Genomic DNA, 71,577 nt, shown 5'->3' on the forward strand with positions numbered 1-71,577 from the left:
TGGTTAAGGTCTTAACTCTTACTCTGGCCTACTGGTTAAGGTCTTAACTCTTACTCTGGCCTAATAGCTAAGGTCTTAACTCTTACTCTGGCCTAATAGCTACGGTCTTAGACTCGTACTCTGGCCTAATGGTTAAGGTCTTAACTCTTACTCTGGCCTAATAGTTAAAGTCTTAGACTCGTACTATGGCCTAATGGTTAAGGTCTTAACTCTTGCTCTGGCCTACTGGTTAAGGTCTTAACTCTTACTCTGACCTAATAGCTAAGGTCTTAGACTCGCACTCTGGCCTAATAGCTACGGTCTTAGACTCGTACTCTGGCCTAATGGTTAAGGTCTTAACTCTTACTCTGGCCTAATAGCTAAGGTCTTAGACTCGCACTCTGGCCTAATAGCTAAGGTCTTAGACTCGTACTCTGGCCTAATGGTTAAGGTCTTAACTTTTTCTCTGGTCTACTGGTTAAGGTATTAACTCTTACTCTGGCCTAATAGCTAAGGTCTTAGACTCGTACTCTGGCCTAATAGCTAAGGTCTAAGACTCGTACTCTGGCCTACAGGTTGAGGGCTTAACTCTTACTCTGGCCTACTGGTTAAGGTCTTAACTCTTACTCTGGCCTAATAGCTAAGGTCTTAGACTCGTACTCTGGCCTACTGGTTAAGGTCTTAACTCTTACTCTGGCCTAACAGCTAAGGTCCTATTTCTTACTCTGGCCTAATAGCTAAGGTCTTAGACTCGCACTCTGGCCTAATGTTTATGGTCTTAACTCTTACACTGGCCTACTGGTTAAGGTCTTAACCCTTACTCTGGCCTAATAGCTAAGGTCTTAGACTCGTACTCTGGCCTACAGGTTAAGGTCTTAACTCTTACTCTGGCCTACTGGTTAAGGTCTTAACTCTTACTCTGGCCTAATAGCTAAGGTCTTAGACTTATACTCTGGCCTACTGGTTAAGGTCTTAACTCTTACTCTGGCCTAATAGCTAAGGTCTTAGACTCGTACTCTGGCCTAATAGCTAAGGCCTTAACTCTTACTCTGGCCTAATAGCTAAGGTCTTAGACTCGTACTCTGGCCTAATAGTTAAGGTCTTAACTCTTACTCTGGCCTACTGGTTAAGGTCTTAACTCTTACTCTGGCCTAATAGCTAAGGTCTTAGACTCGTACTTTGGCCTAATAGCTAAGGTCTTAGATTTGTATTCTGGCCTACTGGTTAAGGTCTTAACTCTTACTCTGGCCTAATAGCTAAGGTCTTAACTCTTACTCTGGCCTACTGGTTTAGGTCTTAACTCTTACTCTGGCCTAATAGCTAAGGTCTCAGACTCGTGCTCTGGCCTAATAGCTAAGGTCTTAACTGTTACTCTGGCCTAATAGCTAAGGTCTTAGACTCGTACTCTGGCCTAATGGTTAAGTTCTTACCTCTTACTCTGGCCTACTGGTTAAGGTCTTAACTCTTACTCTGGCCTAATAGCTAAGGTCTTAGACTCGTACTCTGGCCTAATGGTTAAGGTCTTAACTCTTACTCTGGCCTACTGGTTAATGTCTTAACTCTTACTCTGGCCTAATAGCTAAGGTCTTAACTCCTACTCTGGCCTAATAGCAAAGGTCTTAGACTCGTACTTTGGCCTAATGGTTAAGGTCTTAACTCTTACTCTGGCCTAATAGCTAAGGTCTTAGACTCGTATTTTGGCCTAATAGCTAAGGTCTTAGATTCGTATTCTGGCCTACTGGTTAAGGTCTTAACTCTTACTCTGGCCTAATGGTTAAGGTCTTAGACTCATACTCTGGCCTAATGGTTAAGGTCTTAACTCTTACTCTGGCCTAATAGCTAAGGTCTTAGACTCGTACTATGGCCTAGTGGTTAAGATCTTAACTCTTACTCTGGCCTACTGGTTAAAGTCTGAACTCTTACTCTGGCCTAATAGCTAAGGTCTTAGACTCGTACTCTGGCCTAATGGTTAAGGTCTTAACTCTTACTCTGGCCTACTGGTTAAGGTCTTAACTCTTACTCTGGCCTAATAGCTAAGGTCTTAGACTCGTACTCTGGCCCAATGTTTAAGGTCTTAACTCTTACTCTGGCCTAATAGCTAAGGTCTTAACTCTTACTCTGGCCTAATAGCTAAGGTCTTAGACTTGTACTATGGCCTAATGGTTAAGGTCTTAACTCTTACTCTGGCCTAATAGCAAAGGTCTTAGACTCGTAATCTGGCCTAATAGCTAAGGTCTTAACTATTACTCTGGCCTAATAGCTAAGGTCTTAGACTCGTACTATGGCCTACTGGTTAAGGTCTTAACTATTACTCTGGCCTAATAGCTAAGGTCTTAACTCTTACTCCTGCCTAATAGCTAAGGTCTTAGACTTGTACTCTGGCCTAATGGTTAAGGTCTTAACTCTTACTCTGGCCTAATAGCTAAGGTCTTAGACTCATACTCTGGCCTAATAGCTAAGGTCTTAGACTCATACTCTGGCCTAATGGTTAAGGTCTTAACTCTTACTCTGGCCTAATATCTAAGGTCTTAGACTCGTACTCTGGCCTAATGGTTAAGGTCTTAACTTTTACTCTGGCCTAATAGCTAATGTCTTAACTCTTACTCTGGCCTAATAGCTAAGGTCTTAGACTCCTACTCTGGATTAATGGTTAAAGTCTTAACTCTTACTCTGGCCTACTGGTTAAGGTCTTAACTCTTACTCTGGCCTAATAGCTAAGGTCTTAGACTCATACTCTGGCCTAATAGCTAAGGTCTTAGATTTGTATTCTGGTCTAATAGTTAAGGTCTTAACTCTTACTCTAGCCTAATAGCTAAGGTCTTAACTCTTACTCTGGCCTACTGGTTAAGGTCTTAACTCTTACTCTGGCCCAATAGCTAAGGTCTTAGACTCGTACTCTGGCCTAATAGCTAAGGTCTTAACTCTTACTCTGGCCTAATAGCTAATGTCTTAGACTCGTAATCTAGCCTACTGGTTAAGGTCTTAACTCTTACTCTGGCCTACTGGTTAAGGTCTTAACTCTTACTCTGGCCTAATAGCTAAGGTCTTAACTCTTACTCTGGCCTAATAGCTAAGGTCTTAGACTCGTACTCTGGCCTACTGGTTAAGGTCGTAACTCTTACTCTGGCCTAAGAGCTAAGGTCTTAACTCTTACTCAGGCCTAATAGCTAAGGTCTTAGACTCGTACTCTGGCCTAATGGTTAAGGTCTTAACTCTTTCTCTGGCCTACTGGTTAAGGTCTTAACTCTTACTCTGGCCTACTGTTTAAGGTCTTAACTCTTACTCTGGCCTAATAGCTAAGGTCTTAACTCTTACTCTGGCCTAATAGCTAAGGTCTTAGCCTCATACTCTGGCCTAATTGTTAAGGTCTTAACTCTTACTCTGGCCTAATAGCTAAGGTCTTAACTCTTACTCTGGCCTAACAGCTAAGGTCTTAGACTCATACTCTGGCCTAATAGCTAAGGTCTTAGACTTGTACTCTGGCCTAATGGATAAGGTCTTAACTCTTGCTCTGGCCTAATAGCTAAGGTCTTAACTCTTACTCTGGCCTAATAGCTAAGGTCTTAGACTCGTACTCTGGCCTAATGGTTAAGGTCTTAACTCTTACTCTGGCCTAATAGCTAAGGTCTTAGACTCGTACTCTAGCCTACTGGTTAAGGTCTTGACTCTTACTCTGGCCTACTGGTTAAGGTATTAACTCTTACTCTGGCCTAATAGCTAAGGTCTTAACTCTTACTCTGGCCTAATAGCTACGGTCTTAGACTCGTACTCTGGCCTAATGGTTAAGGTCTTAACTCTTACTCTGGCCTAATAGTTAAAGTCTTAGACTCGTACTATGGCCTAATGGTTAAGGTCTTAACTCTTGCTCTGGCCTACTGGTTAAGGTCTTAACTTTTACTCTGACCTAATAGCTAAGGTCTTAGACTCGCACTCTGGCCTATTAGCTACGGTCTTAGACTCGTACTCTGGCCTAATGGTTAAGGTCTTAACTCTTACTCTGGCCTAATAGCTAAGGTCTTAGACTCGCACTCTGGCCTAATAGCTAAGGTCTTAGACTCGTACTCTGGCCTAATGGTTAAGGTCTTAACTTTTTCTCTGGTCTACTGGTTAAGGTATTAACTCTTACTCTGGCCTAATAGCTAAGGTCTTAGACTCGTACTCTGGCCTAATAGCTAAGGTCTTAGACTTGTACTATGGCCTAATGGTTAAGGTCTTAACTCTTACTCTGGCCTAATAGCAAAGGTCTTAGACTCGTAATCTGGCCTAATAGCTAAGGTCTTAACTATTACTCTGGCCTAATAGCTAAGGTCTTAGACTCGTACTATGGCCTACTGGTTAAGGTCTTAACTATTACTCTGGCCTAATAGCTAAGGTCTTAACTCTTACTCCTGCCTAATAGCAAAGGTCTTAGACTCGTACTCTGGCCTAATGGTTAAGGTCTTAACTCTTACTCTGGCCTAATAGCTAAGGTCTTAGACTCATACTCTGGCCTAATAGCTAAGGTCTTAGACTCATACTCTGGCCTAATGGTTAAGGTCTTAACTCTTACTCTGGCCTAATAGCTAAGGTCTTAGACTCGTACTCTGGCCTAATGGTTAAGGTCTTAACTTTTACTCTGGCCTAATAGCTAATGTCTTAACTCTTACTCTGGCCTAATAGCTAAGGTCTTAGACTCCTACTCTGGATTAATGGTTAAAGTCTTAACTCTTACTCTGGCCTACTGGTTAAGGTCTTAACTCTTACTCTGGCCTAATAGCTAAGGTCTTAGACTCATACTCTGGCCTAATAGCTAAGGTCTTAGATTTGTACTCTGGTCTAATAGTTAAGGTCTTAACACTTACTCTAGCCTAATAGCTAAAGTCTTAACTCTTACTCTGGCCTACTGGTTAAGGTCTTAACTCTTACTCTGGCCTAATAGGTAAGGTCTTAGACTCGTACTCTGGCCTAATAGCTAAGGTCTTAACTCTTACTCTGGCCTAATAGCTAAGGTCTTAGACTCGTACTCTAGCCTACTGGTTAAGGTCTTAACTCTTACTCTGGCCTACTGGTTAAGGTCTTAACTCTTACTCTGGCCTAATAGCTAAGGTCTTAACTCTTACTCTGGCCTAATAGCTAAGGTCTTAGACTCGTACTCTGGCCTACTGGTTAAGGTTGTAACTCTTACTCTGGCCTAAGAGCTAAGGTCTTAACTCTTACTCAGGCCTAATAGCTAAGGTCTTAGACTCGTACTCTGGCCTAATGGTTAAGGTCTTAACTCTTTCTCTGGCCTACTGGTTAAGGTCTTAACTCTTACTCTGGCCTACTGTTTAAGGTCTTAACTCTTACTCTGGCCTAATAGCTAAGGTCTTAACTCTTACTCTGGCCTAATAGCTAAGGTCTTAGCCTCATACTCTGGCCTAATTGTTAAGGTCATAACTCTTACTCTGGCCTAATAGCTAAGGTCTTAACTCTTACTCTGGCCTAATAGCTAAGGTCTTAACTCTTACTCTGGCCTAATAGCTAAGGTCTTAGACTCGTACTCTGGCCTACTGGTTAAGGTCTTAACTCTTACTCTGGCCTAATAGCTAAGGTCTTAACTCTTACTCTGGCCTAATGGTTAAGGTCTTAGACTCATACTCTGGCCTAATGGTTAAGGTCTTAACTCTTACTCTGGCCTAATAGTTAAGGTCTTAGACTCGTACTATGGCCTAGTGGTTAAGATCTTAACTCTTACACTGGCCTACTGGTTAAAGTCTGAACTCTTACTCTGGCCTAATAGCTAAGGTCTTAGACTCGTACTCTGGCCTAATGGTTAAGTTCTTACCTCTTACTCTGGCCTACTGGTTAAGGTCTTAACTCTTACTCTGGCCTAATAGCTAAGGTCTTAGACTCGTACTCTGGCCTAATGGTTAAGGTCTTAACTCTTACTCTGGCCTACTGGTTAATGTCTTAACTCTTACTCTGGCCTAATAGCTAAGGTCTTAGACTCGTACTTTGGCCTAATAGCTAAGGTCTTAGATTCGTATTCTGGCCTACTGGTTAAGGTCTTAACTCTTACTCTGGCCTAATAGCTAAGGTCTTAACTCTTACTCTGGCCTACTGGTTTAGGTCTTAACTCTTACTCTGGCCTAATGGTTAAGGTCTTAGACTCATACTCTGGCCTAATGGTTAAGGTCTTAACTCTTACTCTGGCCTAATAGCTAAGGTCTTAGACTCGTACTATGGCCTAGTGGTTAAGATCTTAACTCTTACTCTGGCCTACTGGTTAAAGTCTGAACTCTTACTCTGTCCTAATAGCTAAGGTCTTAGACTCGTACTCTGGCCTAATGGTTAAGGTCTTAACTCTTACTCTGGCCTACTGGTTAAGGTCTTAACTCTTACTCTGGCCTAATAGCTAAGGTCTTAGACTCGTACTCTGGCCCAATGTTTAAGGTCTTAACTCTTACTCTGGCCTAATAGCTAAGGTCTTAACTCTTACTCTGGCCTAATAGCTAAGGTCTTAGACTTGTACTATGGCCTAATGGTTAAGGTCTTAACTCTTACTCTGGCCTAATAGCAAAGGTCTTAGACTCGTAATCTGGCCTAATAGCTAAGGTCTTAACTATTACTCTGGCCTAATAGCTAAGGTATTAGACTCGTACTATGGCCTACTGGTTAAGGTCTTAACTATTACTCTGGCCTAATAGCTAAGGTCTTAACTCTTACTCCTGCCTAATAGCTAAGGTCTTAGACTCGTACTCTGGCCTAATGGTTAAGGTCTTAACTCTTACTCTGGCCTAATAGCTAAGGTCTTAGACTCATACTCTGGCCTAATAGCTAAGGTCTTAGACTCATACTCTGGCCTAATGGTTAAGGTCTTAACTCTTACTCTGGCCTAATATCTAAGGTCTTAGACTCGTACTCTGGCCTAATGGTTAAGGTCTTAACTTTTACTCTGGCCTAATAGCTAATGTCTTAACTCTTAGTCTGGCCTAATAGCTAAGGTCTTAGACTCCTACTCTGGATTAATGGTTAAAGTCTTAACTCTTACTCTGGCCTACTGGTTAAGGTCTTAACTCTTACTCTGGCCTAATAGCTAAGGTCTAAGACTCATACTCTGGCCTAATAGCTAAGGTCTTAGATTTGTATTCTGGTCTAATAGTTAAGGTCTTAACTCTTACTCTAGCCTAATAGCTAAGGTCTTAACTCTTACTCTGGCCTACTGGTTAAGGTCTTAACTCTTACTCTGGCCCAATAGCTAAGGTCTTAGACTCGTACTCTGGCCTAATAGCTAAGGTCTTAACTCTTACTCTGGCCTAATAGCTAATGTCTTAGACTCGTACTCTAGCCTACTGGTTAAGGTCTTAACTCTTACTCTGGCCTACTGGTTAAGGTCTTAACTCTTACTCTGGCCTAATAGCTAAGGTCTTAACTCTTACTCTGGCCTAATAGCTAAGGTCTTAGACTCGTACTCTGGCCTACTGGTTAAGGTCGTAACTCTTACTCTGGCCTAAGAGCTAAGGTCTTAACTCTTACTCAGGCCTAATAGCTAAGGTCTTAGACTCGTACTCTGGCCTAATGGTTAAGGTCTTAACTCTTTCTCTGGCCTACTGGTTAAGGTCTTAACTCTTACTCTGGCCTACTGTTTAAGGTCTTAACTCTTACTCTGGCCTAATAGCTAAGGTCTTAACTCTTACTCTGGCCTAATAGCTAAGGTCTTAGCCTCATACTCGGCCTAATTGTTAAGGTCTTAACTCTTACTCTGGCCTAATAGCTAAGGTCTTAACTCTTACTCTGGCCTAACAGCTAAGGTCTTAGACTCATACTCTGGCCTAATAGCTAAGGTCTTAGACTTGTACTCTGGCCTAATGGATAAGGTCTTAACTCTTACTCTGGCCTAACAGCTAAGGTCTTAGACTCATACTCTGGCCTAATAGCTAAGGTCTTAGACTTGTACTCTGGCCTAATGGATAAGGTCTTAACTCTTGCTCTGGCCTAATAGCTAAGGTCTTAACTCTTACTCTGGCCTAATAGCTAAGGTCTTAGACTCGTACTCTGGCCTAATGGTTAAGGTCTTAACTCTTACTCTGTCCTAATAGCTAAGGTCTTAGACTCGTACTCTAGCCTACTGGTTAAGGTCTTGACTCTTACTCTGGCCTACTGGTTAAGGTCTTAACTCTTACTCTGGCCTAATAGCTAAGGTCTTAACTCTTACTCTGGCCTAATAGCTACGGTCTTAGACTCGTACTCTGGCCTAATGGTTAAGGTCTTAACTCTTACTCTGGCCTAATAGTTAAAGTCTTAGACTCGTACTATGGCCTAATGGTTAAGGTCTTAACTCTTGCTCTGGCCTACTGGTTAAGGTCTTAACTCTTACTCTGACCTAATAGCTAAGGTCTTAGACTCGCACTCTGGCCTAATAGCTACGGTCTTAGACTCGTACTCTGGCCTAATGGTTAAGGTCTTAACTCTTACTCTGGCCTAATAGCTAAGGTCTTAGACTCGCACTCTGGCCTAATAGCTAAGGTCTTAGACTCGTACTCTGGCCTAATGGTTAAGGTCTTAACTTTTTCTCTGGTCTACTGGTTAAGGTATTAACTCTTACTCTGGCCTAATAGCTAAGGTCTTAGACTCGTACTCTGGCCTAATAGCTAAGGTCTTAGACTCGTACTCTGGCCTACAGGTTGAGGTCTTAACTCTTACTCTGGCCTACTGGTTAAGGTCTTAACTCTTACTCTGGCCTAATAGCTGAGGTCTTAGACTCGTACTCTGGCCTACTGGTTAAGGTCTTAACTCTTACTCTGGCCTAACAGCTAAGGTTGTATTTCTTACTCTGGCCTAATAGCTAAGGTCTTAGACTCGCACTCTGGCCTAATGTTTATGGTCTTAACTCTTACACTGGCCTACTGGTTAAGGTCTTAACCCTTACTCTGGCCTAATAGCTAAGGTCTTAGACTCGTACTCTGGCCTACAGGTTAAGGTCTTAACTCTTACTCTGGCCTACTGGTTAAGGTCTTAACGCTTACTCTGGCCTAATAGCTAAGGTCTTAGACTTATACTCTGGCCTACTGGTTAAGGTCTTAACTCTTACTCTGGCCTAATAGCTAAGGTCTTAGACTCGTACTCTGGCCTAATAGCTAAGGCCTTAACTCTTACTCTGGCCTAATAGCTAAGGTCTTAGACTCGTACTCTGGCCTAATAGTTAAGGTCTTAACTCTTACTCTGGCCTACTGGTTAAGGTCTTAACTCTTACTCTGGCCTAATAGCTAAGGTCTTAGACTCGTACTTTGGCCTAATAGCTAAGGTCTTAGATTCGTATTCTGGCCTACTGGTTAAGGTCTTAACTCTTACTCTGGCCTAATAGCTAAGGTCTTAACTCTTACTCTGGCCTACTGGTTTAGGTCTTAACTCTTACTCTGGCCTAATAGCTAAGGTCTCAGACTCGTGCTCTGGCCTAATAGCTAAGGTCTTAACTCTTACTCTGGCCTAATAGCTAAGGTCTTAGACTCGTACTCTGGCCTAATGGTTAAGGTCTTACCTCTTACTCTGGCCTACTGGTTAAGGTCTTAACTCTTACTCTGGCCTAATAGCTAAGGTCTTAGACTCGTACTCTGGCCTAATGGTTAAGGTCTTAACTCTTACTCTGGCCTACTGGTTAAGGTCTTAACTCTTACTCTGGCCTAATAGCTAAGGTCTTAACTCCTACTCTGGCCTAATAGCAAAGGTCTTAGACTCGTACTTTGGCCTAATGGTTAAGGTCTTACCTCTTACTCTGGCATAATACCTAAGGTCTTAGACTCGTACTATGGCCTACAGGTTAAGGTCTTAACTCTTACTCTGGCCTAATGTTTAAGGTCTTATCTCTTACTCTGGCCTAATAGCTAAGGTCTTAGACTCGTACTCTGGCCTAATGGTTAAGGTCTTAACTCTTACTCTGGCCTAATAGCTAAGGTCTTAACTCGTACTCTGGCCTAATAGCTAAGGTCTTAGACTCGTACTCTGGCCTAATGGTTAAGGTCTTAACTCTTACACTGGCCTAATAGCTTAGGTCTTAACTCTTACTCTGGCCTAACAGCTAAGGTCTTAGATTCATACTCTGGCCTACTGGTTAAGGTCTCAACTCTTACTCTGGCCTAATAGCTAAGGTCTTAACTCTTACTCTGGCCTAATGGTTAAGGTCTTAGACTCATACTCTGGCCTAATGGTTAAGGTCTTAACTCTTACTCTGGCCTAATAGTTAAGGTCTTAGACTCGTACTATGGCCTAGTGGTTAAGATCTTAACTCTTACACTGGCCTACTGGTTAAAGTCTGAACTCTTACTCTGGCCTAATAGCTAAGGTCTTAGACTCGTACTCTGGCCTAATGGTTAAGGTCTTAACTCTTACTCTGGCCTACTGGTTAAGGTCTTAACTCTTACTCTGGCCTAATAGCTAAGGTCTTAGACTCGTACTCTGGCCCAATGTTTAAGGTCTTATCTCTTACTCTGGCCTAATAGCTAAGGTCTTAACTCTTACTCTGGCCTAATAGCTAAGGTCTTAGACTTGTACTATGGCCTAATGGTTAAGGTCTTAACTCTTACTCTGGCCTAATAGCAAAGGTCTTAGACTCGTAATCTGGCCTAATAGCTAAGGTCTTAACTATTACTCTGGCCTAATAGCTAAGGTCTTAGACTCGTACAATGGCCTACTGGTTAAGGTCTTAACTATTACTCTGGCCTAATAGCTAAGGTCTTAACTCTTACTCCTGCCTAATAGCTAAGGTCTTAGACTCGTACTCTGGCCTAATGGTTAAGGTCTTAACTCTTACTCTGGCCTAATAGCTAAGGTCTTAGACTCATACTCTGGCCTAATAGCTAAGGTCTTAGACTCATACTCTGGCCTAATGGTTAAGGTCTTAACTCTTACTCTGGCCTAATAGCTAAGGTCTTAGACTCGTACTCTGGCCTAATGGTTAAGGTCTTAACTTTTACTCTGGCCTAATAGCTAATGTCTTAACTCTTACTCTGGCCTAATAGCTAAGGTCTTAGACTCCTACTCTGGATTAATGGTTAAAGTCTTAACTCTTACTCTGGCCTACTGGTTAAGGTCTTAACTCTTACTCTGGCCTAATAGCTAAGGTCTTAGACTCATACTCTGGCCTAATAGCTAAGGTCTTAGATTTGTACTCTGGTCTAATAGTTAAGGTCTTAACTCTTACTCTAGCCTAATAGCTAAGGTCTTAACTCTTACTCTGGCCTACTGGTTAAGGTCTTAACTCTTACTCTGGCCTAATAGCTAAGGTCTGAGACTCGTACTCTGGCCTAATAGCTAAGGTCTTAACTCTTACTCTGGCCTAATAGCTAAGGTCTTAGACTCGTACTCTAGCCTACTGGTTAAGGTCTTAACTCTTACTCTGGCCTACTGGTTAAGGTCTTAACTCTTACTCTGGCCTAATAGCTAAGGTCTTAGACTCGTACTCTAGCCTACTGGTTAAGGTCTTAACTCTTACTCTGGCCTACTGGTTAAGGTCTTAACTCTTACTCTGGCCTAATAGCTAAGGTCTTAACTCTTACTCTGGCCTAATAGCTAAGGTCTTAGACTCGTACTCTGGCCTACTGGTTAAGGTCATAACTCTTACTCTGGCCTAAGAGCTAAGGTCTTAACTCTTACTCAGGCCTAATAGCTAAGGTCTTAGACTCGTACTCTGGCCTAATGGTTAAGGTCTTAACTCTTTCTCTGGCCTACTGGTTAAGGTCTTAACTCTTACTCTGGCCTACTGTTTAAGGTCTTAACTCTTACTCTGGCCTAATAGCTAAGGTCTTAACTCTTACTCTGGCCTAATAGCTAAGGTCGTAGCCTCATACTCTGGCCTAATTGTTAAGGTCTTAACTCTTACTCTGGCCTAATAGCTAAGGTCTTAACTCTTACTCTGGCCTAATAGCTAAGGTCTTAGACTCGTACTCTAGCCTACTGGTTAAGGTCTTAACTCTTACTCTGGCCTACTGGTTAAGGTCTTAACTCTTACTCTGGCCTAATAGCTAAGGTCTTAACTCTTACTCTGGCCTAATAGCTAAGGTCTTAGACTCGTACTCTGGCCTACTGGTTAAGGTCGTAACTCTTACTCTGGCCTAAGAGCTAAGGTCTTAACTCTTACTCAGGCCTAATAGCTAAGGTCTTAGACTCGTACTCTGGCCTAATGGTTAAGGTCTTAACTCTTTCTCTGGCCTACTGGTTAAGGTCTTAACTCTTACTCTGGCCTACTGTTTAAGGTCTTAACTCTTACTCTGGCCTAATAGCTAAGGTCTTAACTCTTACTCTGGCCTAATAGCTAAGGTCGTAGCCTCATACTCTGGCCTAATTGTTAAGGTCTTAACTCTTACTCTGGCCTAATAGCTAAGGTCTTAACTCTTACTCTGGCCTAACAGCTAAGGTCTTAGACTCATACTCTGGCCTAATAGCTAAGGTCTTAGACTTGTACTCTGGCCTAATGGATAAGGTCTTAACTCTTGCTCTGGCCTAATAGCTAAGGTCTTAACTCTTACTCTGGCCTAATAGCTAAGGTCTTAGACTCGTACTCTGGCCTAATGGTTAAGGTCTTAACTCTTACTCTGGCCTAATAGCTAAGGTCTTAGACTCGTACTCTAGCCTACTGGTTAAGGTCTTAACTCTTACTCTGGCCTACTGGTTAAGGTCTTAACTCTTACTCTGGCCTAATAGCTAAGGTCTTAACTCTTACTCTGGCCTAATAGCTACGGTCTTAGACTCGTACTCTGGCCTAATGGTTAAGGTCTTAACTCTTACTCTGGCCTAATAGTTAAAGTCTTAGACTCGTACTATGGCCTAATGGTTAAGGTCTTAACTCTTGCTCTGGCCTACTGGTTAAGGTCTTAACTCTTACTCTGGCCTAATAGCTAAGGTCTTAGACTCGCACTCTGGCCTAATAGCTAAGGTCTTAGACTCGTACTCTGGCCTAATGGTTAAGGTCTTAACTTTTTCTCTGGTCTACTGGTTAAGGTATTAACTCTTACTCTGGCCTAATAGCTAAGGTCTTAGACTCGTACTCTGGCCTAATAGCTAAGGTCTAAGACTCGTACTCTGGCCTACAGGTTGAGGTCTTAACTCTTACTCTGGCCTACTGGTTAAGGTCTTAACTCTTACTCTGGCCTAATAGCTAAGGTCTTAGACTCGGTCTCTGGCCTACTGGTTAAGGTCTTAACTCTTACTCTGGCCTAACAGCTAAGGTCCTATTTCTTACTCTGGCCTAATAGCTAAGGTCTTAGACTCGCACTCTGGCCTAATGTTTATGGTCTTAACTCTTACACTGGCGTACTGGTTAAGGTCTTAACCCTTACTCTGGCCTAATAGCTAAGGTCTTAGACTTGTACTCTGGCCTACAGGTTAAGGTCTTAACTCTTACTCTGGCCTACTGGTTAAGGTCTTAACTCTTACTCTGGCCTAATAGCTAAGGTCTTAGACTTATACTCTGGCCTACTGGTTAAGGTCTTAACTCTTACTCTGGCCTAATAGCTAAGGTCTTAGACTCGTACTCTGGCCTAATAGCTAAGGCCTTAACTCTTACTCTGGCCTAATAGCTAAGGTCTTAGACTCGTACTCTGGCCTAATAGTTAAGGTCTTAACTCTTACTCTGGCCTACTGGTTAAGGTCTTAACTCTTACTCTGGCCTAATAGCTAAGGTCTTAGACTCGTACTTTGGCCTAATAGCTAAGGTCTTAGATTCGTATTCTGGCCTACTGGTTAAGGTCTTAACTCTTACTCTGGCCTAATAGCTAAGGTCTTAACTCTTACTCTGGCCTACTGGTTTAGGTCTTAACTCTTACTCTGGCCTAATAGCTAAGGTCTCAGACTCGTGCTCTGGCCTAATAGCTAAGGTCTTAACTGTTACTCTGGCCTAATAGCTAAGGTCTTAGACTCGTACTCTGGCCTAATGGTTAAGTTCTTACCTCTTACTCTGGCCTACTGGTTAAGGTCTTAACTCTTACTCTGGCCTAATAGCTAAGGTCTTAGACTCGTACTCTGGCCTAATGGTTAAGGTCTTAACTCTTACTCTGGCCTACTGGTTAATGTCTTAACTCTTACTCTGGCCTAATAGCTAAGGTCTTAACTCCTACTCTGGCCTAATAGCAAAGGTCTTAGACTCGTACTTTGGCCTAATGGTTAAGGTCTTAACTCTTACTCTGGCCTAATAGCTAAGGTCTTAGACTCGTACTTTGGCCTAATAGCTAAGGTCTTAGATTCGTATTCTGGCCTACTGGTTAAGGTCTTAACTCTTACTCTGGCCTAATAGCTAAGGTCTTAACTCTTACTCTGGCCTACTGGTTTAGGTCTTAACTCTTACTCTGGCCTAATGGTTAAGGTCTTAGACTCATACTCTGGCCTAATGGTTAAGGTCTTAACTCTTACTCTGGCCTAATAGCTAAGGTCTTAGACTCGTACTATGCCCTAGTGGTTAAGATCTTAACTCTTACTCTGGCCTACTGGTTAAAGTCTGAACTCTTACTCTGGCCTAATAGCTAAGGTCTTAGACTCGTACTCTGGCCTAATGGTTAAGGTCTTAACTCTTACTCTGGCCTACTGGTTAAGGTCTTAACTCTTACTCTGGCCTAATAGCTAAGGTCTTAGACTCGTACTCTGGCCCAATGTTTAAGGTCTTAACTCTTACTCTGGTCTAATAGCTAAGGTCTTAACTCTTACTCTGGCCTAATAGCTAAGGTCTTAGACTTGTACTATGGCCTAATGGTTAAGGTCTTAACTCTTACTCTGGCCTAACAGCAAAGGTCTTAGACTCGTAATCTGGCCTAATAGCTAAGGTCTTAACTATTACTCTGGCCTAATAGCTAAGGTCTTAGACTCGTACTATGGCCTACTGGTTAAGGTCTTAACTATTACTCTGGCCTAATAGCTAAGGTCTTAACTCTTACTCCTGCCTAATAGCTAAGGTCTTAGACTCGTACTCTGGCCTAATGGTTAAGGTCTTAACTCTTACTCTGGCCTAATAGCTAAGGTCTTAGACTCATACTCTGGCCTAATAGCTAAGGTCTTAGACTCATACTCTGGCCTAATGGTTAAGGTCTTAACTCTTACTCTGGCCTAATATCTAAGGTCTTAGACTCGTACTCTGGCCTAATGGTTAAGGTCTTAACTTTTACTCTGGCCTAATAGCTAATGTCTTAACTCTTACTCTGGCCTAATAGCTAAGGTCTTAGACTCCTACTCTGGATTAATGGTTAAAGTCTTAACTCTTACTCTGGCCTACTGGTTAAGGTCTTAACTCTTACTCTGGCCTAATAGCTAAGGTCTAAGACTCATACTCTGGCCTAATAGCTAAGGTCTTAACTCTTACTCTGGCCTAATAGCTAATGTCTTAGACTCGTACTCTAGCCTACTGGTTAAGGTCTTAACTCTTACTCTGGCCTACTGGTTAAGGTCTTAACTCTTACTCTGGCCTAATAGCTAAGGTCTTAACTCTTACTCTGGCCTAATAGCTAAGGTCTTAGACTCGTACTCTGGCCTACTGGTTAAGGTCGTAACTCTTACTCTGGCCTAAGAGCTAAGGTCTTAACTCTTACTCAGGCCTAATAGCTAAGGTCTTAGACTCGTACTCTGGCCTAATGGTTAAGGTCTTAACTCTTTCTCTGGCCTACTGGTTAAGGTCTTAACTCTTACTCTGGCCTACTGTTTAAGGTCTTAACTCTTACTCTGGCCTAATAGCTAAGGTCTTAACTCTTACTCTGGCCTAATAGCTAAGGTCTTAGCCTCATACTCTGGCCTAATTGTTAAGGTCTTAACTCTTACTCTGGCCTAATAGCTAAGGTCTTAACTCTTACTCTGGCCTAACAGCTAAGGTCTTAGACTCATACTCTGGCCTAATAGCTAAGGTCTTAGACTTGTACTCTGGCCTAATGGATAAGGTCTTAACTCTTGCTCTGGCCTAATAGCTAAGGTCTTAACTCTTACTCTGGCCTAATAGCTAAGGTCTTAGACTCGTACTCTGGCCTAATGGTTAAGGTCTTAACTCTTACTCCGGCCTAATAGCTAAGGTCTTAGACTCGTACTCTAGCCTACTGGTTAAGGTCTTGACTCTTACTCTGGCCTACTGGTTAAGGTCTTAACTCTTACTCTGGCCTAATAGCTAAGGTCTTAACTCTTACTCTGGCCTAATAGCTACGGTCTTAGACTCGTACTCTGGCCTAATGGTTAAGGTCTTAACTCTTACTCTGGCCTAATAGTTAAAGTCTTAGACTCGTACTATGGCCTAATGGTTAAGGTCTTAACTCTTGCTCTGGCCTACTGGTTAAGGTCTTAACTCTTACTCTGACCTAATAGCTAAGGTCTTAGACTCGCACTCTGGCCTAATAGCTACGGTCTTAGACTCGTACTCTGGCCTAATGGTTAAGGTCTTAACTCTTACTCTGGCCTAATAGCTAAGGTCTTAGACTCGCACTCTGGCCTAATTGCTAAGGTCTTAGACTCGTACTCTGGCCTAATGGTTAAGGTCTTAACTTTTTCTCTGGTCTACTGGTTAAGGTATTAACTCTTACTCTGGCCTAATAGCTAAGGTCTTAGACTCGTACTCTGGCCTAATAGCTAAGGTCTTAGACTCGTACTCTGGCCTACAGGTTGAGGTCTTAACTCTTACTCTGGCCTACTGGTTAAGGTCTTAACTCTTACTCTGGCCTAATAGCTGAGGTCTTAGACTTGTACTCTGGCCTACTGGTTAAGGTCTTAACTCTTACTCTGGCCTAACAGCTAAGGTTGTATTTCTTACTCTGGCCTAATAGCTAAGGTCTTAGACTCGCACTCTGGCCTAATGTTTATGGTCTTAACTCTTACACTGGCCTACTGGTTAAGGTCTTAACCCTTACTCTGGCCTAATAGCTAAGGTCTTAGACTCGTACTCTGGCCTACAGGTTAAGGTCTTAACTCTTACTCTGGCCTACTGGTTAAGGTCTTAACGCTTACTCTGGCCTAATAGCTAAGGTCTTAGACTTATACTCTGGCCTACTGGTTAAGGTCTTAACTCTTACTCTGGCCTAATAGCTAAGGTCTTAGACTCGTACTCTGGCATAATAGCTAAGGCCTTAACTCTTACTCTGGCCTAATAGCTAAGGTCTTAGACTCGTACTCTGGCCTAATAGTTAAGGTCTTAACTCTTACTCTGGCCTACTGGTTAAGGTCTTAACTCTTACTCTGGCCTAATAGCTAAGGTCTTAGACTCGTACTTTGGCCTAATAGCTAAGGTCTTAGATTCGTATTCTGGCCTACTGGTTAAGGTCTTAACTCTTACTCTGGCCTAATAGTTAAGGTCTTAACTCTTACTCTGGCCTACTGGTTTAGGTCTTAACTCTTACTCTGGCCTAATAGCTAAGGTCTCAGACTCGTGCTCTGGCCTAATAGCTAAGGTCTTAACTCTCACTCTGGCCTAATAGCTAAGGTCTTAGACTCGTACTCTGGCCTACAGGTTAAGGTCTTAACTCTTACTCTGGCCTAATAGCTAAGGTCTTAACTCTTACTCTGGCCTAATAGATAAGGTCTTAGACTCGTACTCTGGTCAAATAGTTAAGGTCTTAACTCTTACTCTGGCCTACTGGTTAAGGTCTTAACTCTTACTCTGGCCTAATAGCTAAGGTCTTAAGTCTTACGCTGGCCTACTGGTTAAGGTCTTAACTTTTACTCTGGCCTACTAGTTAAGGTCTTAACTCTTACTCTGGCCTAATAGCTAAGGTCTTAGACTTATACTCTGGCCTACTGGTTAGGGCCTTAACTCTTACTCTGGCCTAATAGCTAAGGTCTTAACTCTTACTCTGGCCTAATAGCTAAGGTCTTAGACTCGTACTCTGGCCTAATGGTTAAGGTCTTAACTCTTACTCTAGGCCTAATAGCTAAGGTCTTAGACTCGTACTCTGGCCTAATAGCTAAGGTCTTAGACTTGTACTCTGGCCTAATAGCTAAGGTCTTAGACTTGTACTCTGGCCTAATGGTTAAGGTCTTAACTCTTACTCTGGCCTAATAGCTAAGGTCTTAACTCTTACTCTGGCCTAATAGCTAAGGTCTTAGACTCGTACTCTGGCCTAATGGTTAAGGTCTTAACTCTTATTCTGGCCTTATAGCTAAGGTCTTAGACTCGTACTATGGCCTAATGATTAAGGTCTTAACTCTTACTCTGGCCTACTAGTTAAGGTCTTAATTCTTACTCTGGCCTAATAGCTAAGGTCTTAGACTCGTACTCTGGCCTAATGGTTAAGGTCTTAACTTTTACTCTGGCCTAATAGCTAAGGTCTTAGACTCGCACTCTGGCCTAATAGCTAAGGTCTTAGACTCGTACTCTGGCCTAATGGTTAAGGTCCTAACTCTTACTCTGACCTACTGGTTAAGGTCTTAACTCTTACTCTGGCCTAATAGCTAAGGTCTTAGACTCGTACTCTGGCCTAATAGCTAAGGTCTTAGACTCGTACTCTGGCCTACAGGTTGAGGTCTTAACTCTTACTCTGGCCTACTGGTTAAGGTCTTATCTCTTACTCTGGCCTAATAGCTAAGGTCTTAGACTCGTACTCTGGCCTACTGGTTAAGGTCTTAACTCTCACTCTGGCCTAACAGCTAAGGTCTTAACTCTTACTCTCGCCTAATAGCTAAGGTCTTAGACTCGTATTCTGGCCTAATGTTTATGGTCTTAATTCTTACACTGGCCTACTGGTTAAGGTCTTAACCCTTACTCTGGCCTAATAGCTAAGGTCTTAGACTCGTCTTCTGGCCTACAGGTTAAGGTCTTAACTCTTACTCTGGCCTACTGGTTACGGTCTTAACTCTTACTCTGGCCTAATAGCTAAGGTCTTAGACTCATACTCTGGCCTACTGGTTAAGGTCTTAACTCTTACTCTGGCCTAATAGCTAAGGTCTTAACTCTTACTCTGGCCTAATAGATAAGGTCTTAGACTCGTACTCTGGCCTAATAGTTAAGGTCTTAACTCTTACTCTGGCCTACTGGTTAAGGTCTTAACTCTTACTCTGGCCTAATAGCTAAGGTCTAAGACTCATACTCTGGCCTAATAGCTAAGGTCTTAGACTCGTACTCTGGCCTACTGGTTAAGGTCTTAACTCTTACTCTGGCCTAATAGCTAAGGTCTTAACTCTTACTCTGGCCTACTGGTAGGTCTTAACTCTTACTCTGGCCTAATAGCTAAGGTCTTAGACTCGTACTCTGGCCTAATAGCTAAGGTCTTAACTCTTACTCTGGCCTAATAGCTAAGGTCTTAGACTCGTACTCTGGCCTAATGGTTAAAGTCTTAACTCTTACTCTGGCCTACTGGTTAAGGTCGTAACTCTTACTCTGGCCTAATAGCTAAGGTCTTAGACTCGTACTCTGGCCTAATAGCTAAGGTCTTAGACTCGTACTCTGGCCTAATGGTTAAGGTCTTAACTCTTACTCTGGTCTACTGGTTAAGGTCTTAACTCTTACTCTGGCCTAATAGCTAAGGTCTTAGACTCGTACTCTGGCCTAATAGCTAAGGTCTTAGACTCGTACTCTGGCCTACAGGTTGAGGTCTTAACTCTTACTCTGGCCTACTGGTTAAGGTCTCAACTCTTACTCTGGCCTAATAGCTAAGGTCCTAGACTCGTACTCTGGCCTACTGGTTAAGGTCTTAACTCTTACTCTGGCCTAACAGCTAAGGTCTTATTTCTTACTCTGGCCTAATAGCTAAGGTCTTAGACTCGCACTCTGGCCTAATGTTTATGGTCTTAACTCTTACACTGGCCTACTGGTTAAGGTCTTAACCCTTACTCTGGCCTAATAGCTAAGGTCTTAGACTCGTACTCTGGCCTACAGGTTAAGGTCTTAACACTTACTCTGGCCTACTGGTTAAGGTCTTAACTCTTACTCTGGCCTAATAGCTAAGGTCTTAGACTTATACTCTGGCCTACTGGTTAAGGTCTTAACTCTTACTCTGGCCTAATAGCTAAGGTCTTAACTCTTACTCTGGCCTAATATCTAAGGTCTTAGACTCGTACTCTGGCCAAATAGTTAAGGTGTTAACTCTTACTCTGGACTACTGCTTAAGGTCTTAACTCTTACCCTGGCCTAATTCCTAAGGTCTTAACTCTTACTCTGGCCTCATAGCTAAGGTCTTAGATTCGTACTCTGGCCTACTGGTTAAGGTCTTAACTCTTACTCTGGCCTAATAGCTAAGGTCTTAACTCTTACTCTGGCCTACTGGTTAAGGTCTTAACTCTTACTCTGGCCTAATAGCTAAGGTCTTAACTCTTACTCTGACCTAATAGCTAAGGTCTTAACTCTTACTCTGGCCTACAGGTTAAGGTCTTAACTTTTACTCTGGCCAACTGGTTACGGTCTTAACTCTTACTCTGGCCTAATAGCTAAGGTCTAAGACTCATACTCTGGCCTAATAGCTAAGGTCTTAGACTCGTACTCTGGCCTACTGGTTAAGGTCTTAACTCTTACTCTGGCCTAATAGCTAAGGTCTTAACTCTTACTCTGGCCTACTGGTAGGTTTAACTCTTACTCTGGCCTAATAGCTAAGGTCTTAGACTCGTACTCTGGCCTAATAGCTAAGGTCTTAACTCTTACTCTGGCCTAATAGCTAAGGTCTTAGACTCGTACTCTGGCCTAATGGTTAAAGTCTTAACTCTTACTCTGGCCTACTGGTTAAGGTCGTAACTCTTACTCTGGCCTAATAGCTAAGGTCTTAGACTCGTACTCTGGCGTAATAGCTAAGGTCTTAGACTCGTACTCTGGCCTACAGGTTGAGGTCTTAACTCTTACTCTGGCCTACTGGTTAAGGTCTCAACTCTTACTCTGGCCTAATAGCTAAGGTCCTAGACTCGTACTCTGGCCTACTGGTTAAGGTCTTAACTCTTACTCTGGCCTAACAGCTAAGGTCTTATTTCTTACTCTGGCCTAATAGCTAAGGTCTTAGACTCGCACTCTGGCCTAATGTTTATGGTCTTAACTCTTACACTGGCCTACTGGTTAAGGTCTTAACCATTACTCTGGCCTAATAGCTAAGGTCTTAGACTCGTACTCTGGCCTACAGGTTAAGGTCTTAACACTTACTCTGGCCTACTGGTTAAGGTCTTAACTCTTACTCTGGCCTAATAGCTAAGGTCTTAGACTTATACTCTGGCCTACTGGTTAAGGTCTTAACTCTTACTCTGGCCTAATAGCTAAGGTCTTAACTCTTACTCTGGCCTAATAGCTAAGGTCTTAGACTCGTACTCTGGCCAAATAGTTAAGGTGTTAACTCTTACTCTGGACTACTGCTTAAGGTCTTAACTCTTACCCTGGCCTAATTCCTAAGGTCTTAACTCTTACTCTGGCCTCATAGCTAAGGTCTTAGATTCGTACTCTGGCCTACTGGTTAAGGTCTTAACTCTTACTCTGGCCTAATAGCTAAGGTCTTAACTCTTACTCTGGCCTACTGGTTAAGGTCTTAACTCTTACTCTGGCCTAATAGCTAAGGTCTTAACTCTTACTCTGACCTAATAGCTAAGGTCTTAACTCTTACTCTGGCCTACAGGTTAAGGTCTTAACTTTTACTCTGGCCAACTGGTTACGGTCTTAACTCTTACTCTGGCCTAATAGCTAAGGTCTAAGACTCATACTCTGGCCTAATAGCTAAGGTCTTAGACTCGTACTCTGGCCTACTGGTTAAGGTCTTAACTCTTACTCTGGCCTAATAGCTAAGGTCTTAACTCTTACTCTGGCCTACTGGTAGGTTTAACTCTTACTCTGGCCTAATAGCTAAGGTCTTAGACTCGTACTCTGGCCTAATAGCTAAGGTCTTAACTCTTACTCTGGCCTAATAGCTAAGGTCTTAGACTCGTACTCTGGCCTAATGGTTAAAGTCTTAACTCTTACTCTGGCCTACTGGTTAAGGTCGTAACTCTTACTCTGGCCTAATAGCTAAGGTCTTAGACTCGTACTCTGGCCTAATAGCTAAGGTCTTAGACTCGTACTCTGGCCTAATGGTTAAGGTCTTAACTCTTACTCTGGTCTACTGGTTAAGGTCTTAACTCTTACTCTGGCCTAATAGCTAAGGTCTTAGACTCGTACTCTGGCCTACAGGTTGAGGTCTTAACTCTTACTCTGGCCTACTGGTTAAGGTCTCAACTCTTACTCTGGCCTAATAGCTAAGGTCCTAGACTCGTACTCTGGCCTACTGGTTAAGGTCTTAACTCTTACTCTGGCCTAACAGCTAAGGTCTTATTTCTTACTCTGGCCTAATAGCTAAGGTCTTAGACTCGCACTCTGGCCTAATGTTTATGGTCTTAACTCTTACACTGGCCTACTGGTTAAGGTCTTAACTCTTACTCTGGCCTAATAGCTAAGGTCTTAGACTTATACTCTGGCCTACTGGTTAAGGTCTTAACTCTTACTCTGGCCTAATAGCTAAGGTCTTAACTCTTACTCTGGCCTAATAGCTAAGGTCCTAGACTCGTACTCTGGCCTAATGGTTAAGGTCTTAACTCTTACTCTGGTCTACTGGTTAAGGTATTAACTCTTACTCTGGCCTAATAGCTAAGGTCTTAGACTCGTACTCTGGCCTACAGGTTGAGGTCTTAACTCTTACTCTGGCCTACTGGTTAAGGTCTCAACTATTACTCTGGCCTAATAGCTAAGGTCCTAGACTCGTACTCTGGCCTACTGGTTAAGGTCTTAACTCTTACTCTGGCCTAATAGCTAAGGTCTTAACTCTTACTCTGGCCTAATAGCTAAGGTCTTAGACTCGTACTCTGGCCAAATAGTTAAGGTCTTAACTCTTACTCTGGACTACTGCTTAAGGTCTTAACTCTTACCCTGGCCTAATTCCTAAGGTCTTAACTCTTACTCTGGCCTCATAGCTAAGGTGTTAGACTCGTACTCTGGCCAAATAGTTAAGGTCTTAACTCTTACTCTGGCCTACTGGTTAAGGTCTTAACTCTTACTCTGGCCTAATAGCTAAGGTCTTAGACTCGTACTCTGGCCTAATAGCTAAGGTCTTAGATTCATACTCTGGCCTACTGGTTAAGGTCTTAACTCTTACTCTGGCCTAATAGCTAAGGTCTTAACTCCTACTCTGGCCTACTGGTTAAGGTCTTAACTCTTACTCTGGCCTAATAGCTAAGGTCTTAACTCCTACTCTGGCCTACTTGTTAAGGTCTTAACTCTTACTCTGGCCTAATAGCTAAGGTCTTAACTCTTACTCTGACCTAATAGCTAAGGTCTTAACTCTTACTCTGGCCTACAGGTTAAGGTCTTAACTTTTACTCTGGCCAACTGGTTACGGTCTTAACTCTTACTCTGGCCTAATAGCTAAGGTCTTAGACTTATACTCTGGCCTACTGGTTAAGATCTTAACTCTTACTCTGGCCTAATAGCTAAGGTCTTAACTCTTACTCTGGCCTAATAGCTAAGGTCCTAGACTCGTACTCTGGCATAATGGTTAAGGTCTTAACTCTTACTCTGGCCTAATAGCTAAGGTCTTAGACTCGTACTCTGGCCTAATGGTTAAGGTCTTAACTCTTACTCTGGCCTACTGGTTAAGGTCTTAACTCTTTCTCTGGCCTAATATCGAAGGTCTTAACTCTTACTCTGGCCAAATAGCTAAGGTCTTAACTCTTACTCTGGCCTAATAGCTAAGGTCTTAGACTTGTACCCTGGCCTAATGGTTAAGGTCTTAACTCTTACTCTGGCCTACTGGTTAAGGTCTTAACTCTTACTCTGGCCTACTAGTTAAGGTCTTAACTCTTACTCTGGCCTAATAGCTAAGGTCTTAGACTCGTACTCTGGCCTAATGGTTAAGGTCTTAACTCTTACTCTGGCCTACTGGTTAAGGTCGTAACTCTTACTCTGGCCTAATAGCTAAGGTCTTAGACTCGTACTCTGGCCTAATAGCTAAGGTCTTAGATTCGTACTCTGGCCTACTGGTTAAGGTCTTAACTCTTACTCTGGCCTAATAGCTAAGGTCTTAACTCTTACTCTGGCCTACTGGTTAAGGTCTTAACTCTTACTCTGGCCTAATAGCTAAGGTCTTAACTCTTACTCTGACCTAATAGCTAAGGTCTTAGACTCGTACTCTGGCCTACAGGTTAAGGTCTTAACTTTTACTCTGGCCAACTGGTTAAGGTCTTAACTCTTACTCTGGCCTAATAGCTAAGGTCTTAGACTTATACTCTGGCCTACTGGTTAAGGTCTTAACTCTTACTCTGGCCTAATAGCTAAGGTCTTAACTCTTACTCTGGCCTAATAGCTAAGGTCCTAGACTCGTACTCTGGCCTAATGGTTAAGGTCTTAACTCTTACTCTGGTCTACTGGTTAAGGTATTAACTCTTACTCTGGCCTAATAGCTAAGGTCTTAGACTCGTACTCTGGCCTACAGGTTGAGGTCTTAACTCTTACTCTGGCCTACTGGTTAAGGTCTCAACTATTACTCTGGCCTAATAGCTAAGGTCCTAGACTCGTACTCTGGCCTACTGGTTAAGGTCTTAACTCTTACTCTTGCCTAACAGCTAAGGTCTTATTTCTTACTCTGGCCTAATAGCTAAGGTCTTAGACTCGCACTCTGGCCTAATGTTTATGGTCTTAACTCTTACACTGGCCTACTGGTTAAGGTCTTAACCCTTACTCTGGCCTAATAGCTAAGGTCTTAGACTCGTACTCTGGCCTACAGGTTAAGGTCTTAACTCTTACTCTGGCCTACTGGTTAAGGTCTTAACTCTTACTCTGGCCTAATAGCTAAGGTCTTAGACTTATACTCTGGCCTACTGGTTAAGGTCTTAACTCTTACTCTGGCCTAATAGCTAAGGTCTTAACTCTTACTCTGGCCTAATAGCTAAGGTCTTAGACTCGTACTCTGGCCAAATAGTTAAGGTCTTAACTCTTACTCTGGACTACTGCTTAAGGTCTTAACTCTTACCCTGGCCTAATTCCTAAGGTCTTAACTCTTACTCTGGCCTCATAGCTAAGGTGTTAGACTCGTACTCTGGCCAAATAGTTAAGGTCTTAACTCTTACTCTGGCCTACTGGTTAAGGTCTTAACTCTTACTCTGGCCTAATAGCTAAGGTCTTAGACTCGTACTCTGGCCTAATAGCTAAGGTCTTAGATTCATACTCTGGCCTACTGGTTAAGGTCTTAACTCTTACTCTGGCCTAATAGCTAAGGTCTTAACTCCTACTCTGGCCTACTGGTTAAGGTCTTAACTCTTACTCTGGCCTAATAGCTAAGGTCTTAACTCCTACTCTGGCCTACTTGTTAAGGTCTTAACTCTTACTCTGGCCTAATAGCTAAGGTCTTAACTCTTACTCTGACCTAATAGCTAAGGTCTTAACTCTTACTCTGGCCTACAGGTTAAGGTCTTAACTTTTACTCTGGCCAACTGGTTACGGTCTTAACTCTTACTCTGGCCTAATAGCTAAGGTCTTAGACTTATACTCTGGCCTACTGGTTAAGATCTTAACTCTTACTCTGGCCTAATAGCTAAGGTCTTAACTCTTACTCTGGCCTAATAGCTAAGGTCCTAGACTCGTACTCTGGCATAATGGTTAAGGTCTTAACTCTTACTCTGGCCTAATAGCTAAGGTCTTAGACTCGTACTCTGGCCTAATGGTTAAGGTCTTAACTCTTACTCTGGCCTACTGGTTAAGGTCTTAACTCTTTCTCTGGCCTAATATCGAAGGTCTTAACTCTTACTCTGGCCAAATAGCTAAGGTCTTAACTCTTACTCTGGCCTAATAGCTAAGGTCTTAGACTTGTACCCTGGCCTAATGGTTAAGGTCTTAACTCTTACTCTGGCCTACTGGTTAAGGTCTTAACTCTTACTCTGGCCTACTAGTTAAGGTCTTAACTCTTACTCTGGCCTAATAGCTAAGGTCTTAGACTCGTACTCTGGCCTAATGGTTAAGGTCTTAACTCTTACTCTGGCCTACTGGTTAAGGTCGTAACTCTTACTCTGGCCTAATAGCTAAGGTCTTAGACTCGTACTCTGGCCTAATAGCTAAGGTCTTAGATTCGTACTCTGGCCTACTGGTTAAGGTCTTAACTCTTACTCTGGCCTAATAGCTAAGGTCTTAACTCTTACTCTGGCCTACTGGTTAAGGTCTTAACTCTTACTCTGGCCTAATAGCTAAGGTCTTAACTCTTACTCTGACCTAATAGCTAAGGTCTTAGACTCGTACTCTGGCCTACAGGTTAAGGTCTTAACTTTTACTCTGGCCAACTGGTTAAGGTCTTAACTCTTACTCTGGCCTAATAGCTAAGGTCTTAGACTTATACTCTGGCCTACTGGTTAAGGTCTTAACTCTTACTCTGGCCTAATAGCTAAGGTCTTAACTCTTACTCTGGCCTAATAGCTAAGGTCCTAGACTCGTACTCTGGCCTAATGGTTAAGGTCTTAACTCTTACTCTGGCCTAATAGCTAAGGTCTTAGACTCGTACTCTGGCCTAATAGCTAAGGTCTTAGACTTGTACTCTGGCCTAATGGTTAAGGTCTTAACTCTTACTCTGGCCTAATAGCTAAGGTCTTAACTATTACTCTGGCATAATAGCTAAGGTCTTAGACTCGTACTCTGGCCTAATGGTTAAGGTCTTAAACTCGTACTATGGCCTAATGGTTAAGGTCTTAACTCTTACTCTGGCCTACTAGTTAAGGTCTTAACTCTTACTCTGGCCTAATAGCTAAGGTCTTAGACTCCTACTCTGGCCTAATGGTTAAGGTCTTAACTCTTACTCTGGCCTACTGGTTAAGGTCGTAACTCTTACTCTGGCCTAATAGCTAAGGTCTTAGACTCGTACTCTGGCCTAATAGCTAAGGACTTAGACTCGTACTCTGGCCTAATGGTTAAGGTCTTAACTCTTACTCTGGTCTACTGGTTAAGGTCTTAACTCTTACTCTGGCCTAATAGCTAAGGTCTTAGACTCGTACTCTGGCCTAATAGCTAAGGTCTTAGACTCGTACTCTGGCTTACAGGTTGAGGTCTTAACTTTTACTCTGGCCAACTGGTTAAGGTCTTAACTCTTACTCTGGTCTAATAGCTAAGGTCTTAGACTTAAACTCTGGCCTACTGGTTAAGGTCTTAACTCTTACTCTGGCCTAATAGCTAAGGTCTTAGACTCGTACTCTGGCCTAATGGTTAAGGTCTTAACTCTTACTCTGGCCTAATAGCTAAGGTCTTAGACTTGTACTCTGGCCTACTGGTTAAGGTCTTAACTCTTACTCTGGCCTAACAGCTAAGGTCTTATTTCTTACTCTGGCCTAATAGCTAAGGTCTTAGACTCACACTCTGGCCTAATGTTTATGGTCTTAACTCTTACACTGGCCTACTGGTTAAGGTCTTAACCCTTACTCTGGCCTAATAGCTAAGGTCTTAGACTCGTACTCTGGCCTACAGGTTAAGGTCTTAACACTTACTCTGGCCTACTGGTTAAGGTCTTAACTCTTACTCTGGCCTAATAGCTAAGGTCTTAGACTTATACTCTGGCCTACTGGTTAAGGTCTTAACTCTTACTCTGGCCTAATAGCTAAGGTCTTAACTCTTACTCTGGCCTAATAGCTAAGGTCTTAGACTCGTACTCTGGCCAAATAGTTAAGGTCTTAACTCTTACTCTGGACTACTGCTTAAGGTCTTAACTCTTACCCTGGCCTAATACCTAAGGTCTTAACTCTTACTCTGGCCTCATAGCTAAGGTCTTAGACTCGTACTCTGGCCAAATAGTTAAGGTCTTAACTCTTACTCTGGCCTACTGGTTAAGGTCTTAACTCTTACTCTGGCCTAATAGCTAAGGTCTTAGACTCGTACTCTGGCCTAATAGCTAAGGTCTTAGATTCGTACTCTGGCCTACTGGTTAAGGTCTTAACTCTTACTCTGGCCTAAAAGCTAAGGTCTTAACTCTTACTCTGGCCTACTGGTTAAGGTCTTAACTCTTACTCTGGCCTAATAGCTAAGGTCTTAGACTCGTACTCTGGCCTACTGGTTAAGGTCTTAACTCTTACTCTGGCCTAATAGCTAAGGTCTTAGACTCGTGCTCTGGCCTAATAGCTAAGGTCTTAACTCTTACTCGGGCCTAATAGGTAAGGTCTTAGACTCGTACTCTGGCCTAATGGTTAAGGTCTTAACTCTTTCTCTGGCCTACTGGTTAAGGTCTTGACTCTTACTCTGGCCTAATAGCTAAGGTCTTAGACTCGTACTCTGGCCTAATGGTTAAGGTCTTAACTCTTACTCTGGCCTACTGGTTAAGGTCTTAACTCTTACTCTGGCCTAATAGCTAAGGTCTTAGACTCGTACTCTGGCCCAATGTTTAAGGTCTTAACTCTTACTCTGGCCTAATAGCTAAGGTTTTAACTCTTACTCTGGCCTAATAGCTAAGGTCTTAGACTCGTACTATGGCCTACACGTTAAGGTCTTAACTCTTACTCTGGCCTAATAGCTAAGGTCTTAGACTCGTACTCTGGCCTACTGGTTAAGGTCTTAACTCTTACTCTGGCCTACTGGTTAAGGTCTTAACTCTTACTCTGGCCTAATAGCTAAGGTCTTAGACTCGTACTCTGGCCTAATGGTTAAGGTCTTAACTCTTACTCTGGCCTACTGGTTAAGGTCTTAACTCTTACTCTGGCCTATTAGCTAAGGTCTTAGACTCGTACTCTGGCCCAATGTTTAAGGTCTTAACTCTTACTCTGGCCTAATAGCTAAGGTCTTAACTCTTACTCTGGCCTAATAGCTAAGGTCTTAGACTCGTACTATGGCCTACAGGTTAAGGTCTTAACTCTTACTCTGGCCTAATAGCTAAGGTCTTAGACTCGTACTCTGGCCTACTGGTTAAGGTCTTAACTCTTACTCTGGCCTAATAGCTAAGGTCTTAACTCTTACTCTGGCCTAATAGCTAAGGTCTTAGACTTGTACTATGGCCTAATGGTTAAGGTCTTAACTCTTACTCTGGCATAATAGCTAAGGTCTAAGACTCGTACTCTGGCCTACTGGTTAAGCTCTTAACTCTTACTCTGGCCTAATAGCTAAGGTCTTAACTCTTACTCTGGCCTACTGGTTAAGGTCTTAATTCTTACTCTGGCCTAATAGCTAAGGTCTAAGACTCGTACTCTGGCCTAATAGCTAAGGTCTTAACTCTTACTCTGGCCTAATAGCTAAGGTCTTAGACTCGTACTCTGGCCTAATGGTTAAGGTCTTAACTCTTACTCTGGCCTACTGGTTAAGGTCGTAACTCTTACTCTGGCCTAATAGCTAAGGTCTTAGACTCGTACTCTGGCCTAATGGTTAAGGTTTTAACTCTTACTCTGGCCTACTGGTTAAGGTCTTAACTCTTACTCTGGCCTAATAGCTAAGGTCTTAGACTCGTACTCTGGCCCAATGTTTAAGGTCTTAACTCTTACTCTGGCCTAATAGCTAAGGTCTTAACTCTTACTCTGGCCTCATAGCTAAGGTCTTAGACTCGTACTATGGCCTAATGGTTAAGGTCTTAACTCTTACTTTGGCCTAATAGCAAAGGTCTTAGACTCGTAATCTGGCCTAATAGCTAAGGTCTTAACTATTACTCTAGTCTAATAGCTAAGGTCTTAGACTCGTACTATGGCCTACAGGTTAAGGTCTTAACTCTTACTCTGGCCTAATAGCTAAGGTCTTAGACTCGTACTCTGGCCTAATGGTTAAGGTCTTAACTCTTACTCTGGCCTAATAGCTAAGGTCTTAGACTCGTACTCTGGCCTAATAGCTAAGGTCTTAGACTCGTACTCTGGCCTACTGGTGAAGGTCTTAACTCCTACTCTGGCCTACTGGTTAAGTTCTTAACTCTTACTCTGGCCTAATAGCTAAGGTCTTAGACTCGTACTCTGGCCTACTGGTTAAGGTCTAAACTCTTACTCTGGCCTAATAGCTAAGGTCTTAGACTCATACTATGGCCTAATGGTTAAGGTCTTAACTCTTACTCTGGCCTACTGGTTAAGGTCTTAACTCTTAATCTGGCCTAATAGCTAAGGTCTTAGACTCGTACTCTGGCCCAATGTTTAAGGTCTTAACTCTTACTCTGGCCTAATAGCTAAGGTCTTAACTCTTACTCTGGCCTAATAGCTAAGGTCTTAACTCTTACTCTTGCCTAATACCTAAGGTCTTAGACTCGTACTCTGGCCTACTGGTTAAGGTCTTAACTCTTACTCTGGCCTACTGGTTAAGGTCTTAACTCTTACTCTGGCCTAATAGCTAAGGTCTTAGACTCGTCCTCTGGCCTAATGGTTAAGGTCTTAACTCTTACTCTGGCCTACTGGTTAAGGTCTTAACTCTTACTCTGGCCTAATAGCTAAGGTCTTAGACTCGTACTCTGGCCCAATGTTTAAGGTCTTAACTCTTACTCTGGCCTAATAGCTAAGGTCTTAACTCTTACTCTGGCCTAATAGCTAAGGTCTTAGACTCGTACTATGGCCTACACGTTAAGGTCTTAACTCTTACTCTGGCCTAATAGCTAAGGTCTTAGACTCGTACTCTGGCCTACTGGTTAAGGTCTTAACTCTTACTCTGGCCTACTGGTTAATGTCTTAACTCTTACTCTGGCCTAATAGCTAAGGTCTTAGACTCGTACTCTGGCCTAATGGTTAAGGTCTTAACTCTTACTCTGGCCTAATAGCTAAGGTCTTAGACACGTACTCTGGCCCAATGTTTAAGGTCTTAACTCTTACTCTGGCCTAATAGCTAAGGTCTTAACTCTTACTCTGGCCTAATAGCTAAGGTCTTAGACTCGTACTATGGCCTACACGTTAAGGTCTTAACTCTTACTCTGGCCTAATAGCTAAGGTCTTAGACTCGTACTCTGGCCTACAGGTTAAGGTCTTAACTCTTACTCTGGCCTAATAGCTAAGGTCTTAGACTCGTACTCTGGCCTACTGGTTAAGGTCTTAACTCTTACTCTGGCCTAATAGCTAAGGTCTTAGACTCGTGCTCTGGCCTAATAGCTAAGGTCTTAGACTTATACTCTGGCCTACTGGTTAGGGCCTTAACTCTTACTCTGGCCTAATAGCTAAGGTCTTAACTCTTACTCTGGCCTAATAGCTAAGGTCTTAGACTCGTACTCTGGCCTAATGGTTAAGGTCTTAACTCTTACTCTAGGCCTAATAGCTAAGGTCTTAGACTCGTACTCTGGCCTAATAGCTAAGGTCTTAGACTTGTACTCTGGCCTAATAGCTAAGGTCTTAGACTTGTACTCTGGCCTAATGGTTAAGGTCTTAACTCTTACTCTGGCCTAATAGCTAAGGTCTTAACTCTTACTCTGGCCTAATAGCTAAGGTCTTAGACTCGTACTCTGGCCTAATGGTTAAGGTCTTAACTCTTATTCTGGCCTTATAGCTAAGGTCTTAGACTCGTACTATGGCCTAATGATTAAGGTCTTAACTCTTACTCTGGCCTACTAGTTAAGGTCTTAATTCTTACTCTGGCCTAATAGCTAAGGTCTTAGACTCGTACTCTGGCCTAATGGTTAAGGTCTTAACTTTTACTCTGGCCTAATAGCTAAGGTCTTAGACTCGCACTCTGGCCTAATAGCTAATGTCTTAGACTCGTACTCTGGCCTAATGGTTAAGGTCCTAACTCTTACTCTGACCTACTGGTTAAGGTCTTAACTCTTACTCTGGCCTAATAGCTAAGGTCTTAGACTCGTACTCTGGCCTAATAGCTAAGGTCTTAGACTCGTACTCTGGCCTACAGGTTGAGGTCTTAACTCTTACTCTGGCCTACTGGTTAAGGTCTTAACCCTTACTCTGGCCTAATAGCTAAGGTCTTAGACTCGTACTCTGGCCTACAGGTTAAGGTCTTAACACTTACTCTGGCCTACTGGTTAAGGTCTTAACTCTTACTCTGGCCTAATAGCTAAGGTCTTAGACTTATACTCTGGCCTACTGGTTAAGGTCTTAACTCTTACTCTGGCCTAATAGCTAAGGTCTTAACTCTTACTCTGGCCTAATAGCTAAGGTCTTAGACTCGTACTCTGGCCAAATAGTTAAGGTCTTAACTCTTACTCTGGACTACTGCTTAAGGTCTTAACTCTTACCCTGGCCTAATACCTAAGGTCTTAACTCTTACTCTGGCCTCATAGCTAAGGTCTTAGACTCGTACTCTGGCCAAATAGTTAAGGTCTTAACTCTTACTCTGGCCTACTGGTTAAGGTCTTAACTCTTACTCTGGCCTAATAGCTAAGGTCTTAGACTCGTACTCTGGCCTAATAGCTAAGGTCTTAGATTCGTACTCTGGCCTACTGGTTAAGGTCTTAACTCTTACTCTGGCCTAAAAGCTAAGGTCTTAACTCTTACTCTGGCCTACTGGTTAAGGTCTTAACTCTTACTCTGGTCTACTGGTTAAGGTCTTAACTCTTACTCTGGCCTAATAGCTAAGGTCTTAGACTCGTACTCTGGCCTAATAGCTAAGGTCTTAGACTCGTACTCTGGCCTACAGGTTGAGGTCTTAACTCTTACTCTGGCCTACTGGTTAAGGTCTCAACTCTTACTCTGGCCTAATAGCTAAGGTCCTAGACTCGTACTCTGGCCTACTGGTTAAGGTCTTAACTCTTACTCTGGCCTAACATCTAAGGTCTTATTTCTTACTCTGGCCTAATAGCTAAGGTCTTAGACTCGCACTCTGGCCTAATGTTTATGGTCTTAACTCTTACACTGGCCTACTGGTTAAGGTCTTAACCCTTACTCTGGCCTAATAGCTAAGGTCTTAGACTCGTACTCTGGCCTACAGGTTAAGGTCTTAACACTTACTCTGGCCTACTGGTTAAGGTCTTAACTCTTACTCTGGCCTAATAGCTAAGGTCTTAGACTTATACTCTGGCCTACTGGTTAAGGTCTTAACTCTTACTCTGGCCTAATAGCTAAGGTCTTAACTCTTACTCTGGCCTAATAGCTAAGGTCTTAGACTCGTACTCTGGCCAAATAGTTAAGGTGTTAACTCTTACTCTGGACTACTGCTTAAGGTCTTAACTCTTACCCTGGCCTAATTCCTAAGGTCTTAACTCTTACTCTGGCCTCATAGCTAAGGTCTTAGATTCGTACTCTGGCCTACTGGTTAAGGTCTTAACTCTTACTCTGGCCTAATAGCTAAGGTCTTAACTCTTACTCTGGCCTACTGGTTAAGGTCTTAACTCTTACTCTGGCCTAATAGCTAAGGTCTTAACTCTTACTCTGACCTAATAGCTAAGGTCTTAACTCTTACTCTGGCCTACAGGTTAAGGTCTTAACTTTTACTCTGGCCAACTGGTTACGGTCTTAACTCTTACTCTGGCCTAATAGCTAAGGTCTAAGACTCATACTCTGGCCTAATAGCTAAGGTCTTAGACTCGTACTCTGGCCTACTGGTTAAGGTCTTAACTCTTACTCTGGCCTAATAGCTAAGGTCTTAACTCTTACTCTGGCCTACTGGTAGGTTTAACTCTTACTCTGGCCTAATAGCTAAGGTCTTAGACTCGTACTCTGGCCTAATAGCTAAGGTCTTAACTCTTACTCTGGCCTAATAGCTAAGGTCTTAGACTCGTACTCTGGCCTAATGGTTAAAGTCTTAACTCTTACTCTGGCCTACTGGTTAAGGTCGTAACTCTTACTCTGGCCTAATAGCTAAGGTCTTAGACTCGTACTCTGGCCTAATAGCTAAGGTCTTAGACTCGTACTCTGGCCTAATGGTTAAGGTCTTAACTCTTACTCTGGTCTACTGGTTAAGGTCTTAACTCTTACTCTGGCCTAATAGCTAAGGTCTTAGACTCGTACTCTGGCCTACAGGTTGAGGTCTTAACTCTTACTCTGGCCTACTGGTTAAGGTCTCAACTCTTACTCTGGCCTAATAGCTAAGGTCCTAGACTCGTACTCTGGCCTACTGGTTAAGGTCTTAACTCTTACTCTGGCCTAACAGCTAAGGTCTTATTTCTTACTCTGGCCTAATAGCTAAGGTCTTAGACTCGCACTCTGGCCTAATGTTTATGGTCTTAACTCTTACACTGGCCTACTGGTTAAGGTCTTAACCCTTACTCTGGCCTAATAGCTAAGGTCTTAGACTCGTACTCTGGCCTACAGGTTAAGGTCTTAACTCTTACTCTGGCCTACTGGTTAAGGTCTTAACTCTTACTCTGGCCTAATAGCTAAGGTCTTAGACTTATACTCTGGCCTACTGGTTAAGGTCTTAACTCTTACTCTGGCCTAATAGCTAAGGTCTTAACTCTTACTCTGGCCTAATAGCTAAGGTCTTAGACTCGTACTCTGGCCAAATAGTTAAGGTCTTAACTCTTACTCTGGACTACTGCTTAAGGTCTTAACTCTTACCCTGGCCTAATTCCTAAGGTCTTAACTCTTACTCTGGCCTCATAGCTAAGGTGTTAGACTCGTACTCTGGCCAAATAGTTAAGGTCTTAACTCTTACTCTGGCCTACTGGTTAAGGTCTTAACTCTTACTCTGGCCTAATAGCTAAGGTCTTAGACTCGTACTCTGGCCTAATAGCTAAGGTCTTAGATTCATACTCTGGCCTACTGGTTAAGGTCTTAACTCTTACTCTGGCCTAATAGCTAAGGTCTTAACTCCTACTCTGGCCTACTGGTTAAGGTCTTAACTCTTACTCTGGCCTAATAGCTAAGGTCTTAACTCCTACTCTGGCCTACTGGTTAAGGTCTTAACTCTTGCTCTGGCCTAATAGCTAAGGTCTTAACTCTTACTCTGACCTAATAGCTAAGGTCTTAACTCTTACTCTGGCCTACAGGTTAAGGTCTTAACTTTTACTCTGGCCAACTGGTTACGGTCTTAACTCTTACTCTGGCCTAATAGCTAAGGTCTTAGACTTATACTCTGGCCTACTGGTTAAGATCTTAACTCTTACTCTGGCCTAATAGCTAAGGTCTTAACTCTTACTCTGGCCTAATAGCTAAGGTCCTAGACTCGTACTCTGGCATAATGGTTAAGGTCTTAACTCTTACTCTGGCCTAATAGCTAAGGTCTTAGACTCGTACTCTGGCCTAATGGTTAAGGTCTTAACTCTTACTCTGGCCTACTGGTTAAGGTCTTAACTCTTTCTCTGGCCTAATATCGAAGGTCTTAACTCTTACTCTGGCCAAATAGCTAAGGTCTTAACTCTTACTCTGGCCTAATAGCTAAGGTCTTAGACTTGTACCCTGGCCTAATGGTTAAGGTCTTAACTCTTACTCTGGCCTACTGGTTAAGGTCTTAACTCTTACTCTGGCCTACTAGTTAAGGTCTTAACTCTTACTCTGACCTAATAGCTAAGGTCTTAACTCTTACTCTGGCCTACAGGTTAAGGTCTTAACTTTTACTCTGGCCAACTGGTTACGGTCTTAACTCTTACTCTGGCCTAATAGCTAAGGTCTTAGACTTGTACCCTGGCCTAATGGTTAAGGTCTTAACTCTTACTCTGGCCTACTGGTTAAGGTCTTAACTCTTACTCTGGCCTACTAGTTAAGGTCTTAACTCTTACTCTGACCTAATAGCTAAGGTCTTAACTCTTACTCTGGCCTACAGGTTAAGGTCTTAACTTTTACTCTGGCCAACTGGTTACGGTCTTAACTCTTACTCTGGCCTAATAGCTAAGGTCTTAGACTCGTACTCTGGCCTAATGGTTAAGGTCTTAACTCTTACTCTGGCCTACTGGTTAAGGTCGTAACTCTTACTCTGGCCTAATAGCTAAGGTCTTAGACTCGTACTCTGGCCTAATAGCTAAGGTCTTAGATTCGTACTCTGGCCTACTGGTTAAGGTCTTAACTCTTACTCTGGCCTAATAGCTAAGGTCTTAACTCTTACTCTGGCCTACTGGTTAAGGTCTTAACTCTTACTCTGGCCTAATAGCTAAGGTCTTAACTCTTACGCTGACCTAATAGCTAAGGTCTTAGACTCGTACTCTGGCCTACAGGTTAAGGTCTTAACTTTTACTCTGGCCAACTGGTTAAGGTCTTAACTCTTACTCTGGCCTAATAGCTAAGGTCTTAGACTTATACTCTGGCCTACTGGTTAAGGTCTTAACTCTTACTCTGGCCTAATAGCTAAGGTCTTAACTCTTACTCTGGCCTAATAGCTAAGGTCCTAGACTCGTACTCTGGCCTAATGGTTAAGGTCTTAACTCTTACTCTGGCCTAATAGCTAAGGTCTTAGACTCGTACTCTGGCCTAATAGCTAAGGTCTTAGACTTGTACTCTGGCCTAATGGTTAAGCTCTTAACTCTTACTCTGGCCTAATAGCTAAGGTCTTAACTATTACTCTGGCATAATAGCTAAGGTCTTAGACTCGTACTCTGGCCTAATGGTTAAGGTCTTAAACTCGTACTATGGCCTAATGGTTAAGGTCTTAACTCTTACTCTGGCCTACTAGTTAAGGTCTTAACTCTTACTCTGGCCTAATAGCTAAGGTCTTAGACTCCTACTCTGGCCTAATGGTTAAGGTCTTAACTCTTACTCTGGCCTACTGGTTAAGGTCGTAACTCTTACTCTGGCCTAATAGCTAAGGTCTTAGACTCGTACTCTGGCCTAATAGCTAAGGACTTAGACTCGTACTCTGGCCTAATGGTTAAGGTCTTAACTCTTACTCTGGTCTACTGGTTAAGGTCTTAACTCTTACTCTGGCCTAATAGCTAAGGTCTTAGACTCGTACACTGGCCTAATAGCTAAGGTCTTAGACTCGTACTCTGGCTTACAGGTTGAGGTCTTAACTTTTACTCTGGCCAACTGGTTAAGGTCTTAACTCTTACTCTGGCCTAATAGCTAAGGTCTTAGACTTAAACTCTGGCCTACTGGTTAAGGTCTTAACTCTTACTCTGGCCTAATAGCTAAGGTCTTAACTCTTACTCTGGCCTAATAGCTAAGGTCTTAGACTCGTACTCTGGCCTAATGGTTAAGGTCTTAACTCTTACTCTGGCCTAATAGCTAAGGTCTTAGACTTGTACTCTGGCCTACTGGTTAAGGTCTTAACTCTTACTCTGGCCTAACAGCTAAGGTCTTATTTCTTACTCTGGCCTAATAGCTAAGGTCTTAGACTCACACTCTGGCCTAATGTTTATGGTCTTAAATCTTACACTGGCCTACTGGTTAAGGTCTTAACCCTTACTCTGGCCTAATAGCTAAGGTCTTAGACTCGTACTCTGGCCTACAGGTTAAGGTCTTAACACTTACTCTGGCCTACTGGTTAAGGTCTTAACTCTTACTCTGGCCTAATAGCTAAGGTCTTAGACTTATACTCTGGCCTACTGGTTAAGGTCTTAACTCTTACTCTGGCCTAATAGCTAAGGTCTTAACTCTTACTCTGGCCTAATAGCTAAGGTCTTAGACTCGTACTCTGGCCAAATAGTTAAGGTCTTAACTCTTACTCTGTACTACTGCTTAAGGTCTTAACTCTTACCCTGGCCTAATACCTAAGGTCTTAACTCTTACTCTGGCCTCATAGCTAAGGTCTTAGACTCGTACTCTGGCCAAATAGTTAAGGTCTTAACTCTTACTCTGGCCTACTGGTTAAGGTCTTAACTCTTACTCTGGCCTAATAGCTAAGGTCTTAGACTCGTACTCTGGCCTAATAGCTAAGGTCTTAGATTCGTACTCTGGCCTACTGGTTAAGGTCTTAACTCTTACTCTGGCCTAAAAGCTAAGGTCTTAACTCTTACTCTGGCCTACTGGTTAAGGTCTTAACTCTTACTCTGGCCTAATAGCTAAGGTCTTAGACTCGTACTCTGGCCTACTGGTTAAGGTCTTAACTCTTACTCTGGCCTAATAGCTAAGGTCTTAGACTCGTGCTCTGGCCTAATAGCTAAGGTCTTAACTCTTACTCGGGCCTAATAGGTAAGGTCTTAGACTCGTACTCTGGCCTAATGGTTAAGGTCTTAACTCTTTCTCTGGCCTACTGGTTAAGGTCTTGACTCTTACTCTGGCCTAATAGCTAAGGTCTTAGACTCGTACTCTGGCCTAATGGTTAAGGTCTTAACTCTTACTCTGGCCTACTGGTTAAGGTCTTAACTCTTACTCTGGCCTAATAGCTAAGGTCTTAGACTCGTACTCTGGCCCAATGTTTAAGGTCTTAACTCTTACTCTGGCCTAATAGCTAAGGTTTTAACTCTTACTCTGGCCTAATAGCTAAGGTCTTAGACTCGTACTATGGCCTACGTGTTAAGGTCTTAACTCTTACTCTGGCCTAATAGCTAAGGTCTTAGACTCGTACTCTGGCCTACTGGTTAAGGTCTTAACTCTTACTCTGGCCTACTGGTTAAGGTCTTAACTCTTACTCTGGCCTAATAGCTAAGGTCTTAGACTCGTACTCTGGCCTAATGGTTAAGGTCTTAACTCTTACTCTGGCCTACTGGTTAAGGTCTTAACTCTTACTCTGGCCTAATAGCTAAGGTCTTAGACTCGTACTCTGGCCCAATGTTTAAGGTCTTAACTCTTACTCTGGCCTAATAGCTAAGGTCTTAGACTCGTACTATGGCCTACAGGTTAAGGTCTTAACTCTTACTCTGGCCTAATAGCTAAGGTCTTAGACTCGTACTCTGGCCTACTGGTTAAGGTCTTAACTCTTACTCTGGCCTAATAGCTAAGGTCTTAACTCTTACTCTGGCCTAATAGCTAAGGTCTTAGACTTGTACTATGGCCTAATGGTTAAGGTCTTAACTCTTACTCTGGCATAATAGCTAAGGTCTAAGACTCGTACTCTGGCCTACTGGTTAAGCTCTTAACTCTTACTCTGGCCTAATAGCTAAGGTCTTAACTCTTACTCTGGCCTACTGGTTAAGGTCTTAATTCTTACTCTGGCCTAATAGCTAAGGTCTAAGACTCGTACTCTGGCCTAATAGCTAAGGTCTTAACTCTTACTCTGGCCTAATAGCTAAGGTCTTAGACTCGTACTCTGGCCTAATGGTTAAGGTCTTAACTCTTACTCTGGCCTACTGGTTAAGGTCGTAACTCTTACTCTGGCCTAATAGCTAAGGTCTTAGACTCGTACTCTGGCCTAATGGTTAAGGTTTTAACTCTTACTCTGGCCTACTGGTTAAGGTCTTAACTCTTACTCTGGCCTAATAGCTAAGGTCTTAGACTCGTACTCTGGCCCAATGTTTAAGGTCTTAACTCTTACTCTGGCCTAATAGCTAAGGTCTTAACTCTTACTCTGGCCTCATAGCTAAGGTCTTAGACTCGTACTATGGCCTAATGGTTAAGGTCTTAACTCTTACTTTGGCCTAATAGCAAAGGTCTTAGACTCGTAATCTGGCCTAATAGCTAAGGTCTTAACTATTACTCTAGTCTAATAGCTAAGGTCTTAGACTCGTACTATGGCCTACAGGTTAAGGTCTTAACTCTTACTCTGGCCTAATAGCTAAGGTCTTAGACTCGTACTCTGGCCTAATGGTTAAGGTCTTAACTCTTACTCTGGCCTAATAGCTAAGGTCTTAGACTCGTACTCTGGCCTAATAGCTAAGGTCTTAGACTCGTACTCTGGCCTACTGGTGAAGGTCTTAACTCCTACTCTGGCCTACTGGTTAAGTTCTTAACTCTTACTCTGGCCTAATAGCTAAGGTCTTAGACTCGTACTCTGGCCTACTGGTTAAGGTCTAAACTCTTACTCTGGCCTAATAGCTAAGGTCTTAGACTCATACTATGGCCTAATGGTTAAGGTCTTAACTCTTACTCTGGCCTACTGGTTAAGGTCTTAACTCTTACTCTGGCCTAATAGCTAAGGTCTTAGACTCGTACTCTGGCCCAATGTTTAAGGTCTTAACTCTTACTCTGGCCTAATAGCTAAGGTCTTAACTCTTACTCTGGCCTAATAGCTAAGGTCTTAACTCTTACTCTTGCCTAATACCTAAGGTCTTAGACTCGTACTCTGGCCTACTGGTTAAGGTCTTAACTCTTACTCTGGCCTACTGGTTAAGGTCTTAACTCTTACTCTGGCCTAATAGCTAAGGTCTTAGACTCGTCCTCTGGCCTAATGGTTAAGGTCTTAACTCTTACTCTGGCCTACTGGTTAAGGTCTTAACTCTTACTCTGGCCTAATAGCTAAGGTCTTAGACTCGTACTCTGGCCCAATGTTTAAGGTCTTAACTCTTACTCTGGCCTAATAGCTAAGGTCTTAACTCTTACTCTGGCCTAATAGCTAAGGTCTTAGACTCGTACTATGGCCTACACGTTAAGGTCTTAACTCTTACTCTGGCCTAATAGCTAAGGTCTTAGACTCGTACTCTGGCCTACTGGTTAAGGTCTTAACTCTTACTCTGGCCTACTGGTTAATGTCTTAACTCTTACTCTGGCCTAATAGCTAAGGTCTTAGACTCGTACTCTGGCCTAATGGTTAAGGTCTTAACTCTTACTCTGGCCTAATAGCTAAGGTCTTAGACTCGTACTCTGGCCCAATGTTTAAGGTCTTAACTCTTACTCTGGCCTAATAGCTAAGGTCTTAACTCTTACTCTGGCCTAATAGCTAAGGTCTTAGACTCGTACTATGGCCTACACGTTAAGGTCTTAACTCTTACTCTGGCCTAATAGCTAAGGTCTTAGACTCGTACTCTGGCCTACTGGTTAAGGTCTTAACTCTTACTCTGGCCTAATAGCTAAGGTCTTAGACTCGTACTCTGGCCCAATGTTTAAGGTCTTAACTCTTACTCTGGCCTAATAGCTAAGGTCTTAACTCTTACTCTGGCCTAATAGCTAAGGTCTTAGGCTCGTACTATGGCCTACAGGTTAAGGTCTTAACTCTTACTCTGGCCTAATAGCTAAGGTCTTAGACTCGTACTCTGGCCTACTGGTTAAGGTCTTAACTCTTACTCTGGCCTAATAGCTAAGGTCTTAGACTCGTGCTCTGGCCTAATAGCTAAGGTCTTAGACTTATACTCTGGCCTACTGGTTAGGGCCTTAACTCTTACTCTGGCCTAATAGCTAAGGTCTTAACTCTTACTCTGGCCTAATAGCTAAGGTCTTAGACTCGTACTCTGGCCTAATGGTTAAGGTCTTAACTCTTACTCTAGGCCTAATAGCTAAGGTCTTAGACTCGTACTCTGGCCTAATAGCTAAGGTCTTAGACTTGTACTCTGGCCTAATAGCTAAGGTCTTAGACTTGTACTCTGGCCTAATGGTTAAGGTCTTAACTCTTACTCTGGCCTAATAGCTAAGGTCTTAACTCTTACTCTGGCCTAATAGCTAAGGTCTTAGACTCGTACTCTGGCCTAATGGTTAAGGTCTTAACTCTTATTCTGGCCTTATAGCTAAGGTCTTAGACTCGTACTTTGGCCTAATGATTAAGGTCTTAACTCTTACTCTGGCCTACTAGTTAAGGTCTTAATTCTTACTCTGGCCTAATAGCTAAGGTCTTAGACTCGTACTCTGGCCTAATGGTTAAGGTCTTAACTTTTACTCTGGCCTAATAGCTAAGGTCTTAGACTCGCACTCTGGCCTAATAGCTAAGGTCTTAGACTCGTACTCTGGCCTAATGGTTAAGGTCCTAACTCTTACTCTGACCTACTGGTTAAGGTCTTAACTCTTACTCTGGCCTAATAGCTAAGGTCTTAGACTCGTACTCTGGCCTAATAGCTAAGGTCTTAGACTCGTACTCTGGCCTACAGGTTGAGGTCTTAACTCTTACTCTGGCCTACTGGTTAAGGTCTTATCTCTTACTCTGGCCTAATAGCTAAGGTCTTAGACTCGTACTCTGGCCTACTGGTTAAGGTCTTAACTCTCACTCTGGCCTAACAGCTAAGGTCTTAACTCTTACTCTCGCCTAATAGCTAAGGTCTTAGACTCGTATTCTGGCCTAATGTTTATGGTCTTAATTCTTACACTGGCCTACTGGTTAAGGTCTTAACCCTTACTCTGGCCTAATAGCTAAGGTCTTAGACTCGTCTTCTAGCCTACAGGTTAAGGTCTTAACTCTTACTCTGGCCTACTGGTTACGGTCTTAACTCTTACTCTGGCCTAATAGCTAAGGTCTTAGACTCATACTCTGGCCTACTGGTTAAGGTCTTAACTCTTACTCTGGCCTAATAGCTAAGGTCTTAACTCTTACTCTGGCCTAATAGCTAAGGTCTTAGACTCGTACTCTGGCCTAATAGTTAAGGTCTTAACTCTTACTCTGGCCTACTGGTTAAGGTCTTAACTCTTACTCTGGCCTAATAGCTAAGGTCTAAGACTCATACTCTGGCCTAATAGCTAAGGACTTAGACTTGTACTATGGCCTAATGGTTAAGGTCTTAACTCTTACTCTGGCCTAACAGCAAAGGTCTTAGACTCGTAATCTGGCCTAATAGCTAAGGTCTTAACTATTACTCTGGCCTAATAGCTAAGGTCTTAGACTCGTACTATGGCCTACTGGTTAAGGTCTTAACTATTACTCTGGCCTAATAGCTAAGGTCTTAACTCTTACTCCTGCCTAATAGCTAAGGTCTTAGACTCGTACTCTGGCCTAATGGTTAAGGTCTTAACTCTTACTCTGGCCTAATAGCTAAGGTCTTAGACTCATACTCTGGCCTAATAGCTAAGGTCTTAGACTCATACTCTGGCCTAATGGTTAAGGTCTTAACTCTTACTCTGGCCTAATATCTAAGGTCTTAGACTCGTACTCTGGCCTAATGGTTGAGGTCTTAACTTTTACTCTGGCCTAATAGCTAATGTCTTAACTCTTACTCTGGCCTAATAGCTAAGGTCTTAGACTCCTACTCTGGATTAATGGTTAAAGTCTTAACTCTTACTCTGGCCTACTGGTTAAGGTCTTAACTCTTACTCTGGCCTAATAGCTAAGGTCTAAGACTCATACTCTGGCCTAATAGCTAAGGTCTTAACTCTTACTCTGGCCTAATAGCTAATGTCTTAGACTCGTACTCTAGCCTACTGGTTAAGGTCTTAACTCTTACTCTGGCCTACTGGTTAAGGTCTTAACTCTTACTCTGGCCTAATAGCTAAGGTCTTAACTCTTACTCTGGCCTAATAGCTAAGGTCTTAGACTCGTACTCTGGCCTACTGGTTAAGGTCGTAACTCTTACTCTGGCCTAAGAGCTAAGGTCTTAACTCTTACTCAGGCCTAATAGCTAAGGTCTTAGACTCGTACTCTGGCCTAATGGTTAAGGTCTTAACTCTTTCTCTGGCCTAATAGCTAAGGTCTTAACTCTTACTCTGGCCTAACAGCTAAGGTCTTAGACTCATACTCTGGCCTAATAGCTAAGGTCTTAGACTTGTACTCTGGCCTAATGGATAAGGTCTTAACTCTTGCTCTGGCCTAATAGCTAAGGTCTTAACTCTTACTCTGGCCTAATAGCTAAGGTCTTAGACTCGTACTCTGGCCTAATGGTTAAGGTCTTAACTCTTACTCCGGCCTAATAGCTAAGGTCTTAGACTCGTACTCTAGCCTACTGGTTAAGGTCTTGACTCTTACTCTGGCCTACTGGTTAAGGTCTTAACTCTTACTCTGGCCTAATAGCTAAGGTCTTAACTCTTACTCTGGCCTAATAGCTACGGTCTTAGACTCGTACTCTGGCCTAATGGTTAAGGTCTTAACTCTTACTCTGGCCTAATAGTTAAAGTCTTAGACTCGTACTATGGCCTAATGGTTAAGGTCTTAACTCTTGCTCTGGCCTACTGGTTAAGGTCTTAACTCTTACTCTGACCTAATAGCTAAGGTCTTAGACTCGCACTCTGGCCTAATAGCTACGGTCTTAGACTCGTACTCTGGCCTAATGGTTAAGGTCTTAACTCTTACTCTGGCCTAATAGCTAAGGTCTTAGACTCGCACTCTGGCCTAATTGCTAAGGTCTTAGACTCGTACTCTGGCCTAATGGTTAAGGTCTTAACTTTTTCTCTGGTCTACTGGTTAAGGTATTAACTCTTACTCTGGCCTAATAGCTAAGGTCTTAGACTCGTACTCTGGCCTAATAGCTAAGGTCTTAGACTCGTACTCTGGCCTACAGGTTGAGGTCTTAACTCTTACTCTGGCCTACTGGTTAAGGTCTTAACTCTTACTCTGGCCTAATAGCTGAGGTCTTAGACTCGTACTCTGGCCTACTGGTTAAGGTCTTAACTCTTACTCTGGCCTAACAGCTAAGGTTGTATTTCTTACTCTGGCCTAATAGCTAAGGTCTTAGACTCGCACTCTGGCCTAATGTTTATGGTCTTAACTCTTACACTGGCCTACTGGTTAAGGTCTTAACCCTTACTCTGGCCTAATAGCTAAGGTCTTAGACTCGTACTCTGGCCTACAGGTTAAGGTCTTAACTCTTACTCTGGCCTACTGGTTAAGGTCTTAACGCTTACTCTGGCCTAATAGCTAAGGTCTTAGACTTATACTCTGGCCTACTGGTTAAGGTCTTAACTCTTACTCTGGCCTATTAGCTAAGGTCTTAGACTCGTACTCTGGCCTAATAGCTAAGGCCTTAACTCTTACTCTGGCCTAATAGCTAAGGTCTTAGACTCGTACTCTGGCCTAATAGTTAAGGTCTTAACTCTTACTCTGGCCTACTGGTTAAGGTCTTAACTCTTACTCTGGCCTAATAGCTAAGGTCTTAGACTCGTACTTTGGCCTAATAGCTAAGGTCTTAGATTCGTATTCTGGCCTACTGGTTAAGGTCTTAACTCTTACTCTGGCCTAATAGTTAAGGTCTTAACTCTTACTCTGGCCTACTGGTTTAGGTCTTAACTCTTACTCTGGCCTAATAGCTAAGGTCTCAGACTCGTGCTCTGGCCTAATAGCTAAGGTCTTAACTCTCACTCTGGCCTAATAGCTAAGGTCTTAGACTCGTACTCTGGCCTACAGGTTAAGGTCTTAACTCTTACTCTGGCCTAATAGCTAAGGTCTTAACTCTTACTCTGGCCTAATAGATAAGGTCTTAGACTCGTACTCTGGTCAAATAGTTAAGGTCTTAACTCTTACTCTGGCCTACTGGTTAAGGTCTTAACTCTTACTCTGGCCTAATAGCTAAGGTCTTAAGTCTTACGCTGGCCTACTGGTTAAGGTCTTAACTTTTACTCTGGCCTACTAGTTAAGGTCTTAACTCTTACTCTGGCCTAATAGCTAAGGTCTTAGACTTATACTCTGGCCTACTGGTTAGGGCCTTAACTCTTACTCTGGCCTAATAGCTAAGGTCTTAACTCTTACTCTGGCCTAATAGCTAAGGTCTTAGACTCGTACTCTGGCCTAATGGTTAAGGTCTTAACTCTTACTCTAGGCCTAATAGCTAAGGTCTTAGACTCGTACTCTGGCCTAATAGCTAAGGTCTTAGACTTGTACTCTGGCCTAATAGCTAAGGTCTTAGACTTGTACTCTGGCCTAATGGTTAAGGTCTTAACTCTTACTCTGGCCTAATAGCTAAGGTCTTAACTCTTACTCTGGCCTAATAGCTAAGGTCTTAGACTCGTACTCTGGCCTAATGGTTAAGGTCTTAACTCTTATTCTGGCCTTATAGCTAAGGTCTTAGACTCGTACTATGGCCTAATGATTAAGGTCTTAACTCTTACTCTGGCCTACTAGTTAAGGTCTTAATTCTTACTCTGGCCTAATAGCTAAGGTCTTAGACTCGTACTCTGGCCTAATGGTTAAGGTCTTAACTTTTACTCTGGCCTAATAGCTAAGGTCTTAGACTCGCACTCTGGCCTAATAGCTAAGGTCTTAGACTCGTACTCTGGCCTAATGGTTAAGGTCCTAACTCTTACTCTGACCTACTGGTTAAGGTCTTAACTCTTACTCTGGCCTAATAGCTAAGGTCTTAGACTCGTACTCTGGCCTAATAGCTAAGGTCTTAGACTCGTACTCTGGCCTACAGGTTGAGGTCTTAACTCTTACTCTGGCCTACTGGTTAAGGTCTTATCTCTTACTCTGGCCTAATAGCTAAGGTCTTAGACTCGTACTCTGGCTTACTGGTTAAGGTCTTAACTCTCACTCTGGCCTAACAGCTAAGGTCTTAACTCTTACTCTCGCCTAATAGCTAAGGTCTTAGACTCGTATTCTGGCCTAATGTTTATGGTCTTAATTCTTACACTGGCCTACTGGTTAAGGTCTTAACCCTTACTCTGGCCTAATAGCTAAGGTCTTAGACTCGTCTTCTGGCCTACAGGTTAAGGTCTTAACTCTTACTCTGGCCTACTGGTTACGGTCTTAACTCTTACTCTGGCCTAATAGCTAAGGTCTTAGACTCATACTCTGGCCTACTGGTTAAGGTCTTAACTCTTACTCTGGCCTAATAGCTAAGGTCTTAACTCTTACTCTGGCCTAATAGATAAGGTCTTAGACTCGTACTCTGGCCTAATAGTTAAGGTCTTAACTCTTACTCTGGCCTACTGGTTAAGGTCTTAACTCTTACTCTGGCCTAATAGCTAAGGTCTAAGACTCATACTCTGGCCTAATAGCTAAGGTCTTAGACTCGTACTCTGGCCTACTGGTTAAGGTCTTAACTCTTACTCTGGCCTAATAGCTAAGGTCTTAACTCTTACTCTGGCCTACTGGTAGGTCTTAACTCTTACTCTGGCCTAATAGCTAAGGTCTTAGACTCGTACTCTCGCCTAATAGCTAAGGTCTTAACTCTTACTCTGGCCTAATAGCTAAGGTCTTAGACTCGTACTCTGGCCTAATGGTTAAAGTCTTAACTCTTACTCTGGCCTACTGGTTAAGGTCGTAACTCTTACTCTGGCCTAATAGCTAAGGTCTTAGACTCGTACTCTGGCCTAATAGCTAAGGTCTTAGACTCGTACTCTGGCCTAATGGTTAAGGTCTTAACTCTTACTCTGGTCTACTGGTTAAGGTCTTAACTCTTACTCTGGCCTAATAGCTAAGGTCTTAGACTCGTACTCTGGCCTAATAGCTAAGGTCTTAGACTCGTACTCTGGCCTACAGGTTGAGGTCTTAACTCTTACTCTGGCCTACTGGTTAAGGTCTCAACTCTTACTCTGGCCTAATAGCTAAGGTCCTAGACTCGTACTCTGGCCTACTGGTTAAGGTCTTAACTCTTACTCTGGCCTAACAGCTAAGGTCTTATTTCTTACTCTGGCCTAATAGCTAAGGTCTTAGACTCGCACTCTGGCCTAATGTTTATGGTCTTAACTCTTACACTGGCCTACTGGTTAAGGTCTTAACCCTTACTCTGGCCTAATAGCTAAGGTCTTAGACTCGTACTCTGGCCTACAGGTTAAGGTCTTAACACTTACTCTGGCCTACTGGTTAAGGTCTTAACTCTTACTCTGGCCTAATAGCTAAGGTCTTAGACTTATACTCTGGCCTACTGGTTAAGGTCTTAACTCTTACTCTGGCCTAATAGCTAAGGTCTTAACTCTTACTCTGGCCTAATAGCTAAGGTCTTAGACTCGTACTCTGGCCAAATAGTTAAGGTGTTAACTCTTACTCTGGACTACTGCTTAAGGTCTTAACTCTTACCCTGGCCTAATTCCTAAGGTCTTAACTCTTACTCTGGCCTCATAGCTAAGGTCTTAGATTCGTACTCTGGCCTACTGGTTAAGGTCTTAACTCTTACTCTGGCCTAATAGCTAAGGTCTTAACTCTTACTCTGGCCTACTGGTTAAGGTCTTAACTCTTACTCTGGCCTAATAGCTAAGGTCTTAACTCTTACTCTGACCTAATAGCTAAGGTCTTAACTCTTACTCTGGCCTACAGGTTAAGGTCTTAACTTTTACTCTGGCCAACTGGTTACGGTCTTAACTCTTACTCTGGCCTAATAGCTAAGGTCTAAGACTCATACTCTGGCCTAATAGCTAAGGTCTTAGACTCGTACTCTGGCCTACTGGTTAAGGTCTTAACTCTTACTCTGGCCTAATAGCTAAGGTCTTAACTCTTACTCTGGCCTACTGGTAGGTTTAACTCTTACTCTGGCCTAATAGCTAAGGTCTTAGACTCGTACTCTGGCCTAATAGCTAAGGTCTTAACTCTTACTCTGGCCTAATAGCTAAGGTCTTAGACTCGTACTCTGGCCTAATGGTTAAAGTCTTAACTCTTACTCTGGCCTACTGGTTAAGGTCGTAACTCTTACTCTGGCCTAATAGCTAAGGTCTTAGACTCGTACTCTGGCCTAATAGCTAAGGTCTTAGACTCGTACTCTGGCCTAATGGTTAAGGTCTTAACTCTTACTCTGGTCTACTGGTTAAGGTCTTAACTCTTACTCTGGCCTAATAGCTAAGGTCTTAGACTCGTACTCTGGCCTACAGGTTGAGGTCTTAACTCTTACTCTGGCCTACTGGTTAAGGTCTCAACTCTTACTCTGGCCTAATAGCTAAGGTCCTAGACTCGTACTCTGGCCTACTGGTTAAGGTCTTAACTCTTACTCTGGCCTAACAGCTAAGGTCTTATTTCTTACTCTGGCCTAATAGCTAAGGTCTTAGACTCGCACTCTGGCCTAATGTTTATGGTCTTAACTCTTACACTGGCCTACTGGTTAAGGTCTTAACCCTTACTCTGGCCTAATAGCTAAGGTCTTAGACTCGTACTCTGGCCTACAGGTTAAGGTCTTAACTCTTACTCTGGCCTACTGGTTAAGGTCTTAACTCTTACTCTGGCCTAATAGCTAAGGTCTTAGACTTATACTCTGGCCTACTGGTTAAGGTCTTAACTCTTACTCTGGCCTAATAGCTAAGGTCTTAACTCTTACTCTGGCCTAATAGCTAAGGTCTTAGACTCGTACTCTGGCCAAATAGTTAAGGTCTTAACTCTTACTCTGGACTACTGCTTAAGGTCTTAACTCTTACCCTGGCCTAATTCCTAAGGTCTTAACTCTTACTCTGGCCTCATAGCTAAGGTGTTAGACTCGTACTCTGGCCAAATAGTTAAGGTCTTAACTCTTACTCTGGCCTACTGGTTAAGGTCTTAACTCTTACTCTGGCCTAATAGCTAAGGTCTTAGACTCGTACTCTGGCCTAATAGCTAAGGTCTTAGATTCATACTCTGGCCTACTGGTTAAGGTCTTAACTCTTACTCTGGCCTAATAGCTAAGGTCTTAACTCCTACTCTGGCCTACTGGTTAAGGTCTTAACTCTTACTCTGGCCTAATAGCTAAGGTCTTAACTCCTACTCTGGCCTACTGGTTAAGGTCTTAACTCTTACTCTGGCCTAATAGCTAAGGTCTTAACTCTTACTCTGTCCTAATAGCTAAGGTCTTAACTCTTACTCTGGCCTACAGGTTAAGGTCTTAACTTTTACTCTGGCCAACTGGTTACGGTCTTAACTCTTACTCTGGCCTAATAGCTAAGGTCTTAGACTTATACTCTGGCCTACTGGTTAAGATCTTAACTCTTACTCTGGCCTAATAGCTAAGGTCTTAACTCTTACTCTGGCCTAATAGCTAAGGTCCTAGACTCGTACTCTGGCATAATGGTTAAGGTCTTAACTCTTACTCTGGCCTAATAGCTAAGGTCTTAGACTCGTACTCTGGCCTAATGGTTAAGGTCTTAACTCTTACTCTGGCCTACTGGTTAAGGTCTTAACTCTTTCTCTGGCCTAATATCGAAGGTCTTAACTCTTACTCTGGCCAAATAGCTAAGGTCTTAACTCTTACTCTGGCCTAATAGCTAAGGTCTTAGACTTGTACCCTGGCCTAATGGTTAAGGTCTTAACTCTTACTCTGGCCTACTGGTTAAGGTCTTAACTCTTACTCTGGCCTACTAGTTAAGGTCTTAACTCTTACTCTGACCTAATAGCTAAGGTCTTAACTCTTACTCTGGCCTACAGGTTAAGGTCTTAACTTTTACTCTGGCCAACTGGTTACGGTCTTAACTCTTACTCTGGCCTAATAGCTAAGGTCTTAGACTTGTACCCTGGCCTAATGGTTAAGGTCTTAACTCTTACTCTGGCCTACTGGTTAAGGTCTTAACTCTTACTCTGGCCTACTAGTTAAGGTCTTAACTCTTACTCTGACCTAATAGCTAAGGTCTTAACTCTTACTCTGGCCTACAGGTTAAGGTCTTAACTTTTACTCTGGCCAACTGGTTACGGTCTTAACTCTTACTCTGGCCTAATAGCTAAGGTCTTAGACTCGTACTCTGGCCTAATGGTTAAGGTCTTAACTCTTACTCTGGCCTACTGGTTAAGGTCGTAACTCTTACTCTGGCCTAATAGCTAAGGTCTTAGACTCGTACTCTGGCCTAATAGCTAAGGTCTTAGATTCGTACTCTGGCCTACTGGTTAAGGTCTTAACTCTTACTCTGGCCTAATAGCTAAGGTCTTAACTCTTACTCTGGCCTACTGGTTAAGGTCTTAACTCTTACTCTGGCCTAATAGCTAAGGTCTTAACTCTTACGCTGACCTAATAGCTAAGGTCTTAGACTCGTACTCTGGCCTACAGGTTAAGGTCTTAACTTTTACTCTGGCCAACTGGTTAAGGTCTTAACTCTTACTCTGGCCTAATAGCTAAGGTCTTAGACTTATACTCTGGCCTACTGGTTAAGGTCTTAACTCTTACTCTGGCCTAATAGCTAAGGTCTTAACTCTTACTCTGGCCTAATAGCTAAGGTCCTAGACTCGTACTCTGGCCTAATGGTTAAGGTCTTAACTCTTACTCTGGCCTAATAGCTAAGGTCTTAGACTCGTACTCTGGCCTAATAGCTAAGGTCTTAGACTTGTACTCTGGCCTAATGGTTAAGGTCTTAACTCTTACTCTGGCCTAATAGCTAAGGTCTTAACTATTACTCTGGCATAATAACTAAGGTCTTAGACTCGTACTCTGGCCTAATGGTTAAGGTCTTAAACTCGTACTATGGCCTAATGGTTAAGGTCTTAACTCTTACTCTGGCCTACTAGTTAAGGTCTTAACTCTTACTCTGGCCTAATAGCTAAGCTCTTAGACTCCTACTCTGGCCTAATGGTTAAGGTCTTAACTCTTACTCTGGCCTACTGGTTAAGGTCGTAACTCTTACTCTGGCCTAATAGCTAAGGTCTTAGACTCGTACTCTGGCCTAATAGCTAAGGACTTAGACTCGTACTCTGGCCTAATGGTTAAGGTCTTAACTCTTACTCTGGTCTACTGGTTAAGGTCTTAACTCTTACTCTGGCCTAATAGCTAAGGTCTTAGACTCGTACTCTGGCCTAATAGCTAAGGTCTTAGACTCGTACTCTGGCTTACAGGTTGAGGTCTTAACTTTTACTCTGGCCAACTGGTTAAGGTCTTAACTCTTACTCTGGCCTAATAGCTAAGGTCTTAGACTTAAACTCTGGCCTACTGGTTAAGGTCTTAACTCTTACTCTGGCCTAATAGCTAAGGTCTTAACTCTTACTCTGGCCTAATAGCTAAGGTCTTAGACTCGTACTCTGGCCTAATGGTTAAGGTCTTAACTCTTACTCTGGCCTAATAGCTAAGGTCTTAGACTTGTACTCTGGCCTACTGGTTAAGGTCTTAACTCTTACTCTGGCCTAACAGCTAAGGTCTTATTTCTTACTCTGGCCTAATAGCTAAGGTCTTAGACTCACACTCTGGCCTAATGTTTATGGTCTTAACTCTTACACTGGCCTACTGGTTAAGGTCTTAACCCTTACTCTGGCCTAATAGCTAAGGTCTTAGACTCGTACTCTGGCCTACAGGTTAAGGTCTTAACACTTACTCTGGCCTACTGGTTAAGGTCTTAACTCTTACTCTGGCCTAATAGCTAAGGTCTTAGACTTATACTCTGGCCTACTGGTTAAGGTCTTAACTCTTACTCTGGCCTAATAGCTAAGGTCTTAACTCTTACTCTGGCCTAATAGCTAAGGTCTTAGACTCGTACTCTGGCCAAATAGTTAAGGTCTTAACTCTTACTCTGGACTACTGCTTAAGGTCTTAACTCTTACCCTGGCCTAATACCTAAGGTCTTAACTCTTACTCTGGCCTCATAGATAAGGTCTTAGACTCGTACTCTGGCCAAATAGTTAAGGTCTTAACTCTTACTCTGGCCTACTGGTTAAGGTCTTAACTCTTACTCTGGCCTAATAGCTAAGGTCTTAGACTCGTACTCTGGCCTAATAGCTAAGGTCTTAGATTCGTACTCTGGCCTACTGGTTAAGGTTTAACTCTTACTCTGGCCTAAAAGCTAAGGTCTTAACTCTTACTCTGGCCTACTGGTTAAGGTCTTAACTCTTACTCTGGCCTAATAGCTAAGGTCTTAGACTCGTACTCTGGCCTACTGGTTAAGGTCTTAACTCTTACTCTGGCCTAATAGCTAAGGTCTTAGACTCGTGCTCTGGCCTAATAGCTAAGGTCTTAACTCTTACTCGGGCCTAATAGGTAAGGTCTTAGACTCGTACTCTGGCCTAATGGTTAAGGTCTTAACTCTTTCTCTGGCCTACTGGTTAAGGTCTTGACTCTTACTCTGGCCTAATAGCTAAGGTCTTAGACTCGTACTCTGGCCTAATGGTTAAGGTCTTAACTCTTACTCTGGCCTACTGGTTAAGGTCTTAACTCTTACTCTGGCCTAATAGCTAAGGTCTTAGACTCGTACTCTGGCCCAATGTTTAAGGTCTTAACTCTTACTCTGGCCTAATAGCTAAGGTTTTAACTCTTACTCTGGCCTAATAGCTAAGGTCTTAGACTCGTACTATGGCCTACACGTTAAGGTCTTAACTCTTACTCTGGCCTAATAGCTAAGGTCTTAGACTCGTACTCTGGCCTACTGGTTAAGGTCTTAACTCTTACTCTGGCCTACTGGTTAAGGTCTTAACTCTTACTCTGGCCTAATAGCTAAGGTCTTAGACTCGTACTCTGGCCTAATGGTTAAGGTCTTAACTCTTACTCTGGCCTACTGGTTAAGGTCTTAACTCTTACTCTGGCCTAATAGCTAAGGTCTTAGACTCGTACTCTGGCCCAATGTTTAAGGTCTTAACTCTTACTCTGGCCTAATAGCTAAGGTCTTAACTCTTACTCTGGCCTAATAGCTAAGGTCTTAGACTCGTACTATGGCCTACACGTTAAGGTCTTAACTCTTACTCTGGCCTAATAGCTAAGGTCTTAGACTCGTACTCTGGCCTACTGGTTAAGGTCTTAACTCTTACTCTGGCCTACTGGTTAATGTCTTAACTCTTACTCTGGCCTAATAGCTAAGGTCTTAGACTCGTACTCTGGCCTAATGGTTAAGGTCTTAACTCTTACTCTGGCCTAATAGCTAAGGTCTTAGACTCGTACTCTGGCCCAATGTTTAAGGTCTTAACTCTTACTCTGGCCTAATAGCTAAGGTCTTAACTCTTACTCTGGCCTAATAGCTAAGGTCTTAGACTCGTACTATGGCCTACACGTTAAGGTCTTAACTCTTACTCTGGCCTAATAGCTAAGGTCTTAGACTCGTACTCTGGCCTACTGGTTAAGGTCTTAACTCTTACTCTGGCCTAATAGCTAAGGTCTTAGACTCGTACTCTGGCCCAATGTTTAAGGTCTTAACTCTTACTCTGGCCTAATAGCTAAGGTCTTAACTCTTACTCTGGCCTAATAGCTAAGGTCTTAGACTCGTACTATGGCCTACAGGTTAAGGTCTTAACTCTTACTCTGGCCTAATAGCTAAGGTCTTAGACTCGTACTCTGGCCTACTGGTTAAGGTCTTAACTCTTACTCTGGCCTAATAGCTAAGGTCTTAGACTCGTGCTCTGGCCTAATAGCTAAGGTCTTAGACTTATACTCTGGCCTACTGGTTAGGGCCTTAACTCTTACTCTGGCCTAATAGCTAAGGTCTTAACTCTTACTCTGGCCTAATAGCTAAGGTCTTAGACTCGTACTCTGGCCTAATGGTTAAGGTCTTAACTCTTACTCTAGGCCTAATAGCTAAGGTCTTAGACTCGTACTCTGGCCTAATAGCTAAGGTCTTAGACTTGTACTCTGGCCTAATAGCTAAGGTCTTAGACTTGTACTCTGGCCTAATGGTTAAGGTCTTAACTCTTACTCTGGCCTAATAGCTAAGGTCTTAACTCTTACTCTGGCCTAATAGCTAAGGTCTTAGACTCGTACTCTGGCCTAATGGTTAAGGTCTTAACTCTTATTCTGGCCTTATAGCTAAGGTCTTAGACTCGTACTATGGCCTAATGATTAAGGTCTTAACTCTTACTCTGGCCTACTAGTTAAGGTCTTAATTCTTACTCTGGCCTAATAGCTAAGGTCTTAGACTCGTACTCTGGCCTAATGGTTAAGGTCTTAACTTTTACTCTGGCCTAATAGCTAAGGTCTTAGACTCGCACTCTGGCCTAATAGCTAAGGTCTTAGACTCGTACTCTGGCCTAATGGTTAAGGTCCTAACTCTTACTCTGACCTACTGGTTAAGGTCTTAACTCTTACTCTGGCCTAATAGCTAAGGTCTTAGACTCGTACTCTGGCCTAATAGCTAAGGTCTTAGACTCGTACTCTGGCCTACAGGTTGAGGTCTTAACTCTTACTCTGGCCTACTGGTTAAGGTCTTATCTCTTACTCTGGCCTAATAGCTAAGGTCTTAGACTCGTACTCTGGCCTACTGGTTAAGGTCTTAACTCTCACTCTGGCCTAACAGCTAAGGTCTTAACTCTTACTCTCGCCTAATAGCTAAGGTCTTAGACTCGTATTCTGGCCTAATGTTTATGGTCTTAATTCTTACACTGGCCTACTGGTTAAGGTCTTAACCCTTACTCTGGCCTAATAGCTAAGGTCTTAGACTCGTCTTCTAGCCTACAGGTTAAGGTCTTAACTCTTACTCTGGCCTACTGGTTACGGTCTTAACTCTTACTCTGGCCTAATAGCTAAGGTCTTAGACTCATACTCTGGCCTACTGGTTAAGGTCTTAACTCTTACTCTGGCCTAATAGCTAAGGTCTTAACTCTTACTCTGGCCTAATAGCTAAGGTCTTAGACTCGTACTCTGGCCTAATAGTTAAGGTCTTAACTCTTACTCTGGCCTACTGGTTAAGGTCTTAACTCTTACTCTGGCCTAATAGCTAAGGTCTAAGACTCATACTCTGGCCTAATAGCTAAGGTCTTAGACTCGTACTCTGGCCTACTGGTTAAGGTCTTAACTCTTACTCTGGCCTAATAGCTAAGGTCTTAACTCTTACTCTGGCCTACTGGTAGGTTTAACTCTTACTCTGGCCTAATAGCTAAGGTCTTAGACTCGTACTCTGGCCTAATAGCTAAGGTCTTAACTCTTACTCTGGCCTAATAGCTAAGGTCTTAGACTCGTACTCTGGCCTAATGGTTAAAGTCTTAACTCTTACTCTGGCCTACTGGTTAAGGTCGTAACTCTTACTCTGGCCTAATAGCTAATGTCTTAGACTCGTACTCTGGCCTAATAGCTAAGGTCTTAGACTCGTACTCTGGCCTAATGGTTAAGGTCTTAACTCTTACTCTGGTCTACTGGTTAAGGTCTTAACTCTTACTCTGGCCTAATAGCTAAGGTCTTAGACTCGTACTCTGGCCTACAGGTTGAGGTCTTAACTCTTACTCTGGCCTACTGGTTAAGGTCTCAACTCTTACTCTGGCCTAATAGCTAAGGTCCTAGACTCGTACTCTGGCCTACTGGTTAAGGTCTTAACTCTTACTCTGGCCTAACAGCTAAGGTCTTATTTCTTACTCTGGCCTAATAGCTAAGGTCTTAGACTCGCACTCTGGCCTAATGTTTATGGTCTTAACTCTTACACTGGCCTACTGGTTAAGGTCTTAACCCTTACTCTGGCCTAATAGCTAAGGTCTTAGACTCGTACTCTGGCCTACAGGTTAAGGTTTTAACACTTACTCTGGCCTACTGGTTAAGGTCTTAACTCTTACTCTGGCCTAATAGCTAAGGTCTTAGACTTATACTCTGGCCTACTGGTTAAGGTCTTAACTCTTACTCTGGCCTGATAGCTAAGGTCTTAACTCTTACTCTGGCCTAATAGCTAAGGTCTTAGACTCGTACTCTGGCCAAATAGTTAAGGTCTTAACTCTTACTCTGGACTACTGCTTAAGGTCTTAACTCTTACCCTGGCCTAATTCCTAAGGTCCTAACTCTTACTCTGGCCTCATAGCTAAGGTGTTAGACTCGTACTCTGGCCAAATAGTTAAGGTCTTAACTCTTACTCTGGCCTAATAGCTAAGGTCTTAGACTCGTACTCTGGCCTAATAGCTAAGGTCTTAGATTCATACTCTGGCCTACTGGTTAAGGTCTTAACTCTTACTCTGGCCTAATAGCTAAGGTCTTAACTCCTACTCTGGCCTACTGGTTAAGGTCTTAACTCTTACTCTGGCCTAATAGCTAAGGTCTTAACTCTTACTCTGACCTAATAGCTAAGGTCTTAACTCTTACTCTGGCCTACAGGTTAAGGTCTTAACTTTTACTCTGGCCAACTGGTTACGGTCTTAACTCTTACTCTGGCCTAATAGCTAAGGTCTTAGACTTATACTCTGGCCTACTGGTTAAGATCTTAACTCTTACTCTGGCCTAATAGCTAAGGTCTTAACTCTTACTCTGGCCTAATAGCTAAGGTCCTAGACTCGTACTCTGGCATAATGGTTAAGGTCTTAACTCTTACTCTGGCCTAATAGCTAAGGTCTTAGACTCGTACTCTGGCCTAATGGTTAAGGTCTTAACTCTTACTCTGGCCTACTGGTTAAGGTCTTAACTCTTTCTCTGGCCTAATATCGAAGGTCTTAACTCTTACTCTGGCCAAATAGCTAAGGTCTTAACTCTTACTCTGGCCTAATAGCTAAGGTCTTAGACTTGTACCCTGGCCTAATGGTTAAGGTCTTAACTCTTACTCTGGCCTACTGGTTAAGGTCTTAACTCTTACTCTGGCCTACTAGTTAAGGTCTTAACTCTTACTCTGGCCTAATAGCTAAGGTCTTAGACTCGTACTCTGGCCTAATGGTTAAGGTCTTAACTCTTACTCTGGCCTACTGGTTAAGGTCGTAACTCTTACTCTGGCCTAATAGCTAAGGTCTTAGACTCGTACTCTGGCCTAATAGCTAAGGTCTTAGATTCGTACTCTGGCCTACTGGTTAAGGTCTTAACTCTTACTCTGGCCTACTAGCTAAGGTCTTAACTCTTACTCTGGCCTACTGGTTAAGGTCTTAACTCTTACTCTGGCCTAATAGCTAAGGTCTTAACTCTTACTCTGACCTAATAGCTAAGGTCTTAGACTCGTACTCTGGCCTACAGGTTAAGGTCTTAACTTTTACTCTGGCCAACTGGTTAAGGTCTTAACTCTTACTCTGGCCTAATAGCTAAGGTCTTAGACTTATACTCTGGCCTACTGGTTAAGGTCTTAACTCTTACTCTGGCCTAATAGCTAAGGTCTTAACTCTTACTCTGGCCTAATAGCTAAGGTCCTAGACTCGTACTCTGGCCTAATGGTTAAGGTCTTAACTCTTACTCTGGCCTAATAGCTAAGGTCTTAGACTCGTACTCTGGCCTAATAGCTAAGGTCTTAGACTTGTACTCTGGCCTAATGGTTAAGGTCTTAACTCTTACTCTGGCCTAATAGCTAAGGTCTTAACTATTACTCTGGCATAATAGCTAAGGTCTTAGACTCGTACTCTGGCCTAATGGTTAAGGTCTTAAACTCGTACTATGGCCTAATGGTTAAGGTCTTAACTCTTACTCTGGCCTACTAGTTAAGGTCTTAACTCTTACTCTGGCCTAATAGCTAAGGTCTTAAACTCCTACTCTGGCCTAATGGTTAAGGTCTTAACTCTTACTCTGGCCTACTGGTTAAGGTCGTAACTCTTACTCTGGCCTAATAGCTAAGGTCTTAGACTCGTACTCTGGCCTAATAGCTAAGGACTTAGACTCGTACTCTGGCCTAATGGTTAAGGTCTTAACTCTTACTCTGGTCTACTGGTTAAGGTCTTAACTCTTACTCTGGCCTAATAGCTAAGGTCTTAGACTCGTACTCTGGCCTAATAGCTAAGGTCTTAGACTCGTACTCTGGCCTACAGGTTGAGGTCTTAACTTTTACTCTGGCCAACTGGTTAAGGTCTTAACTCTTACTCTGGCCTAATAGCTAAGGTCTTAGACTTAAACTCTGGCCTACTGGTTAAGGTCTTAACTCTTACTCTGGCCTAATAGCTAAGGTCTTAACTCTTACTCTGGCCTAATAGCTAAGGTCTTAGACTCGTACTCTGGCCTAATGGTTAAGGTCTTAACTCTTACTCTGGCCTAATAGCTAAGGTCTTAGACTTGTACTCTGGCCTACTGGTTAAGGTCTTAACTCTTACTCTGGCCTAACAGCTAAGGTCTTATTTCTTACTCTGGCCTAATAGCTAAGGTCTTAGACTCGCACTCTGGCCTAATGTTTATGGTCTTAACTCTTACACTGGCCTACTGGTTAAGGTCTTAACCCTTACTCTGGCCTAATAGCTAAGGTCTTAGACTCGTACTCTGGCCTACAGGTTAAGGTCTTAACACTTACTCTGGCCTACTGGTTAAGGTCTTAACTCTTACTCTGGCCTAATAGCTAAGGTCTTAGACTTATACTCTGGCCTACTGGTTAAGGTCTTAACTCTTACTCTGGCCTAATAGCTTAGGTCTTAACTCTTACTCTGGCCTAATAGCTAAGGTCTTAGACTCGTACTCTGGCCAAATAGTTAAGGTCTTAACTCTTACTCTGGACTACTGCTTAAGGTCTTAACTCTTACCCTGGCCTAATACCTAAGGTCTTAACTCTTACTCTGGCCTCATAGCTAAGGTCTTAGACTCGTACTCTGGCCAAATAGTTAAGGTCTTAACTCTTACTCTGGCCTACTGGTTAAGGTCTTAACTCTTACTCTGGCCTAATAGCTAAGGTCTTAGACTCGTACTCTGGCCTAATAGCTAAGGTCTTAGATTCGTACTCTGGCCTACTGGTTAAGGTCTTAACTCTTACTCTGTCCTAAAAGCTAAGGTCTTAACTCTTACTCTGGCCTACTGGTTAAGGTCTTAACTCTTACTCTGGCCTAATAGCTAAGGTCTTAAACTCGTACTCTGGCCTACTGGTTAAGGTCTTAACTCTTACTCTGGCCTAATAGCTAAGGTCTTAGACTCGTGCTCTGGCCTAATAGCTAAGGTCTTAACTCTTACTCGGGCCTAATAGGTAAGGTCTTAGACTCGTACTCTGGCCTAATGGTTAAGGTCTTAACTCTTTCTCTGGCCTACTGGTTAAGGTCTTGACTCTTACTCTGGCCTAATAGCTAAGGTCTTAGACTCGTACTCTGGCCTAATGGTTAAGGTCTTAACTCTTAATCTGGCCTACTGGTTAAGGTCTTAACTCTTACTCTGGCCTAATAGCTAAGGTCTTAGACTCGTACTCTGGCCCAATGTTTAAGGTCTTAACTCTTACTCTGGCCTAATAGCTAAGGTTTTAACTCTTACTCTGGCCTAATAGCTAAGGTCTTAGACTCGTACTATGGCCTACACGTTAAGGTCTTAACTCTTACTCTGGCCTAATAGCTAAGGTCTTAGACTCGTACTCTGGCCTACTGGTTAAGGTCTTAACTCTTACTCTGGCCTACTGGTTAAGGTCTTAACTCTTACTCTGGCCTAATAGCTAAGGTCTTAGACTCGTACTCTGGCCTAATGGTTAAGGTCTTAACTCTTACTCTGGCCTACTGGTTAAGGTCTTAACTCTTACTCTGGCCTAATAGCTAAGGTCTTAGACTCGTACTCTGGCCCAATGTTTAAGGTCTTAACTCTTACTCTGGCCTAATAGCTAAGGTCTTAACTCTTACTCTGGCCTAATAGCTAAGGTCTTAGACTCGTACTATGGCCTACAGGTTAAGGTCTTAACTCTTACTCTGGCCTAATAGCTAAGGTCTTAGACTCGTACTCTGGCCTACTGGTTAAGGTCTTAACTCTTACTCTGGCCTAATAGCTAAGGTCTTAACTCTTACTCTGGCCTAATAGCTAAGGTCTTAGACTTGTACTATGGCCTAATGGTTAAGGTCTTAACTCTTACTCTGGCATAATAGCTAAGGTCTAAGACTCGTACTCTGGCCTACTGGTTAAGCTCTTAACTCTTACTCTGGCCTAATAGCTAAGGTCTTAACTCTTACTCTGGCCTACTGGTTAAGGTCTTAATTCTTACTCTGGCCTAATAGCTAAGGTCTAAGACTCGTACTCTGGCCTAATAGCTAAGGTCTTAACTCTTACTCTGGCCTAATAGCTAAGGTCTTAGACTCGTACTCTGGCCTAATGGTTAAGGTCTTAACTCTTACTCTGGCCTACTGGTTAAGGTCGTAACTCTTACTCTGGCCTAATAGCTAAGGTCTTAGACTCGTACTCTGGCCTAATGGTTAAGGTTTTAACTCTTACTCTGGCCTACTGGTTAAGGTCTTAACTCTTACTCTGGCCTAATAGCTAAGGTCTTAGACTCGTACTCTGGCCCAATGTTTAAGGTCTTAACTCTTACTCTGGCCTAATAGCTAAGGTCTTAACTCTTACTCTGGCCTCATAGCTAAGGTCTTAGACTCGTACTATGGCCTAATGGTTAAGGTCTTAACTCTTACTCTGGCCTACTAGTTAAGGTCTTAACTCTTACTCTGGCCTAATAGCTAAGGTCTTAAACTCCTACTCTGGCCTAATGGTTAAGGTCTTAACTCTTACTCTGGCCTACTGGTTAAGGTCGTAACTCTTACTCTGGCCTAATAGCTAAGGTCTTAGACTCGTACTCTGGCCTAATAGCTAAGGACTTAGACTCGTACTCTGGCCTAATGGTTAAGGTCTTAACTCTTACTCTGGTCTACTGGTTAAGGTCTTAACTCTTACTCTGGCCTAATAGCTAAGGTCTTAGACTCGTACTCTGGCCTAATAGCTAAGGTCTTAGACTCGTACTCTGGCCTACAGGTTGAGGTCTTAACTTTTACTCTGGCCAACTGGTTAAGGTCTTAACTCTTACTCTGGCCTAATAGCTAAGGTCTTAGACTTAAACTCTGGCCTACTGGTTAAGGTCTTAACTCTTACTCTGGCCTAATAGCTAAGGTCTTAACTCTTACTCTGGCCTAATAGCTAAGGTCTTAGACTCGTACTCTGGCCTAATGGTTAAGGTCTTAACTCTTACTCTGGCCTAATAGCTAAGGTCTTAGACTTGTACTCTGGCCTACTGGTTAAGGTCTTAACTCTTACTCTGGCCTAACAGCTAAGGTCTTATTTCTTACTCTGGCCTAATAGCTAAGGTCTTAGACTCGCACTCTGGCCTAATGTTTATGGTCTTAACTCTTACACTGGCCTACTGGTTAAGGTCTTAACCCTTACTCTGGCCTAATAGCTAAGGTCTTAGACTCGTACTCTGGCCTACAGGTTAAGGTCTTAACACTTACTCTGGCCTACTGGTTAAGGTCTTAACTCTTACTCTGGCCTAATAGCTAAGGTCTTAGACTTATACTCTGGCCTACTGGTTAAGGTCTTAACTCTTACTCTGGCCTAATAGCTTAGGTCTTAACTCTTACTCTGGCCTAATAGCTAAGGTCTTAGACTCGTACTCTGGCCAAATAGTTAAGGTCTTAACTCTTACTCTGGACTACTGCTTAAGGTCTTAACTCTTACCCTGGCCTAATACCTAAGGTCTTAACTCTTACTCTGGCCTCATAGCTAAGGTCTTAGACTCGTACTCTGGCCAAATAGTTAAGGTCTTAACTCTTACTCTGGCCTACTGGTTAAGGTCTTAACTCTTACTCTGGCCTAATAGCTAAGGTCTTAGACTCGTACTCTGGCCTAATAGCTAAGGTCTTAGATTCGTACTCTGGCCTACTGGTTAAGGTCTTAACTCTTACTCTGTCCTAAAAGCTAAGGTCTTAACTCTTACTCTGGCCTACTGGTTAAGGTCTTAACTCTTACTCTGGCCTAATAGCTAAGGTCTTAAACTCGTACTCTGGCCTACTGGTTAAGGTCTTAACTCTTACTCTGGCCTAATAGCTAAGGTCTTAGACTCGTGCTCTGGCCTAATAGCTAAGGTCTTAACTCTTACTCGGGCCTAATAGGTAAGGTCTTAGACTCGTACTCTGGCCTAATGGTTAAGGTCTTAACTCTTTCTCTGGCCTACTGGTTAAGGTCTTGACTCTTACTCTGGCCTAATAGCTAAGGTCTTAGACTCGTACTCTGGCCTAATGGTTAAGGTCTTAACTCTTAATCTGGCCTACTGGTTAAGGTCTTAACTCTTACTCTGGCCTAATAGCTAAGGTCTTAGACTCGTACTCTGGCCCAATGTTTAAGGTCTTAACTCTTACTCTGGCCTAATAGCTAAGGTTTTAACTCTTACTCTGGCCTAATAGCTAAGGTCTTAGACTCGTACTATGGCCTACACGTTAAGGTCTTAACTCTTACTCTGGCCTAATAGCTAAGGTCTTAGACTCGTACTCTGGCCTACTGGTTAAGGTCTTAACTCTTACTCTGGCCTACTGGTTAAGGTCTTAACTCTTACTCTGGCCTAATAGCTAAGGTCTTAGACTCGTACTCTGGCCTAATGGTTAAGGTCTTAACTCTTACTCTGGCCTACTGGTTAAGGTCTTAACTCTTACTCTGGCCTAATAGCTAAGGTCTTAGACTCGTACTCTGGCCCAATGTTTAAGGTCTTAACTCTTTCTCTGGCCTAATAGCTAAGGTCTTAACTCTTACTCTGGCCTAATAGCTAAGGTCTTAGACTCGTACTATGGCCTACAGGTTAAGGTCTTAACTCTTACTCTGGCCTAATAGCTAAGGTCTTAGACTCGTACTCTGGCCTACTGGTTAAGGTCTTAACTCTTACTCTGGCCTAATAGCTAAGGTCTTAACTCTTACTCTGGCCTAATAGCTAAGGTCTTAGACTTGTACTATGGCCTAATGGTTAAGGTCTTAACTCTTACTCTGGCATAATAGCTAAGGTCTAAGACTCGTACTCTGGCCTACTGGTTAAGCTCTTAACTCTTACTCTGGCCTAATAGCTAAGGTCTTAACTCTTACTCTGGCCTACTGGTTAAGGTCTTAATTCTTACTCTGGCCTAATAGCTAAGGTCTAAGACTCGTACTCTGGCCTAATAGCTAAGGTCTTAACTCTTACTCTGGCCTAATAGCTAAGGTCTTAGACTCGTACTCTGGCCTAATGGTTAAGGTCTTAACTCTTACTCTGGCCTACTGGTTAAGGTCGTAACTCTTACTCTGGCCTAATAGCTAAGGTCTTAGACTCGTACTCTGGCCTAATGGTTAAGGTTTTAACTCTTACTCTGGCCTACTGGTTAAGGTCTTAACTCTTACTCTGGCCTAATAGCTAAGGTCTTAGACTCGTACTCTGGCCCAATGTTTAAGGTCTTAACTCTTACTCTGGCCTAATAGCTAAGGTCTTAACTCTTACTCTGGCCTCATAGCTAAGGTCTTAGACTCGTACTATGGCCTAATGGTTAAGGTCTTAACTCTTACTTTGGCCTAATAGCAAAGGTCTTAGACTCGTAATCTGGCCTAATAGCTAAGGTCTTAACTATTACTCTAGTCTAATAGCTAAGGTCTTAGACTCGTACTATGGCCTACAGGTTAAGGTCTTAACTCTTACTCTGGCCTAATAGCTAAGGTCTTAGACTCGTACTCTGGCCTAATGGTTAAGGTCTTAACTCTTACTCTGGCCTAATAGCTAAGGTCTTAGACTCGTACTCTGGCCTAATAGCTAAGGTCTTAGACTCGTACTCTGGCCTACTGGTGAAGGTCTTAACTCCTACTCTGGCCTACTGGTTAAGTTCTTAACTCTTACTCTGGCCTAATAGCTAAGGTCTTAGACTCGTACTCTGGCCTACTGGTTAAGGTCTAAACTCTTACTCTGGCCTAATAGCTAAGGTCTTAGACTCATACTATGGCCTAATGGTTAAGGTCTTAACTCTTACTCTGGCCTACTGGTTAAGGTCTTAACTCTTACTCTGGCCTAATAGCTAAGGTCTTAGACTCGTACTCTGGCCCAATGTTTAAGGTCTTAACTCTTACTCTGGCCTAATAGCTAAGGTCTTAACTCTTACTCTGGCCTAATAGCTAAGGTCTTAACTCTTACTCTTGCCTAATACCTAAGGTCTTAGACTCGTACTCTGGACTACTGGTTAAGGTCTTAACTCTTACTCTGGCCTACTGGTTAAGGTCTTAACTCTTACTCTGGCCTAATAGCTAAGGTCTTAGACTCGTCCTCTGGCCTAATGGTTAAGGTCTTAACTCTTACTCTGGCCTACTGGTTAAGGTCTTAACTCTTACTCTGGCCTAATAGCTAAGGTCTTAGACTCGTACTCTGGCCCAATGTTTAAGGTCTTAACTCTTACTCTGGCCTAATAGCTAAGGTCTTAACTCTTACTCTGGCCTAATAGCTAAGGTCTTAGACTCGTACTATGGCCTACACGTTAAGGTCTTAACTCTTACTCTGGCCTAATAGCTAAGGTCTTAGACTCGTACTCTGGCCTACTGGTTAAGGTCTTAACTCTTACTCTGGCCTACTGGTTAATGTCTTAACTCTTACTCTGGCCTAATAGCTAAGGTCTTAGACTCGTACTCTGGCCTAATGGTTAAGGTCTTAACTCTTACTCTGGCCTAATAGCTAAGGTCTTAGACTCGTACTCTGGCCCAATGTTTAAGGTCTTAACTCTTACTCTGGCCTAATAGCTAAGGTCTTAACTCTTACTCTGGCCTAATAGCTAAGGTCTTAGACTCGTACTATGGCCTACACGTTAAGGTCTTAACTCTTACTCTGGCCTAATAGCTAAGGTCTTAGACTCGTACTCTGGCCTACTGGTTAAGGTCTTAACTCTTACTCTGGCCTAATAGCTAAGGTCTTAGACTCGTACTCTGGCCCAATGTTTAAGGTCTTAACTCTTACTCTGGCCTAATAGCTAAGGTCTTAACTCTTACTCTGGCCTAATAGCTAAGGTCTTAGACTCGTACTATGGCCTACAGGTTAAGGTCTTAACTCTTACTCTGGCCTAATAGCTAAGGTCTTAGACTCGTACTCTGGCCTACTGGTTAAGGTCTTAACTCTTACTCTGGCCTAATAGCTAAGGTCTTAGACTCGTGCTCTGGCCTAATAGCTAAGGTCTTAGACTTATACTCTGGCCTACTGGTTAGGGCCTTAACTCTTACTCTGGCCTAATAGCTAAGGTCTTAACTCTTACTCTGGCCTAATAGCTAAGGTCTTAGACTCGTACTCTGGCCTAATGGTTAAGGTCTTAACTCTTACTCTAGGCCTAATAGCTAAGGTCTTAGACTCGTACTCTGGCCTAATAGCTAAGGTCTTAGACTTGTACTCTGGCCTAATAGCTAAGGTCTTAGACTTGTACTCTGGCCTAATGGTTAAGGTCTTAACTCTTACTCTGGCCTAATAGCTAAGGTCTTAACTCTTACTCTGGCCTAATAGCTAAGGTCTTAGACTCGTACTCTGGCCTAATGGTTAAGGTCTTAACTCTTATTCTGGCCTTATAGCTAAGGTCTTAGACTCGTACTATGGCCTAATGATTAAGGTCTTAACTCTTACTCTGGCCTACTAGTTAAGGTCTTAATTCTTACTCTGGCCTAATAGCTAAGGTCTTAGACTCGTACTCTGGCCTAATGGTTAAGGTCTTAACTTTTACTCTGGCCTAATAGCTAAGGTCTTAGACTCGCACTCTGGCCTAATAGCTAAGGTCTTAGACTCGTACTCTGGCCTAATGGTTAAGGTCCTAACTCTTACTCTGACCTACTGGTTAAGGTCTTAACTCTTACTCTGGCCTAATAGCTAAGGTCTTAGACTCGTACTCTGGCCTAATAGCTAAGGTCTTAGACTCGTACTCTGGCCTACAGGTTGAGGTCTTAACTCTTACTCTGGCCTACTGGTTAAGGTCTTATCTCTTACTCTGGCCTAATAGCTAAGGTCTTAGACTCGTACTCTGGCCTACTGGTTAAGGTCTTAACTCTCACTCTGGCCTAACAGCTAAGGTCTTAACTCTTACTCTCGCCTAATAGCTAAGGTCTTGGACTCGTATTCTGGCCTAATGTTTATGGTCTTAATTCTTACACTGGCCTACTGGTTAAGGTCTTAACCCTTACTCTGGCCTAATAGCTAAGGTCTTAGACTTGTCTTCTAGCCTACAGGTTAAGGTCTTAACTCTTACTCTGGCCTACTGGTTACGGTCTTAACTCTTACTCTGGCCTAATAGCTAAGGTCTTAGACTCATACTCTGGCCTACTGGTTAAGGTCTTAACTCTTACTCTGGCCTAATAGCTAAGGTCTTAACTCTTACTCTGGCCTAATAGCTAAGGTCTTAGACTCGTACTCTGGCCTAATAGTTAAGGTCTTAACTCTTACTCTGGCCTACTGGTTAAGGTCTTAACTCTTACTCTGGCCTAATAGCTAAGGTCTAAGACTCATACTCTGGCCTAATAGCTAAGGTCTTAGACTCGTACTCTGGCCTACTGGTTAAGGTCTTAACTCTTACTCTGGCCTAATAGCTAAGGTCTTAACTCTTACTCTGGCCTACTGGTAGGTTTAACTCTTACTCTGGCCTAATAGCTAAGGTCTTAGACTCGTACTCTGGCCTAATAGCTAAGGTCTTAACTCTTACTCTGGCCTAATAGCTAAGGTCTTAGACTCGTACTCTGGCCTAATGGTTAAAGTCTTAACTCTTACTCTGGCCTACTGGTTAAGGTCGTAACTCTTACTCTGGCCTAATAGCTAAGGTCTTAGACTCGTACTCTGGCCTAATAGCTAAGGTCTTAGACTCGTACTCTGGCCTAATGGTTAAGGTCTTAACTCTTACTCTGGTCTACTGGTTAAGGTCTTAACTCTTACTCTGGCCTAATAGCTAAGGTCTTAGACTCGTACTCTGGCCTACAGGTTGAGGTCTTAACTCTTACTCTGGCCTACTGGTTAAGGTCTCAACTCTTACTCTGGCCTAATAGCTAAGGTCCTAGACTCGTACTCTGGCCTACTGGTTAAGGTCTTAACTCTTACTCTGGCCTAACAGCTAAGGTCTTATTTCTTACTCTGGCCTAATAGCTAAGGTCTTAGACTCGCACTCTGGCCTAATGTTTATGGTCTTAACTCTTACACTGGCCTACTGGTTAAGGTCTTAACCCTTACTCTGGCCTAATAGCTAAGGTCTTAGACTCGTACTCTGGCCTACAGGTTAAGGTCTTAACACTTACTCTGGCCTACTGGTTAAGGTCTTAACTCTTACTCTGGCCTAATAGCTAAGGTCTTAGACTTATACTCTGGCCTACTGGTTAAGGTCTTAACTCTTACTCTGGCCTAATAGCTAAGGTCTTAACTCTTACTCTGGCCTAATAGCTAAGGTCTTAGACTCGTACTCTGGCCAAATAGTTAAGGTCTTAACTCTTACTCTGGACTACTGCTTAAGGTCTTAACTCTTACCCTGGCCTAATTCCTAAGGTCCTAACCCTTACTCTGGCCTCATAGCTAAGGTGTTAGACTCGTACTCTGGCCAAATAGTTAAGGTCTTAACTCTTACTCTGGCCTAATAGCTAAGGTCTTAGACTCGTACTCTGGCCTAATAGCTAAGGTCTTAGATTCATACTCTGGCCTACTGGTTAAGGTCTTAACTCTTACTCTGGCCTAATAGCTAAGGTCTTAACTCCTACTCTGGCCTACTGGTTAAGGTCTTAACTCTTACTCTGGCCTAATAGCTAAGGTCTTAACTCTTACTCTGACCTAATAGCTAAGGTCTTAACTCTTACTCTGGCCTACAGGTTAAGGTCTTAACTTTTACTCTGGCCAACTGGTTACGGTCTTAACTCTTACTCTGGCCTAATAGCTAAGGTCTTAGACTTATACTCTGGCCTACTGGTTAAGATCTTAACTCTTACTCTGGCCTAATAGCTAAGGTCTTAACTCTTACTCTGGCCTAATAGCTAAGGTCCTAGACTCGTACTCTGGCATAATGGTTAAGGTCTTAACTCTTACTCTGGCCTAATAGCTAAGGTCTTAGACTCGTACTCTGGCCTAATGGTTAAGGTCTTAACTCTTACTCTGGCCTACTGGTTAAGGTCTTAACTCTTTCTCTGGCCTAATATCGAAGGTCTTAACTCTTACTCTGGCCAAATAGCTAAGGTCTTAACTCTTACTCTGGCCTAATAGCTAAGGTCTTAGACTTGTACTCTGGCCTAATGGTTAAGGTCTTAACTCTTACTCTGGCCTACTGGTTAAGGTCTTAACTCTTACTCTGGCCTACTAGTTAAGGTCTTAACTCTTACTCTGGCCTAATAGCTAAGGTCTTAGACTCGTACTCTGGCCTAATGGTTAAGGTCTTAACTCTTACTCTGGCCTACTGGTTAAGGTCGTAACTCTTACTCTGGCCTAATAGCTAAGGTCTTAGACTCGTACTCTGGCCTAATAGCTAAGGTCTTAGACTTATACTCTGGCCTACTGGTTAGGGCCTTAACTCTTACTCTGGCCTAATAGCTAAGGTCTTAACTCTTACTCTGGCCTAATAGCTAAGGTCTTAGACTCGTACTCTGGCCTAATGGTTAAGGTCTTAACTCTTACTCTAGGCCTAATAGCTAAGGTCTTAGACTCGTACTCTGGCCTAATAGCTAAGGTCTTAGACTTGTACTCTGGCCTAATGGTTAAGGTCTTAACTCTTACTCTGGCCTAATAGCTAAGGTCTTAACTCTTACTCTGGCCTAATAGCTAAGGTCTTAGACTCGTACTCTGGCCTAATGGTTAAGGTCTTAACTCTTATTCTGGCCTTATAGCTAAGGTCTTAGACTCGTACTATGGCCTAATGATTAAGGTCTTAACTCTTACTCTGGCCTACTAGTTAAGGTCTTAATTCTTACTCTGGCCTAATAGCTAAGGTCTTAGACTCGTACTCTGGCCTAATGGTTAAGGTCTTAACTTTTACTCTGGCCTAATAGCTAAGGTCTTAGACTCGCACTCTGGCCTAATAGCTAAGGTCTTAGACTCGTACTCTGGCCTAATGGTTAAGGTCCTAACTCTTACTCTGACCTACTGGTTAAGGTCTTAACTCTTACTCTGGCCTAATAGCTAAGGTCTTAGACTCGTACTCTGGCCTAATAGCTAAGGTCTTAGACTCGTACTCTGGCCTACAGGTTGAGGTCTTAACTCTTACTCTGGCCGACTGGTTAAGGTCTTATCTCTTACTCTGGCCTAATAGCTAAGGTCTTAGACTCGTACTCTGGCCTACTGGTTAAGGTCTTAACTCTCACTCTGGCCTAACAGCTAAGGTCTTAACTCTTACTCTCGCCTAATAGCTAAGGTCTTAGACTCGTATTCTGGCCTAATGTTTATGGTCTCAATTCTTACACTGGCCTACTGGTTAAGGTCTTAACCCTTACTCTGGCCTAATAGCTAAGGTCTTAGACTCGTCTTCTGGCCTACAGGTTAAGGTCTTAACTCTTACTCTGGCCTACTGGTTACGGTCTTAACTCTTACTCTGGCCTAATAGCTAAGGTCTTAGACTCATACTCTGGCCTACTGGTTAAGGTCTTAACTCTTACTCTGGCCTAATAGCTAAGGTCTTAACTCTTACTCTGGCCTAATAGCTAAGGTCTTAGACTTGTACTCTGGCCTAATAGCTAAGGTCTTAGACTCGTACTCTGGCCTAATGGTTAAGGTCTTAACTCTTACTCTGGTCTACTGGTTAAGGTCTTAACTCTTACTCTGGCCTAATAGCTAAGGTCTTAGACTCGTACTCTGGCCTACAGGTTGAGGTCTTAACTCTTACTCTGGCCTACTGGTTAAGGTCTCAACTCTTACTCTGGCCTAATAGCTAAGGTCCTAGATTCGTACTCTGGCCTACTGGTTAAGGTCTTAACTCTTACTCTGGCCTAACAGCTAAGGTCTTATTTCTTACTCTGGCCTAATAGCTAAGGTCTTAGACTCGCACTCTGGCCTAATGTTTATGGTCTTAACTCTTACACTGGCCTACTGGTTAAGGTCTTAACCCTTACTCTGGCCTAATAGCTAAGGTCTTAGACTCGTACTCTGGGCTACAGGTTAAGGTCTTAACACTTACTCTGGCCTACTGGTTAAGGTCTTAACTCTTACTCTGGCCTAATAGCTAAGGTCTTAGACTTATACTCTGGCCTAATAGCTAAGGTCTTAGACTTATACTCTGGCCTACTGGTTAAGGTCTTAACTCTTACTCTGGCCTAATAGCTAAGGTCTTAACTCTTACTCTGGCCTAATAGCTAAGGTCTTAGACTCGTACTCTGGCCAAATAGTTAAGGTCTTAACTCTTACCCTGGACTACTGCTTAAGGTCTTAACTCTTACCCTGGCCTAATTCCTAAGGTCTTAACTCTTACTCTGGCCTCATAGCTAAGGTGTTAGACTCGTACTCTGGCCAAATAGTTAAGGTCTTAACTCTTACTCTGGCCTAATAGCTAAGGTCTTAGACTCGTACTCTGGCCTAATAGCTAAGGTCTTAGATTCATACTCTGGCCTACTGGTTAAGGTCTTAACTCTTACTCTGGCCTAATAGCTAAGGTCTTAACTCCTACTCTGGCCTACTGGTTAAGGTCTTAACTCTTACTCTGGCCTAATAGCTAAGGTCTTAACTCTTACTCTGACCTAATAGCTAAGGTCTTAACTCTCACTCTGGCCTACAGGTTAAGGTCTTAACTTTTACTCTGGCCAACTGGTTACGGTCTTAACTCTTACTCTGGCCTAATAGCTAAGGTCTTAGACTTATACTCTGGCCTACTGGTTAAGATCTTAACTCTTACTCTGGCCTAATAGCTAAGGTCTTAACTCTTACTCTGGCCTAATAGCTAAGGTCCTAGACTCGTACTCTGGCATAATGGTTAAGGTCTTAACTCTTACTCTGGCCTAATAGCTAAGGTCTTAGACTCGTACTCTGGCCTAATGGTTAAGGTCTTAACTCTTACTCTGGCCTACTGGTTAAGGTCTTAACTCTTTCTCTGGCCTAATATCGAAGGTCTTAACTCTTACTCTGGCCAAATAGCTAAGGTCTTAACTCTTACTCTGGCCTAATAGCTAAGGTCTTAGACTTGTACTCTGGCCTAATGGTTAAGGTCTTAACTCTTACTCTGGCCTACTGGTTAAGGTCTTAACTCTTACTCTGGCCTACTAGTTAAGGTCTTAACTCTTACTCTGGCCTAATAGCTAAGGTCTTAGACTCGTACTCTGGCCTAATGGTTAAGGTCTTAACTCTTACTCTGGCCTACTGGTTAAGGTCGTAACTCTTACTCTGGCCTAATAGCTAAGGTCTTAGACTCGTACTCTGGCCTAATAGCTAAGGTCTTAGACTTGTACTCTGGCCTAATAGCTAAGGTCTTAGATTTGTACTCTGGCCTAATGGTTAAGGTCTTAACTCTTACTCTGGCCTAATAGCTAAGGTCTTAACTCTTACTCTGGCCTAATAGCTAAGGTCTTAGACTCGTACTCTGGCCTAATGGTTAAGGTCTTAACTCTTATTCTGGCCTTATAGCTAAGGTCTTAGACTCATACTATGGCCTAATGATTAAGGTCTTAACTCTTACTCTGGCCTACTAGTTAAGGTCTTAATTCTTACTCTGGCCTAATAGCTAAGGTCTTAGACTCGTACTCTGGCCTAATGGTTAAGGTCTTAACTTTTACTCTGGCCTAATAGCTAAGGTCTTAGACTCGCACTCTGGCCTAATAGCTAAGGTCTTAGACTCGTACTCTGGCCTAATGGTTAAGGTCCTAACTCTTACTCTGACCTACTGGTTAAGGTCTTAACTCTTACTCTGGCCTAATAGCTAAGGTCTTAGACTCGTACTCTGGCCTAATAGCTAAGGTCTTAGACTCGTACTCTGGCCTACAGGTTGAGGTCTTAACTCTTACTCTGGCCTACTGGTTAAGGTCTTAT

The sequence above is a fragment of the Triturus cristatus genome, chromosome 1_2, assembly GCF_964204655.1.
Source record: "Triturus cristatus chromosome 1_2, aTriCri1.1, whole genome shotgun sequence".
NCBI classification, from domain to species: domain Eukaryota; kingdom Metazoa; phylum Chordata; class Amphibia; order Caudata; family Salamandridae; genus Triturus; species Triturus cristatus.